The sequence below is a fragment of the Gossypium hirsutum genome, chromosome D07 (assembly GCF_007990345.1).
Source record: "Gossypium hirsutum isolate 1008001.06 chromosome D07, Gossypium_hirsutum_v2.1, whole genome shotgun sequence".
Taxonomy (NCBI): domain Eukaryota; kingdom Viridiplantae; phylum Streptophyta; class Magnoliopsida; order Malvales; family Malvaceae; genus Gossypium; species Gossypium hirsutum.
In genome coordinates, this window is record NC_053443.1 from 28,400,349 (window position 1) to 28,472,437 (window position 72,089).

The following is a 72,089-nucleotide window of genomic DNA, read 5'->3' on the forward strand; positions in this document are numbered from 1 at the left end:
CCCAAGCAAACATACTTACTCGGAAGAATGTAAGGTTTTGATCACCCAAAATAATTTCAAATAGCTTGATACATAACATGAGAATTCTCAGGTTTGGCAAACTCTTACACCACCATACCTTAATATACAACAAGCTCACCTACTTGATGGATTACTAAAGTAGATTTCTCAATCAAATATAATACTGAGAACTCTCTCAGAATCTAACTTCATGACATACCCAGATTACACGGTCTGGGTGGTCTAACCACTCACCATTTAGGCTTTACAAAATTTGTTGTACAGTCTTTTCATACAATACAGCACAAGGGTTTTTCACAAGATTAGACACAAAGGCTTTTCATAAGAATAGCCACAAAGGCTTTCCATATAATATGCCACAAAGAATTTCCAGAAAATACACCACAAAAGCTTTTGATAAGATTAGCCACAAAGGCTTTCCAGATAATATGCCAAAAAGGCTTTTCATAAGATTATCCATAAAGGTTTTCCAGATAATCCTTTTTTACTGTCCCGACAGACCATCTCTATGGATGTCATGGGGCTTCTCCCATATGGTCTTATACCTTTACGCCCTCTTGGTGAATTATCATATGATACAATGGCCATGAACTTTTCACAAATCCATTCAGTGATTTGCCAGTCCGGTTAGCATTATAGCTGCCCTACCGGAGGCTACACAATAAATCTTCGTTTTCACAGTGATCTGTCTGTTTGGTCAGTAATATACTTGCCCTACCGGGGGCTATACAAACGAATTTTTTTCTCACATTTTTACATAACCCAGATATAACCGATATTGGAATTACATAACAAGAAAGTATTAGGTAATGACCACACACATTCCAACAACAACATCCTATATCAAACAACGACATATTGTGCCGCACATTGGTCACCTCATTTACTTATTTGTAGATACCTCTCATAAAACACACATACACATAATTACATGACGTAGGAATCAGGTTTAGAGACTCACCATAGACCTTCCTTCACCTCGGCTTAGAATGCTTGTTCCAATCATCCTTTTCAATTTCGCAACAGCAACTGCTCAAAAGATCATAAAATTACCATTAAAACCCTATTTACCTATAGGTTACTAACATTTCATCTATACACAACCCTCATGTAAGGTCTTTCACTCAAAACATATTGTTCTCACATCTTTGCACGTCTGTACTCATTACTGTCATAACATGCAGGGCTACCGAACTTTCTAAAAGGTTGATCATCCCTTGATTAAACAAGATCTTATTTTGATCTTAAAGAAAAAGAAGAGAATGTTGAGATTAAAAGAACCTAACCATTAAGTAGGAAGAAAAATCATCTGAAATGTTTCCTTCCTATAAATATACTCTAGGTGCCTCTGATTTCCCTACCAAATCCAGGGTAGGTAAAGAAAATCTGATGAAGATTACCTTACTTTTGACGAATCATGGCAGATCAAATCAATCTAATTGACTTCTGTTGAGAAATAGTCAATCATTCTGCTGTGATGATTTGATTAGTTGGCTTGTTTTAGTGTACAAGTGATCTTTCATACATCTTACTACTACTATTTACTATAAACTCTGTTTCTATTGCTACAGAATCCCAATAACTCTCAACCAAACCTGATACAGGATCAAATTGAACAGGACTAAAACATATAGAGCGTACCATATCTTGGCAGTGACTCACATTCAAAAGATCTTAAATACAATTAAGTTTCCTACAGCTTTCTCATACACCTGACAGGCTCTTAGTTCTCAAACAAAACTCTAGGACATACCCTCTTATAGGCGCGCAGTTTTTTTGGTGTAATCTTTCTTCTCTTAGAAATATCTTACGATCAATTCATTAGATACCGTCAACAGACGGATGCTTTAACTCTAGTATACGTTAAAACTCTGACTCACCATCAGCCCAACATAATGGCGGATTATGTTACCATAGAATGCCCAATAGTTTATATACCTACCTTACTCATCTTTTTGGATATACCGATTTTTGGGGTGTGACAACTCTCCTCTCCTTCAAGAAATTTCATCCTCAAAATTTTTACCAACTTGGAAATCCTCACTGCTAAGGATGCATGACCAACTCCTTGGACCAAGCGTATAATACTGCTTGGCGGAATGCCCAAACATAGTCATAACAGACTTCTCTTTTGTGATGTACGCTCTGTAGATTTAACTGGCGCGAATGTAAACAATCAGTCTTAATTGGCAGATTTTAATCTCATGGGCAAATATTAGCGGGCACTCTCGTGTTTTCAAACGTCTCATAACCCTAGCCTTAACAAGTATCGAGCTGTGATTAAAGGATTTGAATAGTTTGAATAAATTTAAAACTCCTTACAGACGTTTGGTTCTTTACAAATATTGGAACCTAAGCACCTTCTCAAACACTTTGTTGTATCATTGGAGCCACAGATTTATTTACTGTCAAAGTTTCTTGCTTTTTTTCGGCTTTAGTTTAAATTTTCATTAAAGGTAATTCCCCACTCTCTTTCCTTTTCATTTAATTGAAAATGGTTAGAAAAACTACTTGTGGAAGATTTCATGGTGGTCATGGTAAGATAAGTAGAATCGAAAGCCCTAGCAACGCTGTTAAGATTGCACCTAGAGGTCCTGATAATACTCGACAAGTAGTTGCTCCTATGTACGAATGTAACACCACTTATGAGGAGCTGGTTTGATACTTACGGGCCCGAGTCATCCTTTTACCCAACTTTGCTTACAACTTCCAGGTAATCTGAGGGGAATGGCATCTGAGTGACAACACAGAGGGTTACATTTTTCCTCTATTCTTGTTCGAGGCTGGATTCCACCCACCTCTGCATCCCTTTTTCTATTTGATCCTCAATGAGTATGGTATTACATCGGGGCAACTCTCTGCCCTGTCCGAGTAGACACTAGTGACCTTCTTCATCGACTTCTTTATGCACCACGAGCCATCAATGCTTGGCATATTCCAAAATATTTACCAGTTAAAAGTAAAAAGATAAGGTGTCTTAATTGGAAATGCCCACTTTCGCACGCGCCAAGATTTTGAACCCATAATTTGGAATTGGACCTCTAACCTATATATCAGAAAAAACAAGTTCGTGAGGGTCATTAGTAAGCTCGAAACTAGGTTTGGCTTCCCCACTTATTAGTCCCTACCCCGTGAAAACATCTACTTACAAGGTCAGTCTGTTGACTTAGAGGTTATTTGGCAACAAATTAAACAATTAAGGGGGCATGTTCTAGAATTAAGGGAAATTGTCACTATCAAACATGTCTTCCAATACTTTCTATAAGGATTAAGTCCCAATGGATGCCAAGCTAATGAACTTCTATTATGGGCGGATTCTCGAAAAGTCCCTTTTGCTAAAATAGCTTGGCCCCAATACTCCAATAAAGTTCTGGTATGAATTTCAGTAAGGAGGATGAGGGAGCCTCCCTTCCAGTCCATGCCATTGGAACAATATATTTCATGGTACATCTTTCACTCCTCTCAATCGAGTTAATTTTTTTGTTGATTTTACAGGGTCCACTTCTAATTCACATACTACTACGCCCGCTCCAGCAGTCAACATGGATATCTTTGCTTTATTAGACAAGGTTCGGGAGAATGAAGTTGCTACCGTTGCCCCACCAAGAATAGTGACTAGTAAGAAAGCTCAAAAGAGACCCAAGGTGGAGAGAAGCACCCAAGATACAAAAGATAGCCATCACCCACAACTTGCTCAGCGTAGACTAAAGAATGACCTGCTCCCTAGAGAGCTAACACTCTTTCTGTTCCCGCCTTACCTTCAGATCCAACTCTGCTAGTAGAGTCTGCCAACTCGGTAAGCTCTATAGTCCACGCCACAGAGCCTCCTATGGCTGAAATCCCTCTAGAAGTAACATACCAAAACTAGCCAGGGGCTCCTCGTGGTTTCATACCCACCAATGCTCTAATTCGCAAACCATATGAACTTTTCCCATGGTGGGATCTCTTGAGGTCAAGGCAATCTCCATTCTCACTAGGCGTCATACATAAACAGAAAAACCACGTCATACCTCAGCATGTGAAAGAGGCTCTCTTCATATTCCTTTTTTCGAATTCTCAATTATTTTCTCTCTCGATACTGGTGAGGTCCTCCCAAGCCTTAGCAGTTGAATATGGGCTTATAAGTTGGGCCCTTCAAGAATCTAGTAAGCAAAATAATGCTAAAATGACGAGATTGGAAGAAGTTGTACACTTTGACAAGCAGTAGTTAACTCAACTACACCAGGCTCATAAGGAAAATCTCGGCAAAAATAAAGATCTGGACTCTTGAACTTTTTCTTAGAAGTCCAGATATGTAAGTCTAAAAGACCAGGCTAGATGGATGGAAGAAGAGATCAACCAGCTAAAATCCAAAGAGTCTTCTTGGGAAAAGAAGTTCAAATCTCTAAACCAACAACGCTTAACTGAGTTGGAGCATTTACGTCAATCCATTGAGAAAACTCTGAAGAAGTACTAGGAGGACACCAAGAAGAACTTGACAGAGACCTTGCCCAAGTTGCGATCCAACTTGGTCTTCCACGCTCAAGTTGTTACGAATCCTCTCGATTTAAGTCGAGTGGATTTCAACTGCCTACAAAAGGTCACCCTAGAATCCCTAAAATTTCACGTGTATAACCTTAAGGGTGAGGACTAGGAAAAGTTCCAGAGGGAATGGAAGCAATTAGTGAACTTCTTCATTCCCACTGAGCCCAGAGTAGAAGAAGAGGACATAAAGAATTTAATGGATCTAGAAGAAGTCCCTAAAAAAGACGAAGCCCTCATAGAGCCAATTCACCCATCAATTGAGGGAGGAAACTAAAATTTTTTCTACTTTTTTTGTATCTAAATCTCTTGGTTCAATTTGTATGATCTTCCTTATTTTGTCAATGAAATTATTATTTTCCATTCTCAATTGTCTGTTTTGCCCTAATATTAACAATATACCAAATTATTCACTACACAAAAGTCTATAACATACCTAAGGGACTAAGCTAGGTCCACCGTATTATGCATATAGAGTTGACTAAAACTTAACTGCCAGAGGATCAACTAAACCGAAAGCTCTTATACCAATTAACTTTTAACACCCTATACCCAATCTGATTTACCAAATCCAAATTTAGGATGTTAATAAACTTAAACATTTAATAAGAAGTTTAAAACACTCTACGATCATCCATATTGGCACATTCTTGGCTTGGTCCCCCTTGACGAACCGGTTGAAACTTAAAAACGTGCATTTCAAAATAACATCCACAAGTCCAATAGAACTTAGCGAATCTCAACTAATTTTACCTTTAAATCATGATGTTAGATTCATCGACCTAAAAATTCTAAACTTCCTTCTAGATTTTGGAGAATGTGTTTTTGATTCTTGACGAATAGCAATACATCTGCTTCTACTATTGAACACCCTATAGATGATCCATCTAACTGGCAGATTACAAATTCACCCCATAGTTTGAATCCTATTTCGCTATCCCTTTGAAGATACAGTTGAATTCATTCCCCAAGGTAATATTTCTATAGGTACTACTCATTAACTTTCTGTTCTACTGACTCTGGTAGTTACCAACAATGTTCACACCAAATCTTTCAATTAACCCGAGCAAACATACTTACTCGGATGAATGTAAGGTTTTGATCACCTAATAGAATTCCATATAGCTTGATACATAATGTGAGGATTCCCAGGCTTGGCAAACTCTTACACCACCGTACCTCAATATATGACAAGCTCACCTTTCTTATGGATTACTAAGGTGAATTTCTTAGTCAGATACAATACTGAAAACTCTCTAAGAATCTAATTCCAAGACATACCCAGATTGTACAGTACAAGTGGTCTAACCACTCGTTGTTTAGGCTCTACAGAATTCATCGTATAGTTGGAACAATGGAAATTTGGAAGTGTACACAAGTGCAACAAGTAATAAAGTGACAAGTAAATTTTGAGTTATCATACCCACAGGGACTGTGCAAAGAAATATTTATGAAATAAAAAATTTAACAAGTTGGTGGTAAAAATTTGATGATTTGAAAAGGGGTTTAAATAAGATTAAAAATTAAACTAAGTAAAATAAAAATAACAATTTCCAATGCACGATTTCAAAACATGTTTCAATCAATATGACATAAATTTTCTAGATCAATTGCATTTTTTAACTTAACATATTAGAACCGTGTTCATGTTTGTTACGAATTTAATTCACGGCAACTCGGTAATTTGCTAACTTATGAACATACTTACCTACCAAAATCCATTTATCTCTTGACTATATATCTATGTCAATTCAACCGATTAAACAAATTTTAATAAGCAAATGTGTTAATGCACATACATACTTATGAAATTAAAATAATCTCTTGTACATATCTCTATGCCAATTCAAACAATTAATTCAATTTTCATAAGCAAGTAAAACATTAAGTGATGTAACAATATATCTCTATATTGAAACAATTTAATAACAAAATTCTGCAAGTTATGCAAGGCTAATATATTGTTTAATACCATCACTAATTTAACCTTTAGCTACCTTAGAAGATTAAACATGCATCAATTAAATATTGTGTCCATTAATTACAATTTTAATCCGCTTAATAATTAATCCAATTGTTACCTTACAATTTAAATGCAAGCATAACATAAACATGATTTTATTTAATTGAACAAATCAACAAGGCCTATAACAAAACAAACATTGTAACGCCCTGAATTATTTAATTTTGTTTTTGTGAATTTTGACATAAATAAGTATCTGCTTCAGTGGTTAAGTGATTTGGGCATGTATTTGAAGTTTTGGGTTTAAGTCCCACTTTTGGAAAATATGTTATTTTTTATCCTACCCTTATCCCTCTTAGGTGGGCTTATGTTATATTCTTTGTAAACTCATATCAGAATGAGCTTGCTGGTTCAAGTTGTAAAGTGTTAGCTTGCCTTGGGGTCTTGTGTTTGAGTCCTTGTGTGAGTGTAGCTGATAATTTTTGCCTCGTTTGTGTGATAAAGTTTCGGTGGAATTGAAAATCTAAGGTAGTTGGATGAAGTTAGCGGTCGAATTTAGTGGGATTTAGTTGTTAGTGTGGAGTTAAGATATCTGATTTATTAGATAATAATTCTTTTTATTTTATTTTATTTTCTATTATTGTTTTTCAAAAAAATTCTTTATTTTTCTTTATTCCCTTCTCACATTCTGGCCTTTTTTTCCCTTTCTTCCCTTCCTTGTGCTCTGTTGATTTAATTTATTTTCCCCCTTTGATTCTATCATAATTCTTTAATCATCTTGCTCTTCTTTGACTTCACGGTTCCTTCGTTTGGTTCGGTAAGTGGTGGGTGACTTATTGCTTTCTGTTTTCACTTTCGGTTTCTGTTAATTAATTGTGGAGTTTTCTTTTGAAAAGGCGTAGGGTGTGTGGTTAGGAGTTTTGATCGTTATGAATTTACTACATAGGAGAAGGCGATGAACCTGTGAATTTCGCCTCAACCGCTTAAATCGGGATAGTAGCTATTTTTATTGGCGGCAAGTTTGTGTGGCTATTTGATTTTACATTGTTGAATTCATAAATTTCTTGTTAATTAGGTGCTGGAATGCTATTTCTAGGTTCTAGTGGTAATGAAAACACGAGAAAACGAGGTTTGACGAAAGCTAAAAAAGTGGTCTGTCGACGTTACACGGGCGTGTGTCCATTCGTGTGCGACACACGGACATGTGACGGACGAGTGTGTGGTCGTGTGGGTCACACAGACTAGGCCGATTTAGGTGTGTGGACCATGGGCCAGCACACGGGCAAGACCAATTTGGGCGTGTGGGTCCACACAGGCAAGGCCAATTTAGGCGTATGAGCCACACGGGTGTATGGGCCCAAAATTCTAAAATTTTTCATCAGGTCACATATGTCGTTCCGATTGACTGTGGGTCTTCCATAAGATCGGTAAGGGCAAAACAAACTCTGATCCATGTGATCTACTATTCTGATAGACTGATTTAAGTTTAGGAAACCGATATGTATGTTTGATTGTTTTGTATAAACATGTATGACATCAGTATATGAGCATGCGGATCATGTTAACTCTGTTATATTTGTATATATGTATTCTGTATCTGTACATGGGGTGGAATTTGTATATGGGGAAGAAGTGTTCTGTGAGGTGACATTTCACCAATATATTGGCAGCTTGGCTGTAACATATTCTGATAAGTGTCGTAAAGACACTATGTGGTGTGTAGGGATGGGTAGGTGTTTCATACCCCACATGGTGTGCTGGGATGGTCGAAGATGGTGTGCAGATGATAGGGGTAGGACTTTGCATATCTGTATGTTTTTTTATAATCCGATTCTGATATGATTTATTCTGTTAATGACTTATATCCGCTTCTGTTCTAATATACTAAGAAATTCGAGTTTATGTGTATGTATGACTCTGTTTAGTTACACACTGAGTTTATGAAAACTCACATATGTTTGTCTGTTCTGTTCAGGTAATCCTTAGGCATAGATAGGTCGGTGCGACGAAGTCTCTACGGTGACTACTAGTTCGCGAACTTGGTTTAATTAAGATTATATTTAAATTCTAGATTATTTTGAAAGTTTTGTAATTTATGGACTCTCTGGACTGTTGGTTTTAATTTTGGGATTTTGAAATGGTCTAGATTGTTATTATTCTATGACTTTTAACAAAACGATTTACGAAAACAATGGTTTTTAAGAAAACAAATATTTTACCTGAAACACAAGCTCGGATTTCAAATATAACGATTTCTAACTTCCGCCGCAAGATAAGTTTTATTGTAGGAGTAGACTATCAACATTTTCCTTAATGAATAAAATAGAATTAACGTGTTTTATAAAACGTGGACTCTCTTTTAGTAACCAATTATTCGGGAAATTTCAACATAGTAAAATTGGTTTCAAAACCCTTCTTTGTAACATTGTCAAATTCGACCATAACGTCTAGGCCAAGTTTGGGGTGTTACAAACATGATTTTTAATAAATTAAGTAATAGAACGTAATAAATATACCACGAATTAAATTTAAGCCATTTTAATTAAATCAAAAGCAAAGAAACAATAAGCATTCATCATAACAAAATCAAGAAAATAAAAGAGTAGGGAACTAGAAACAAATCCAGTGTCTCTCTAAAGTCACTAGCTTGCTCCTCTTCTTCTCTACTTGTTCTATCAATTCAAGGCCTCTACAAATACTCAAGTGCTGCTACTCCAAGATGAAAGAAGGCTCTTTCTCAAGATGATAAATCGGTAAAGGAAGGGACAAGAAAGATAATGGAAAATAAAGGAGAAAAGTGAGTGAAAAAAATGTGTTGTGAATTAATTTAGTTCAGTTGAATGATGAAATGAGTAGCAATGGGGTATTTACAGGTGGGATTATTGCTAATTTTAGCAAAGAAATATCAGTCATTAACTCTCCCATGGCCAGCCACCACTCATGCATTTGTTGATGATTTCAACTTGGTATATTTGGCTAGGCGTAAATCTACAAAAACATAATAAGTGAAGGGGTTTGAATACGATTTTAACGAGACTTCAATGGATGATGTGCAAATCAATAAATCAGCTAATTTGAGTTGATTAGGTCAACATGTTGGATGGGTTTGGGCAGTCCGATTGCTCGTTTGGATCAGTCTTTCGTATTAGCACAATCGGGCCTCCTTTCCATAATATAATCAATAATAATTATTTAACCCAAAATAAATTGGATTAAAATTAAAATTAATTACATTATGTATTAATATTCATAATTTGGACCGTCTTAAGCTGAAAAATTAATTCGCTTTAACGCTTTAGAAATCACTTCATGGTTTGAGCTTCTAGCAGTGTCTGCCGAGCCAATTTTCACCCTTTGTGAAAATCTATCTGTAACAGTCCGTTTTTAGTGAAATCGAAGTAGTGGTTTCGGGATCACAAATCCGAGTCCGTAAGAAAAAATATTTTAAATTTTTTATGGTTTATCGTATGATAGGAATATCATATAAAAATTTTGTTAAGAAAATTTTACCGATTACATGATTAATTGGTAAAAAGACTAAATTGCATAAAATGCAAAAGTTGAATTCTAGTAGCTAAAAGGATCAAATAGCTATGGAATTCAAAATTTGAGGTCCTTATATGGTAAATAGACCACTAAGAGGAGTTGGTAAATAAGTTTGATGATTCATCCATGGAAATTAATTAAAGAAAATGACGAAATTGGAAAGTAAAAATAATAAAAGATGATAAATAATTAAATAATGAAAATATCATCTTTTTCATCATCTTTCCCAAATTATTTACACGGAAACCCTAACTAAGAGAAAAGAGTTCAAGCAAGCTTACTTGGCTTAATTGGGTAAGTAATCTTGTCCCGATTTTAGTAATTTTTATATTTTCAAGATTGTAATAGCTTAATCTAGCTATCTCGAGGATTAATTTGCAAAGTTATGAAAGTGCTAGGGTTTTGCCATGGATGAATATGCATGAATGATGAAATCTATGGTAGAAAATGAAAGGTTGTTGATTTTGATAATTCACGAATATGCATGAATTTTCACAACTTTTATCAAGTGAATTTTGATGAAATTATGATTTAGGGATTAAATTGAAAAGATGTAAAATTCAAGAAAAAATTTTGAATTTTATGAAATACATGGGCTGCTATTGTTATATGTAAAAATCGGCTAGGCTTGGAATAAGGATTAAATTGCATGAATTTCATTTTCCGAGCCTAGGGATGAAATTGTAATTAATCAAAAGTATAGGGGTAAAATGGTAATTTTCCAAAAGTGAATTGGATTGAATTGAATATGAATTGTATTAAATTGATGTTAAATTCATTCGTATAGATACAGATAACTCAAATACGAAGTTAGATCGAGGACAAGAAAAAGTGTCGGATTAGTAGAATTTGCATACACGAACACTTGTCGAGGTAAGTTCGTGTAACTGAATTGTATATTTATATGTTTTAAATTAAATTTTGTATATGTGAATTGTGTAATTATTATTTATATGATATTTATTACATATCTGACAAAGCCCGATAAATGTTAAGTCCCGTTTGAATAAATGGAATTCAATAGATACAGAATTTCCCGTATTGGTTGTGGTCCTGCATATGTTACGGACACACCACAGCTCGAAAGAGCATCCCATTATTAGCCCTCTCGAGTTTCCCGTTATATGGTTCCTGCGAGCTTCCTATTAATAGCTCTTCGGAGCATCCCGATTTGGTTGTGATCCTACATGTGTTGTGGACACACCGTAGCTCTTATGAGTGTCTCGATATATGGCTCTTCATGAGCTTCCCGATTAAAGGCTCTTTGTGAGCTTCTCGTTAATGGCTCTCTGGAGCTTCCCGGTATGGCTAGCTTAAACTTCCCGATATATGGCTATTCAGAGTTTCTCGTTAATAGTTCTTCGGAGCTACCCGTTATTGACTCGCATGAGCTTCCTGATTATGCCTCTTATGAGCTTCCCGTTATACAGCCCGGATAAGCTTCCCGATTATGGCTCACATGAGCTTCCTGTTATATGGCTTGAGAAAGGGTTTCCCGATTATGTGCTCTAATGAGCAACCCCGAATATGAATTAACGGATTTCAGATTTTTACATTTCATGTGTATTACCCTTTTATCTATCGATATTTAAATGATTCAACGGGTAAAGTTTCGATATGAGATTATATGAATTCAAGATGAATTACTATGAGAAATACTTGAAATACAAAGATATGATATGTACATGTTCATGGATGCTTGAAGTGATAAATACATGTATGTGAAAATTGAATATCGATGAGCTCATTCATGTTTCTTAATATTTATGTGAATTACATGACTAACATACTTGATGAGGATATGTGCTAGGCAATTGGCCAAATTGGTTTGAGCATGTTTATTTGTTTACCCTAATATGTGAATTAATTGGTAAGTTGATTTCCTGTTATACGAAATTACTAAGCATTAATTGCTTACTCTGTATTATTTCCTCTATTTTATAATACTCAGAGGCTCGAAAATATTGGAAGCTCAGGTATTATTTTGGTATATGTAACGAACTAAATTTTGATATAATGGCATGTATAGGTTCAATTGGACTATTGATGGAAAATATTTGTGTTTTGGTTATAACTAGCCATTGGTATGGCTAGTATTTGGTATATTTTAATGTACATATATATGTATATAGTTTCATCAATTTGATGTGTGAGCATGGTGAATGAATGAAAGTGAAAAGAGGACTATATATATACACATGAGAACTTGGAAAGTAAGTATATTTACTTGATTATATGTGATATTATATCATGTATAAAACTTGATTTTGGTTGGATTTGGATGTATTGTATTGGCTTGAGAATATGCTTAAGTGTTTATGTAGGTGGAAGGCAAAATTTGGGTTAGAAATATGGCTTGGAAATAGCTCTACTTTGTCCACGCGGGCAGAGACACGGGCGTATGCCTCAGCCGTGTGTACATGAGCGTGTGTTTTGGCCGTGTGTCCCCTGCACCTTTAAAATTGCAAAACAAAATGCTCAGGTATTTTCACATGGCCTGGCACACAGGCGTGTGGCTTGGCCGTGTGACCCCTGCACCTACACACGGCCTACCACACAGGCGTGTCACTTGGCCATGTGACCCAAGTCAGAGAGTTACACGGGTACGGACATGGGCTGGGACACAGCAATGTGCCCTATTTCGAATGACCACATGGCTTGGGACACGGGCGTGTCACTTGGCCGTGTGAGCCATGTGGCCTGACCACACGGGCGTGTGTCCCTTGCACCTTGGAAAAATCTTGAGATTTTGCGAAAAATCCTCTGAGTACCCGATTTAGTCCCAACTTGTTTCTAATGCATAATTTGGGCTTCAAGGGCTTATAAAAGGGACTATAGGATTGGTTATGAATAGATTCTGATATGATTGATAAATTATATGAAATGTCTGTTATACGTTCTATAAATTATGGTAATGCTCTGTAACCCTGTTCCGGCGGCGGATATGGGTTAGGGGTGTTACACTATCAAAAATAAATCAAAATTTATGATAATTTTATTATAAAATTAATTAGAATTCAATATGTTAATAATTTAAGTACAATTTATTTATTTTATAATTATATTATATTATATTTTTTACAAGAATTACTACGAAGCTGTCTGGATTTGAGTTAAAAAGGGCATGAAAAAGTCTATATATTTTTGTGTTTCCAACGATCTTTTCATACAATATGCCACAAGGTTTTTTCACAAGATTTACCACAGGTTTTCCAGACAATACGCCATAAAGCTTTTCATAAGATTAGCCACAAAGGCTTCCCCGATAATACGCCACAACAGCTTTCTAGATAATATGTCACAAGTTTTTCATAAGATTAGCCATAAAAGCTTTCTAGATAATACGTCACAAAGGCTTTTCATAAGATTAACCACAAAGTTTTCTAGATAATATGCCACAAAGGTTTTTTATAAAATTAGCCACAAAGGCTTTCCAGATAATTCATTTTTACTGTCCCAGTAGACCATCTCTATGGATGTCGTGGGGCTTCTCCCACATGGTCTTATACCTTCACGCCCTCTTGGCATATTATCATATGATGCATGGCCATGGACTTTCTACAGATTTATTCAGTGATCTTCCAGTCCAATTAGCATTATAGCTGCCCTACGAAAGGCTACACAATGAATCTTCATTTTCACAGTGATCTACTTGTCCGGTCAACAATATATCAGCCCTATCGGAGGCTACACAAATGGATCTTTTTCTCACCTTTTTAAATAACTCAGATTTGACCAGTACTGGAATTATATAATAAGAAAGTATTAGGTAATGACCACACACATGCCAACAACAACAGCCTATATCACATGACGTCATATCATGCCACACATTGTTCCCATTATTTACATATTTGTAGATACCTCTCATAAAACACACATACACATAATTAAATGACATGCATGAGTCAAGTTTTGAGACTCACCAGAGACCTTCCTTCACATTGACTCAAAACGCCTGTTTCAATCATCCTTCCTGATCCAACAACAGCAACTGCTCAAAATATCATAAAACTTCCATTAAAACCCTATTTATTGATAGAATATTAATATTTTGTCTATACACGACCCTTGTGTAGGGTCTTTCACTTAAAACGTATTATTCTCACATATTTACACATCCCTACTCTTTATTGTCATAAAATTCAAGGCTATCGAACTTAACAGGAGGTTGAACCATCTCTTGATTAAACGATATCTTAGTTTGATCTTAAAGATGAAGAAGAGAATGTTGAGATTAAAAGAACCTGATCATTAAGCAAGAAGAAAAACCATCTGATATATTTCCCTCCTATAAATATACTCTCGGTCCCTCTGATTTCTCTACCAAATCAAGGGTAGGTAAAAAAAGTTCGATGAAGGTTTATCTTACTTTTAACGAATCATGGGGGTTAAATCAATCCAATTGACTTCTGTTGAGAAGTGGTCAGCCATGCTGCTGTGATGATTTGATTAGTTGGCTTGTTTTAATGTTCAAACGATCTTTCATACATCTTGCTACTCTACTTTTTACTATAATATCTGCTTCTATTGCTATAGAATCCCAACAACTCCTAACCAAACCCGATACAGGATCAAATCGAACAATACTCGTGCAAATTAGGCATACCATATCTTGGCGGTGATTCATGTTTGGTGTGATCTTAGAGACAAATAAGTTTTCTACAACTTTCTCATACACCTGACAGGCTTTTCATGCTCAATCAAAACTCTAGGGGGTACCCCCTTATAGGTGCGCACTTTCTTGGGCGTAATCTTTCTTCTCTTGGAAATATCTTGCGATCAATTCCTTACATACTACTAATAGGTTGATGTTTTAACGCTAGTATGCACCAATACTCTAACTCGTCATCAAGCTAACAAAATGGTAGATTTTGTTACCTCAGCGTGCCCAACAGTTTACATATCTACCTTACTCATCTTTGGATTCGTCGATTTTTGAGGTGTGACAAAAATTCTTAACTACCTCCATATCCGACCCAGCAAGCCAGGCTCTCTAAAACATCCCAAGAATGTAGACAACCTAAGAACTCTGTCATATTCCAGGGTTATTTTCACTTCTTCTACTTTGTTGAAATGGTACCATGTGAAGCATCTTTCACGGAACATCTCTTGAAACGCAAGACGATGACTGTTCTTGGATGAGAGTTGTTCCTGAATAAGACTTAATTTGTGGTGATGATTTTCTTGATAAAGCTTGTTCTAAACAATGGCTCGTCTAGAAAAAAGAAAAAGAAAAAAAAGAAGCACAATTGTTCTAAATATAAGTTGTTCCAAACAATGGTTCTTCTAAACATATCTATTCCTAAAAATCATTTTTCTAAACAAGAGTTGTTCTGAACTTTAGCTGTTCTCAATAGTAGTTGTTCTCAAATAATAATTACACTAAATGATAGTTGTTTTAACTAAAGCCTTGTTCTGAACATAGTTATTCTCGAACAATAATTGTTCTGAACAACAACAATTCTAAATAAGAATTGTTACTTCGGAAAAAAATACGCTTGAACGCACAATATCTGAAATATAATATTTTTTATTTCAAGAAAGAGATAGAATATTAGCGACTAAAATTGAATATGTATAAACACTTTTAATATTAATATAAAAATTGAAAAAATTTGAATTCGTGTATTGAATATCATGGAAATAGAGCTAACTCGAAAAAAAAAACCTTTTATCTTAAATCAAACTTAAAATTTAAAAGCCAAACTTTAGCTTAATTTTGAATCTCAATTTTTAATCAAATTCCAGCTTCTTACATGTACAAACAGGCACAAATATATGTGTGTGTACGTATATAGTTTTTGACCTAAAGATTATAAAAACGTGGAAGCTAGAAAATTTGTGTGCAGTTTAGTGTAAGAACTGAAATACAATGATTTTTCACCTCTTTTGGGATTAAGGAATAAGGAAGGAGAATTTCCACTCACAATCTCCACAGCTATACGTCTTGAGATCTATATTTTCTTTTCTTTTCGTTTCTTTTTTCTTGTTAAATATAACATAATAATAAATTTAGCTTCTAACAATTACTTCTTTTTTTTATCATTTTGGTGTTCAACTTTCAAATTTTAGTTAAATTATTTTGTATGAATATATTAATTGAACAATTAAAATTTTAATAATATTGACATGGTAACCCACATATACTTCATTACTAATGTGGACAAATTTTTAAAAAAAAGATATGAAATTTTTGAATTTATAATTTTTCAATATTTTATATATATTATTTTACGGAGTACATGGGAGTCGTCATGTAGGTTGCCACATCAACACCTTTAAAATTTTAATGGCTCAATCAATTTTTCTATAAAAAAAAAGAATTATGATCAAAGTCATGAAAGGGATTAACGTAAGCGATTAAATTTGTTATTATACCTATATAAAACACAACTTTGACACTGAGCTCTCTCAAGGTGTTTATTCGATGGAAGGAACTCTCAAGTGCTTGAGAAAACTAGTGAGAGCTTGCCTCTATTTATAGAAGAAAGTATGAGCATAAAAAAGTTTTGGTTAAAGGGTAAAAAAAAGTCCTTAGTAAAAATATAGAAAATAAGTTAAACCCTTATAGAAAGTATGAACATAATTGAGTCCTCAGTGACCTCAAAAATTCAATTGGTCTCATTCATTAAGGAACACTATCATTAATCGGTTTGACCGTTAATGGTTGTTGACGTGACAAAAAAAAAAAGCAATGAAAAACTAGCACCTAACATGAAATGTGGAGAAGTATGCTGACATGAAAACTATTAAACTTGTTTAGGGGTTGAGCTACCCACCCAAACTTGAAGTTCCACTTGAAATTTGGGAGGGATTGAGCAAAACAAAGTAGGTCTGTTTAAAATATAAAATGGGTCTAGGCTCAAGCATTCAAGGCCTGAGCTCGCCTTGACCCGTTTCTAAGTTTGTAATATACTATATTATGTTATTTTATATATATATATTATGTAACTTATGTCACATAAAAATTAAATTTATAGTAATAATAATACTATAATGTAAACATATTAAAAACATTAAGTTGTATACAAATAAAATTTTAATAAATAAAAAGTATATAACTTTATTAAATATTAAATTAAAATATATAAATATTTTTTTAAATAAAAATAATATGGGCATGCCAAAATTGGACTTGGATTAGTCATTTATATATGAGTAGATTTGGACAAAATTTAGACTTATATTTCGAATCAAGCCGGATTTGGCAAGTATGAAATGTGTTAATATCATGATAACCTCAACTTAGATCCAACTCAACCCATGAAGCTCTAAATGCCACATCCTAAAGAATTTTAAAATTAAAAATAAAAATCCTAAAACAATAATAAATCTAAAAAAAAAGAGTTTTAAATTTTACTAAAAAATTGCAGATCCATAATGAACTGGACAAATTAGTGTCCAAGTTGATTTGAATTTCAAGATTCATTTTGAACAAACATAAAATTATAAAAATTATTAATTATTAATTATTAATTATTAAAAATTCTAAATATATAAATATATAATTATATGTGGTGAATATAATATGGTGCAAAATAAAACAACAAATGATTATATATATATATGCTAAGATATGGTGGAATGAACTTTTATAATTTCACCCTTTTAACCTTTAACCTAATATTTTATTATATCTAAATTGAAATAAAATAAATATGCTCCCAAATTACAGTTCAAATAGAAAAAAAAAGTGTTTTCACCATATAAGGTAAAACTTTTTCCTTGTTTTTTAGCATAATACTTACTATATTTCAACCATGATAAAATAAAATATACTCAGCAATTACAGTGTGTTTTCACCATATTTTTGCACATATATAGGCTAAAAGCAAGGTAAAGGATATTTTCACAATATATATATATATATCATCTATCATTTTTATTTTGCCATATTCATCACCTGCTTTTATATATATACAAGCAGTTTCTTTTTAGAATTTTTAATAATCATTTTATTTTTTTTATAGTTTTGTGTTCGTTAAGAATGAATTTAGACAAATTAATGTATAGACTGAAATGAAATTGGACATCATTTTATCCAGATTCATTCTAGATGCATATTTTTATTTTAAATATCTTTTATAATTTTTTACAATTTTTTTAATTTTTAAAGTTTTTGGTGACATGACATTCCACATGTAAGTTCTTCATCGCTTTCTCAATCACATCAATATTCGGTAACGATCAAACAAGACAATGAAGTATTTCGTTAATGAAAAAGACCAATTAGGTGCACTTCTTCTATAAAGGCTTAATTGAATTTTTTATTTTTTTATTAAAAGTTTTTTTTTATCTTAGCCTAAAAAAATAAACATAAAAGAATAACTAACAAAAACTATAGAGACCTTAACAAAGTTTGAAGATAGATTTTTTCAGTTAAAATTCTCTTTCCTTTTCCACTCCATAATCCAAAAACAAAAACAAAAACCCAAAAACGATTGTATTTGAACTTTTTGAGTGCCGAGTTATCCTATAAGTATTCTGCCAAACCTTAGCTCTCATATATTTTGAGAAATAATTTTTTACCATATTCAGTTAAAAAGTATATATAGATACTTAGTTTTGGTTACTAATATTTTATCTCTTCTTAAAGATAAATAAGATTATGTTTCATGAAATTGCGCTTCCAAGGATAATACAAAAGTTAACTCGAAATAAGTGGCATTGTTTCTTCACTTGATCACTTCTAAAAAAACAACTCTTGTTTAGAATAGTTGTTCAAAAGAATAATTGTTTGAGAAGAGATATGTTCGGAACAACTATGTTTAGAAGAGGGCTCCAATTTAGAACAATTGCCATCTAGAGTAACTGTCATTTGAGAACAACTAATATTTGAAACAACTCTTATTCACCTGGTGTCGAAACCATTTTTAAGTTTGAAAATTGGGGGTCGACTTTTTAAAAATGAAAATGGGAGTTGCCACCGACCTTTTATTGAGGTGTGATCGGATCACCATTTAAAATGAATTTGGTCTACGAAATTTTGAGAAAATAGATTCGGGAGTCGATTATGCACGAGGAAGGCTTAGCACCCTCGTAACGCCCAAAATTGGTACTGAATTGATTGTTTGGTATCTTAATGTCGAAAATTTGAAAAGATTTTAAAATATCATCCTTGAATGAGAAAACTTGAATAAACTAAATTGAATGATAAGGCGCACTCATTTCGCAGAAATAAATTGCCACACTCAGTGAGTTAGGGTGCAACCATTCAATCTTCGAAATTAGATTTGTCCCTTTTTTAAGAAAATCATGTACTTTAAGAAGGATATTTGATTATTTAAGTCAATTGAGAAATCAGAATCCAATAAGTTAGGGTTTACTTTCTCAAAATTCTTAAACATCAAACATTGCCTTTATTTTAAAATCGAGATAACAAAACGTCATATCCAGTAAGTTAGAATCCAACATTTTGAAATCTTAAGAACTTTATTTTAAAAATTATATGGTTTAAATAAAATGAACACTTGATTATCTAAATGCATTGAAAAAATTGAAGTCCAGTAAGTTAGGGCACAATTTTCTCGGGAACTATGAACACCAAGCCTTTTTAGAAATTATGAAATAAAATGATTGTAGTGCTTTAATAAGATACAATTCTTACAAATGGAAGATGATTGAATAGTAATACACAATGCAAAAGATAAATAACAACCCAAATAACAGAGATAAATAAAAATTGATTTAACACAAACATATAACATATAATAATCACACTAAGATCAAAACAATAATACATCTATTTTAGAAATGAATAATTTAATAGGTTATATATATATATACAAATAATAGTATTTAAAGAATATTATTATGTAAATAAAAAGAATTTTAAAATATAGCATTAAAATAAAATATTAAAATATATAAAGTATATCAAATTCTTATGAATATGTATATATATTGAAAGAATGACAGAACAAATAATAACATGCCAAGTTTGCAAATAAAGTATATAATAGATTTTTTAAATAATGTATGATAAATTTTAAAAATAATAATTTAAAATAATAATATATCACATCATAGAATTATATTAATAAATTTAAAAACAATGTCGAATTGATATTAAAATATGCTATAAATAAATTTAAAATAGATGCTAATCCAATTTGTAATTATGCTATTAGAATCTAAATTTAAATTGAAACTTAATTTAAAGTACAGAAATAATAATAATAATAATAATAATTGTCGAAACCATTTTTTGAAAATAAAAAATTTTAGTTGTCGACTTTAAAAATAAAACAGGAGTCGCCACCGATCCTTTATAAAGGTGTGATCAGCCCACCTTAAAAAATGATTTTGGTTTGCGAAATTTGAGAAAACAGGTTCGGGAGTCAGTTACGCACGAGGAAGGATTAGCACCCTCGTAACGCCCAAAATTGGTACCAAATTGATTTTTGTTAATGTCTTGGTGTCGAAAATTTGAAAAGATTTTAAAAGGAAACTCTTTATTTCATGAATAAAAAAATAGTAAGACATTCATATTTCAAAGAAATAAAACACCACACCCAGTGAGTTAGGGCATAATGTTTTTAAATCTCCAAAATACCCGAATATTGCCTTTTGCTTTTGAAAATTCTTATTTCGAGAAGAAAATGTCATGACCAGTAAGTTAGGACCCAACATTTTTGAATTCCCGAGAATAAGCTTTTATTTGAAATTTGTGGATTTATTGCAAAACAAATACTTAGCTTTCTAAATTCATCGAAAAATAATTGCAATCCAGTAAGTTAGGACACGATCTTTCTCGAGAATCATGAATGCCAAATATTTTGAAAATTTATAAAATATGATGATTTTAATGCTTTGAGAAAATCAAAATATATTTTTTAAAGGGATGCTAAAAAAGGGGTTAAGGTATAACATGAAACGGGTACTCTAATTTCAAACATATATGAATGAATATTTACAAAGATATATACAAGTAGATATAATGTACAAATAAATTTACAAATAAAAAGAAGGAATGAAATACATCAAACCAAAAAACTAATAAAAAATGCATGTATATATGTATATGAAAATCATGAAAATAAAATAAAGATAAAAAAAATGTATATGTGTATATATTTACAAAATAAATAAATAAATGTATAAGTATATATATAAAATATAAAGTATATAAAAGTTTTAAAAAATATAAATATATATATATATAAAACGTATGAATAAAATATATGCATGTATTCATAAAAGCTTAAAAATATATATATTAAAAAAAATGCATATATATTATATATAAAAATATGTGTATGTACTATATGAAAAAAATGCATATATATATTATGTAAAAACCATGCGTGTATGAGTATAGAAATAATGATAATAACCATAATAATAAATAATATAATAATAATGATAAATATTTTTAAAAAAAATAAAAAAAATAGCTAAAATGAACTAAATTGAATTAAAAACGAAAAAATGGGGCAGATTCGAAGCAAATTAAAGATAGGACCACATTGAATGCGCACACAACAAAGGAGGACCAAAAGGGAAATTATTCCCACCTTCCAAAACGCTGCGCAGCAATGGGCCAGAATGGAACAAAAACACAACATGCGGGAAAATTTAAAAGAAATCAGAAATTCAATTTAGACGCACTGCAAGAATAGGGGACCGAGCGCGCAAATAGACCATTTAAGGTCAGACGCACGGATTCCCCTTTTCCAAACAGCACCGTTTCGTCTTTGCTTTAAAGTCTTAAAAAAACAAAATTAAAACTAAAATAAAGTTTCAGATTCTTTCCTTCCTGAAAGAAAAATTTTCTAGGGTTCCCTCAACCCTTTGAGCGCCGCCGCTCCGATTGCGACGGAGATGGCCACGACTCGGCGGGTTCGACGTAAAGGTAAGTTTTTTCCTTCCTTTTCTTTATATTTTGAGCCAAAAAAACATAAAAACAAGACAAATAACTTACAGAACGATGAACACCAAAACAAAATAAACGAGGGAAATCACCTTTATTCAAAGAAAATTTTCTATTTCTCTTTAATCTTTTTCTCTGTATTTTTGTATCTTTTTCTCTTACCGAATTCCCCCCCCCTTTTTGAGTACATGGAATAGGGCTTTTATAGCCTAAAAATAATAGAAAGAAGAAGAAAAAAAAACTATTCTCTATTCGAAATCTGTTATTTTTCCTTCTTTTTGTTGCTATTTGTTCCTGTTTGTTGCTTTTTTGGGTTGTTTGTAGGTGCGTGCTTGGAGGCGTGTGCGAGATTCGCGGCGGGCGGCGCGATCTGCGGAGTGCAAGGGGGACTGCTGGGCGTGGGAGCGGCGCGCACGTAGGGGGTGGTTGCGGCTTGCGACGACGGCAGAGAGGCTCTTAGGGTTTCTGCTATTTTTTTGTGGGCTAGGCTTAGTTTGTTGGGTCTATTGGGCTGTTTGAGTATTGGGTTTGTAAAAATTTGGGCCTTTATTTTTTTGCATGCGGGCCCGGGTAGATTGGGCTTATTACAATAATAATAAAATGTTTATTTAGCATAAAAACAATAAATATTTACAAAATTAAATGGAATATATAAAAAAGAATAATAAAAATGATTGAATTAAAATTACAAAGTTTGAAGGACTAAATTTACAACCAAATCCAAAACTAAGGACCAAAGTAACAATTAAGCGCACAACTTCAAGAATTCAAATCCAGAGTACGAAAACGTCACCGTTTGATCTTGGACCAAAATGAAATTAGAATAACGATATAGTATAAATTAAAAAATCGAAAGAAATCGAATTGAAACCATGTAAAACAAAGAAGGACCTATTGTGTAAATAAACCTTTGAACAAAATTGCGCGGATCCTTCCCCGGTCGGGTCACTGCGAGGATCTGCCTTCAAACGACGCTGTTTTGAAACCATCGTCTTGGCATCAAACGGCGACGTTTCCTACGACAATTATAAGCTAAAACAAAACCTAAAATCTAACAGCCAACTTATATTTTGTTAAAACCTAAAGTAATATTTACAAAAAGAAACTCCACATGCGCCGCTTCGAAGACTGGCCGTCCAAGGGCTCTCCGAACGATCGTATGGCTCCGATTGCAGTGGAGTAAATGTCGCTCAGATGAAAGGTAAACTCTCACTCTTCCTCTGTTTCTTTTTCCTCAACAGTGAATAAAAGAAAAAGAAAGCAAAGAATCGAAAAGAAAAAAAAGATCGAGAGAAAACGGAAAATAAAACTCAAAATCACCTTCAAATTCGATTTCTTTTTCTTCTTTTTTTGTATACTATCTCTGTGAATGCGTGGGTGTATTCTTGGCTTTTTTATAGCCTGATTTTTTACAGAGGAAAAAGAAAATAAAAATAAAAATAAATAAAAGGAAAATTGCCCCGTCCTTGTTATTCTGTTCTTTTCTTTTGCTCTCGTTTTCGTGTTTTTCTTGCTTCTGTTGCTGATTTGTCGTGATGCAGGTACAACGTACGAAGCAGTGGACGTGGCTGGGGTGACGTGGCGCGGAGCGTACGGAGGCTGGTCGTGGAAGGCTTGGCTGTGGCGCCTAGATCTTCTAGGGTTCCTTGCTGTTGATCTTTGTTTTGGACCATCGGGCTGGTAATTTGCGGCTAGGGTTAATGGGTTTGGTTTAGGCCAATAGGGTTTAGTTTACTGGGCCGTGTAAATAGACTATTTTGGACTGTTATTAATTTTTGTTTGGTTTATATTTTTATTACGGGCCGGGCAAATTGGGCCTATTACACCTGGTCTAGAAGATGATCGGATATAGAGCACGACACATGTCACCAGAGTGACTCAGAATGAACATACAAACAACCGTATACATACAATTATGAATTTAAAACATGTTAGCCGGTGCATCGAAAGTTAGATCAATACAAGTAAAAATTGAATTCAAATAGGCCCAAATACGATGTTGTAGGGTCAAATATGATCAAATACAAGGCCATATTACGAGTCTTGGGCCAAAGTATCAAAATATAACGTCATGTCTCAAGACATGCCTCCCATATTTTAAGATTTTATCTTCGGTGTTTTATGTCTTAAGACTACAGGACCATGTCTTAAGACATTGTGCCCCCATCTCTTGAGACATGCACCTAGAAATACATGTTCAGGCAATTTTGTTATTCTTGTCTCGAGACATTTTCATCCTATCTCAATACATAAACCTAAAAATACAAAAAATTAACATTTTAAGTCATACAATCGTGCTTTTAAACTCCTCTAAACATGTCAAACATGATACCAAAGTTATGCAAACAAATTTTACATGTGAAAACATGAAATTTCATAACCTTAAACTCATCAATTCAAGGTATGGTTATGCAAGTAAAATGAAAGCTAAATCATGTTGGATGCTAATAAAATCTTTAACATAAAGTCAATATAGGAGTGTCCAAAGTTACCACAAGACATTAAAATGTACCAACAGCCTCCAAATAACTAAAATCAACATTAAGTCTACAACAAGTACACAAATACATGCCTTATATTACTATGAAGGTATAAGACTTTATGAAAAATAAAAAATCTAAATTTCAACATCAGTCTTGTTATTTATCTTTATATTATCTTCATTTTTCACTTTTGGTGATGAAAGGAATTATAGAATCACTTATCACATCCACATCCAAGATTATATCTTTCGAATTTATTATAGACTGTTGCATTCACTTGAGATAATGGAGCAGATCCAATAAGATGAGCTTTATGATTTTTCATTTAATAGCTCATTATTTTTTTAAACACAAGTAAACATGATATTAGTTCAAAATATATCTTAAAACTTTCTTCACGATATTGCTACTGCAGAAGTTATACTTACCCACAATTTTAAAATCTTGTAAGTTCAGGTGCATCCAATCATAATGAGTTTTAGATAGAATTATCATATTCTGATGATCTTTCCCTTAAAATTATTCCATAATTCAAGTGGATACAACACGGCCAGATATTCTACTTTCAACCCTTCATGAGATGATAACGAAAGAAAATCATGAGATGAACATGGCCAATTCAATTTTTCATAAAAGACTTATCAAAATTATCATTTTAACATGTATATATACAAAGTTAAAAATATTGTAATTTATCTAGATAATATAATATAATAAAATTTCAATCCATAAATTAAAGAATTCAAATTTCCACAATTTTTATACAGCTAAATATTAGCAATCATATATGGACAAATAACATAAATCGCATCAAATTTTAATAATAAGAGTGCTGGTAATTATTGTTCAATATAGTAAACTGAAATTTCAACCCAATCTAAAATAGAATCATGGAAGCTTTAAGCCTAATATTAATTCAATAGTCAAATATTTAATTATCCAAATATCATCCACCGAATCTTTCTCTATCCTAAAACATGTAGATAATTTATATTGAAATACAATCTAAAATAATTTGATTAACTGCGACATAAAATCTGATTGTCCTTTTCTTCTTGAGTTCAAATGCGATTCCTTCACTTAAAATCCCAAATCAAGTGAGCATTGAGGTTGCAAGTTTGATTCCCTTTAGCCTTGCGTTTAAGGTTTACTTTTTCTTTGGTGATTTCTTCTATACCATATTTTCTCCAACAAAATAAATTAATCAAAACAACTATACTTAATCATGAATTAACTAAAATGAAATATTGAATAAAACAAACTTTCTGAAAAATTCATCAATAGGGATCTACACAATGTGTATATGAATGAGATAAAATTTTACTCTTAATGGACATCAAACTTCTTATCCTAGTGGACTCCCCTTAAAATAACAAAAAATTTATAAAAAAAAAATGGGTATGTAAAATTTATTTTTAAAAATTTGGAAATTTTATTAAATTTTGTATAAATCACTTGCAGAACCAAAAAAAATTGGTGACATCAATGCTCTCTATTACTTTCTTCCTTTTAATTGATGGGAAATGCAGAAGGGTAAAGCAGACATTTTACGTTCAATGCATGTATATATACAATATTGGAAACAGTTCTTTTCTTCTTCTTCTTCTCTAATTTGATGCTAATGATTTTTATTTTTGGGCATCACTAAGATTCGAAATCACAATGTTACGAGATTGTGCCATGCGATGACCATTCTAAGTGTGAACCCGCAATTCCCAGGCAGGGAGAGTAATATTTGGTTTTAATCAAAAAAAAAAAAATTACATAATCGGACGGGCTAGTTAGTTTCAACGCCCTTGATTTAATCAGTTTTGTCACTAGGTTTTTAGTTTTGAATCTGGAAGCCCAACCCCAAAAAAGATTTAACTTATTTTATGTTTTTTATAATGTATGGTACATATATTACCATATAAACCTAACCAAAAAAAAAGTTTGAGTTGATTAGCTGAAAAACCAACAGAATCAATTTTGCTATGTTAAAATTAATTAAGTAGATTGAAGAAAAAAATTGATTCAACCGATTGCTCTCCTCGAAGCTCAAGAAGGTGGCCAATTCATTGTTAAAGTGGTTAACCAGGTTGCAAACAATTCTGACCTTGTTTAATAATTATTTACAATGCTAACATTGTTTAACAATTTTTTATTTTTAATATTTTTTTACTTATTTTTTATAATTTTAAATCATTTTTACAACTTTTTTATAATTACTTTTTTTTTTTGCATATTTATATATTTTTAATAATTTTTACAATTTTTAAAATTTTTTGGTCCAATTAACATGATCAATGCAGTCAGCACGATCAACGTCCATGTCACTGGTCAACAACCATATTATGAATCAATAGTTGACATGTGATACATTTTAATTGGTTGAGTTTTTTAAAATGCAATTGGCTTTTAGGTACTAAAGCAAACAAAACATAGTTCAAGTATCAAATATCAAGGTGGGAAAAAATATATAGTTCAACGGTTAAATCGTGAATAAAGCCTTAACCGAATGACGAAACATAGAATGGATACATGGATAAACCCAAACACACCAAAGTTGCGCACAAGCACCACGAAAAATAACAATACTTCAATTGCGTAACAACATAACTTCCAACCAAAAACACCTTAAATGTGCAAAGCACACCAAAAAATGTATAAAGCACAATAAAATATCCTCCTAACACACCAATACTCTCATGTGCATCAAGCTAATTCGTCAATACACAAAAGTTTAAAGAGTTTGATATCTTATGGCATGTCAATTATACCCAAACACCTTCCAAATTGCTTTAATAATTAGAGCAGGTTTACACATTGGAGTTATATAAAAAAATGACAATTTCCCAAACATTCATCTCAAGCAGTTTACTTATTTAATCCATCATGAAATCCTAAACAATGAGGTTAAACAACATATAAAGTAAAATAGAAAATCTTGAGAGCACAAATAGAAAATACTTATTTCTAAAAATTTAAAACCCAAATTTCATCATAATCAAAAACTTCTCTAAAATTGGTTCTAACATAAAATATAAAACTTAAAGAGAAAATGTGAAATTAAGCTTAAGCAATTGAGAGATGAAAGGAATAATTGAAAGTTCAGAATCAAGAATCCAAAAAAAAATGAAGAATTTTAAGAGAAAAATCAAGCGGTAGTTTTTGCAAGTAATTGTTCCTTCCAATAGATTTTAGTTAATGTGTAATTTGCACTTCTGCATTTTAACCTCCTTACAAATTATCACTCACTCTACCACTTTTATCAATTTTCCAGCATCCAAAAATTTCATATCCAAATTTCAAAACAAGCTCTTTCCAAGAAAAGTATTGTTATATAACAACTCTTGTTTAGATTAACCTCTCCCAACAAAATTTATATTGTGAACATCCTTGTCCAAAACAATCTCTACCAAAAACTGTAACCTCCCCAACCCGGCCTAAACGTTAGACCCGGATTCGAAAGATTGCATCGGTCATCAAAATGGCTTAGCAAGTTATCGGAGTTTGTAAAACAGTTATTTTAAACATTAATGTATTTCTAGAAGAAAACTTAGTCTATTTTTAGAAAAACTCATGAGTTATCAAAACTAATTAATTTTAGCATTTTTCTTGTAATAGTTTACCATTTTTTAAAACTCAGTTAGCCTAATTATTCTTCCAAAATTTATTTATAATCTGGCAGCGAAAAAGTGATATTTATCTTCGTTTTAATAAAAACCATATTTCATGTATAATAAATTAAAATTCGTATTTCAACATTTAAAACCAACCTAAATGCCATGCATGTGATATCAAATCAAAACCAAAAGTCTCATGTCATAGTTCGAATAAAAAACCATACAGTCTCCAAGTAATAAAATTATCAAATAATATATTTAAAATAATTTAATAAGCAAATTTGAGCCAAGTTCCTCCATATTAGACCTGATCATGGGTCGGGCCACCCGGCCCAGCCCGAAGGCCCGCCCGAAATGTGAGAGGGTTTGGGCAAAAATATAGGCCCAAAAAATAGGCTCGGATAAAAAAATAAGGCCCGTTTAAAAAACGGGCCAGGCCTCGAGTAAGGCATTTTTGGCCAGGGTCTGGCCCGGCCCAAATTCACTAAAGGACAAAAAAAATCTGCTCTTTTTTTTGTTTATGAATGTTATTTTCTTGTTGTTTTCTCCCTATTTTGCTACCATTTTACTATTATGTTACTACTATTTTGTTGTTATTATTTGGATATTGTATAAAACTTATTTTATTGTTAATTTTGTTATTATTTTAAAGGTATTTGTTAATTTTGTTATTATTTTAGAGGCATTTGCTTGTTAAGTTGCATTTATCTTAGTGTTATTTAAGTTTACATATTTTTTAAATTTTATTTTCAATTTGTTGGGAAATATTTATTTTGATGTTTTTAGTATTTTTGATGTATTATATGTATTTAAAATTATATAAAAATTAATATGGAAGGGCCGGGTCGGGCTTGAGTTTTAGCATTTTTATCTGGGTCGGGCTTGGGCAAAATTTTAGGCCCCTTTTTCAGGTCGGGCCTAGGCCTTGTAAATGGACCTAAATTTTTAGTTGAGCCCGGTCTGGCCCATAAGCACCTCTACTCCAGATGCCAAGTCCGCATCCTAACCTGGTGGGTTATCTATAAAGATGGAAATTAAAAGGGGAGTGAGTTATGAAGCTCAGTGTGAGTTCCATCATAAGCAAAATCAGTGTAAATAGTTCATAAATCATACTAAATAATAACGCATAGAATTATCGCAATCAAATAAAAGAATCTGAGTATTGGTTTTATTTCAAATTAACCATCTATAGTATCTCAGAATTCATGATAGCAATTTCAGAGTATCGGTATTTCAGATCACTAAGCAATTTATACATAAATATAAATATGTCATCACAGAAAATCCAGTTTGTATGCACGTGCTTAATGAATGCTATACATTTTCGGTTTAACAAAAAAGATTCTACCCCATTGCTACACACCATAATGGGAGTTCCCCAAAACTCTAATCACCTACACATCGAGTTGTGGTTTTAACCACCAATAGTTTGCAGATAAACTGCCAATGGCTGTAGACACAAAGCAAAAACATCGTAGATGAAATCTACCTATGGTTATGGTTACACAGCAAAATAATTCAGGTAAAAACTGTCATTGGCCATGGATGCACAACATATTTACAGATAATACTTGTTGTTGGGTTGTGGATGCACAGCAAAACATAGCAGATGGAATCTGTCTTTGGTTGTGGGTTCATAGCAAAAACATCGCAAATGGGATTTGCCTATGTTTGTGGGTACACGGAAAAATAATGCAGATAAACTGCCAATACTTCCTCCGTACATATTGTCCTACCCACGCAATGCAATATGGCATGTTTGAACAAATCAATAGAATAACATTTGATATGCTTTTAACACAACAATATAGTAGCATTAGCATGCTCATAATAGCTCGATTTAGTGGCAATCAATATGTCTGAGATGAATCAATTTAGTAGAAAAATTCATGATTTTTATGTGTTCGGATTAACAGTAACATAACGCATGTTGTACGTACGATCACAAATATAGATACAATAGTCATATATAAATTGTTCACAGTTCATATAATTATGTATATAAATACGATGATAATTCAATCAATCATGAATTTTAACATAAATAATACTATTAGGGACTTAATTGAACAAAACTAAACATTAGAACAGTTTGGGAATCAATCAGGGACTAAACTGAACAAAACATAAAATTCTAGGTCAAACTGTAAAACCTGAAAAACAAGGGCACGTGGTCATGTGGCCAGGCCGTGTGGGATGCTATAGACCATGTGGAGGGTGTTACACGGCCGTGTGGCTAGGTCATGTAACAAACTGTGGCGTATGGAAATTGCATAATTAAGCTACAAAAGAGACATGGCTATGCAACAAGCCGCGTAGAAGGGTCCAGGCCGTGTGGTTCACGAACTACACTAGGGTTTCCAAGGTACATGGCCGTGTGATGGGCCATGTGGTCCGCCCGTGTGGCAGACCGTGTGGAAGAGTCTGGGCTATGTGAGAGACAAATTATCCTAGGGTTTTAGGGGGCATGGTTGTGTGGTCTCCACACCCATGTGGTCTTATCGTAGGCATGGTTTTGTCTCGATTCGCTTGTAAAAGAGCATACACCTGTCACCGGGGTCTCTAACAATGTTCTTCGCGTTCCAATTTGATTTGGGGTACTTAAATCAAGTCATTCAAACGACATTTATGTAAGAATTAATAACGATTTCAAGAAAAATCAAGATTTTGGAAGATTTCGACAATATTCATAAAAGATCATTTAATCGATCTTAAAATTAACATGAATAGAAATTCTACAAGAATTTTAAGATCTAAACATCGGGATTGGAATGTTCTTACCGATTCTTGACAACGATCGAAGAATGTTTCTAATTGCAACAACAAATTTGGTTGAAAACCGAGTTAAAATTAGGAATAGATTTTATTCGGGAAACAAAAATAATTTTCAATAACAAAATATTGTGAACTACGATGAAAAAGAAAAGGGAGAGAAAAGAAAAGATGAAGATATAGGGAAAAAAAGGGAGAAATTCTAATTTGGAATGGAAAATAAAACAAAGTCCTAATGTAATTAGGAAAAGGGGACTAAATAGTTAGGTTGACAAATTTTTAAGGGGTTGCAGGGTAATTTTTTAATTCTAGGGAAGAATGGCATGGCCCAAACTTGGTATGTAAAGGGAAAGTAGCTACTTAACCATTTGAGTTGTTGTCCATTTTTGTTAAGTTTTTGCATCATTTAATATTTATTTAAGGATTGTTTTCTTCCTAGTTTGCTGAAAATGAAAAAGAAAAGAAATGGGAGAGAAGTGGATAAAGCCTAGGACCTTTAGAGAGAGTGTTAACTACTTAACCATCAGACCAAGGTCATTTCTTGGTTATTGATTTCTATTAACCTTCTATATTTTGAAGCTTTACAAAAATAATTATGTAAAGAATAACTCTTGTTCAAAACAAGTCAAAATAAGTCTTATTCATGAAAAACTCTTCTTTAAGAACAAGTCATGTTCCAAAAGATGTTTCATAGAAAATGCTTTATGAAGTACTACTTCACCAAAGTAAAAGTAAAAATGACCTCAGAATATAACAGGATTCTTAGATTGTTCCGTCAATTTATCAAATACTTTTAACTATCATGGTTAAATTTTAATTTTGGTCCCTCTATTTTTGAATTACATAAAAATGATTAGATTTCAATTTTGGTCCCAATATTATGCTCAATTTTAAGATCAACGTTTATAATGTCATTAGTTAGTTTAAATATTTTATTCTAATTAAATGTCGACGTAAACTTAAAGAATTATTAACATCGTTAAATTTTTTGTTAAATTCAAATCCTTTACATGCCATTTTTTTGTGACATGATTATCGAGTAAGTATTTTAAAAAATTAGAATGTTGCATCATCAAATTTTAACGGTATTAATAATTAGGCTTACTTTTTTAAGTTCGAAGAACAGAGGGATTAAATTATTAAAAATAAAAGTATGGAGATTAAATTTCAAAGATAAATAAAGCACAAAAACTTGAAGCATATTGTAATTTGAAGAGTCGAAAACTGTACTAGTATATAATTTCAATGCAATCAAACCATAAGATAGAAAATCCGATAATATTGCCTTTCACTAGATCAGGTTGAAGCCAGCCCAGAAACCAACCTGAAGGCTGCTGTTGTATGAAATAATAATGTATTTATGAAATTAAGAGGAAAAATTCAATTTCAAATGTCTCTGTCAAACAATTATTAATCCATCTTCTATCTTTAAAGCTAAGCACTTGGATTTGAAGAAAGCAAAGGAAAATTACAACATAAAAAAGCAACTTCCCAAAGAAATAAAGGTAAGCGTTCAGACTGAAGACCATATATAGCAACAGCACTCTTGTTTCCAGCTAAAACCCATATCTTGAAGCTCCCATACAAACCCTCTTTTTACAACCATCACTTCCATGTTGTGACAGAGAAGAAAATAAAACAATCCAGTTTTCCAATGGGTTTGCCTAGGAAATCCCCTTCTTTGCTCTCTGTATCTTTGGTTTCAATCACAATCTTTTTGGGGTCCTTTCCTTTTGTTGCTACAGCTGCAGATTATACTAACTTGGTGTTTAAGGGCTGTGCTGACCAGAAATTTCAAGACCCATCTGGGGTTTACTTACAGAACCTCAAAAATCTAATGCAAGATTTGGTTTCACAATCATCACAGAGAACTTTCTCCACCGCAGCCTCTGGTGAAGACCCTAATGCAATCAATGGACTTTATCAATGCAGAGGGGACCTATCGACAAGCCAGTGTTACAGCTGTGTGAGCAAGATCCCGAAAATAAGTGATAAAGTTTGTGGGAAAGCAGTAGCAGCCAGGGTCCAGCTGAGTGGATGTTACTTAAGGTACGAGATAGCTGGGTTCAAACAGGTTCCAGAAACAGAGTTTTTGTACAAGGTATGTGGGTCGTCATCAAGTGGAAGAACCGAGTTTGAGAAGAGAAGAGAGACGGCTTTCAACATGGCGGAAGAAGGGGTGAAAAGTGGTAGCAGCTTGTTTTACACTGGGGATTATCAATCTGTTTATGTGTTAGCTCAGTGCCAGGGTGATATGGGTACAGCCAACTGTGGGGATTGCGTGAAAACTGCTTTTGAGACGGCAAAAAATAATTGTGGCGACTCTGTTTCAGCGCAGCTTTATTTGCACAAATGCTATATTAGTTATAGCTACTATCCCAATGGAATCCCAACTATATCTTCAGGTAAAGCTGGAGAAAAGAACAAAATAAATCATCATATCTACTAATTAATTACCTGTTGAAAAGCCTGAAGATCAATGACCTCACCAGTTTTGGTTTTTCTATCCAAAGCTAAAAATAAGTGACTTCAAATAATGAAGGGATGAAGACAGGTGGATTTTCTTGGTTGTTTTATTATTATGGGCCCCTGTGAACTGTGGGGATAGCCTTGTAGGGGTCACTATAATTTATTGTCCTTTTAATTATGCTAGTATGGTATTGCATAGGTTCCTTACTTACCAAATAGGGGGATTTTGAATGATTGGTGTAGGGACCGGAGAGACGAGGCAACATACACAAAAGACCGTGGCAATCGCAGTTGGAGGAGTTGCAGGTTTGGGGTTTCTTCTTGTTTGTTTGATGTTCCTTAAATCAGTGGTGAAGAAACGAAGTAAGAAACATGAAGGTTAGATTTGCTTCTCTTAACTCCAAAAATAACCATTCATTTTTTAAAGATTTGGGTAAACTATAGTAGAGGCCTCTATATTAAGAGTTAAATTATATTTTATCTTTTTTATTAAAAAAATAGATAAATTAGTCCATATATATATCTTAGATCAAAGAGCAAATTAGTCATTCTGCTAAATATTCCATTCATTTCTGTTGTAAAAAGCCAGTCCTGTAAATATATCACTGTCTGGTAATTCTATCAATTATGTCAGTTTTTAATAGTACAAATTAATAAAATTTTTAACAAAAAAGGATTAATTTACTCTTTAATTTAATGTACGGGAACTAATTTATTAAATTTTTAAATAAACGAAACAAAAATCTAACTCTTAATACAAACGCCTCAATACTACTTTTATCGAAAATTTATTATCTTATGGTCTAAGAGATGATTGTCTGTGCAGGCTATTGAGAGGCTCCTCAAAGATGGAGACTGGGTGGCTACAAAATACTAGAAAACTAAAAAAAAGAGGAGCTTTTACCAAAGTTGGAGCCTTTGAGGAGTCCCCACAGATGATACTCAATTACTAACCTTTAACTTGAGAGTTTATTTTGTAATTTATAGAAAGAAGGAAAAAAAAAAGAGACAGGGTACGTGTAACATCCAGGCTAATAGTGATTCAACCCCCTCCCCCCCCCCCCCCCGCCCCATTCATTTTAAGTGTGAATCCCCTTGGCTTTTATGATTGTATTTACACAAATATATTGGGGGAAATGCTATTGTTTAAACTACAATTTTACTTGTTTTTATTGCTGTCAAAGGATTACTCTTTTTTTCCTTTTTCATAAAAGGTATGAGTGGAAGTTTTTAAGAGTTCAAATTTAAGATTAATGTTAATTAATACTTTAAGGATAAATTATACTTAAAATCACTAAATTATTAGTAAAATTACGTTTTCATCACTCTAATTTTAAAGGGTTACAAAATGATTATTGGATTATTTAAAAATTTTCATTCAAGTCATTAAACTGTATAAAATCGTTGTTGTATGACATTCTCTGTTCACATTGCTTACACCAATCTAAAACTTACATTTCCTTTCTTTTTTTACAATTCATTTTTTTTTCCAAAAATATTTTTTAATGTCACGAATAATAAATCAATATCTTTTTAACAGCTATTTGTTGATTATAGCAATTAGAGGAGTACAAATTGGAAACGATTCATATGGATTACACAATAGTCAATACATTTTAATAGCTGTATAACAAAGAGGTATTTGTTTAAACATTTTTCTTAAGCAAATCCACAATCTTGGATTACTACTTTACAGTCCCATTCCCATTGTGAAAATGATTGCAAAAAGTGAACACTCCAACATATAGCAGCTTTTTTAGTTACCTAACATTAATTAACATACAAGGAAAACAAAATCTATTTCATATTTACAATCAATCACCTTACAAGTTTCAACATCAATTATCTAATGTAAACATTATTCACCATCCAACTCTCTGCTTTCTTTTTCCTTTTTTGGATAGAACATCCAACACTGTGCTTGTTTAACCTTTTTATTTCTTTTTTTTTCAAAAGAATCATCCTAATTTACAAATTTTAAAAAATTATAAGTACTGAAATTCCAATAAGTTTGTTGAATTATTTGTGTTGATATTTTACCTTTTCTTTGGTGGGTTAGCTCCATTTGAGTCGCAATCATTGAAAATGAAAAAAAAAATAAAGTAGTAGGCACAGCAAGGGGGTGTGTATCACAAACAAATATTTTACTTTATCTTAGTTGTTAAGGCAACTCTTTAACTGATTGCCAACAGCTGCTGTTGTATCCTTAACTATATTCAACAAATAACTGTGCTAACATATGCCCCAGATATATATCATTGCCATAGCCATCCTTTTTCTGATTTTCTGGTCTCAAATGGCCAGAACAATTTCCATCAAGCGTAAAAGGCATAGCCTAGTGCACTAAGGTGGAGGGGTTTTCTTTTTTCTTTTTTTTTTTTTGTCCTCTCATCAGTCCCATAGATGCCTTCAACATCGACAATATCCGATACTTCCTCTCCCCACCAATCTTAAAAAGCAAACAAATCATCTTCACTAGTTTTCATTAGGGCCGACCTCTCTTAACTTTCCATCAAACAGGCTAGTCACTATAAGATCAAATTGCCTCACCTTTTAAGGGACAACGCTGATAGTTATTAGAATCAATCCATGTCAAAATAAAACCCCTTTTATTATGTAAGATTTGGATCATTCATTCTGTTATCTGGATATGTTGCTTCATCAGTTCTTCCAACCGATGCAGTCCTGCCAGTTTGTCTAAACTCACTTCACGCACCTAATTTCTAGTTACAAAGAAGCTAACCAAGTAGCAGATGCCCTGGTAACATGAGTAGCAGAGTATCAAGAGCTTACAAGTTTTTTTTCCCATAAACTCCTGCTTTTGTTTTGCCCCCTAGGTAGAACTAAACTAGGAAGGTTAGTGGACGGGCTAAATAAAAACTAGGAGGGCTTGTGTGAGGTTAATATTGTAAAGCTTTTGTGAACTTGTGATATTAAAAAATAATTTGGTATGTGTTAGAAAATAAATTTATTCTAAGGCATTTACGTCTCCACCAAGGCAAATCACCCTTGATTGTATTACCTCCTTCCTTGATCACTTCATCCCCAACACTGCATTTTGACTTGGACCAAACTTACGTTGAAAGCTTTGCGTAGTCATCGTGAATGCCAAGTTGGGAAACATAAAGACATGAATTAGGGGTGAAATACTAGCATCCTTGGTGAATGGACTTTAGCTTATTGAACAGAAAAATATTACACGTACTATGGACAACATATAATCTGTGTTCTGATCTCTCTCTCTAGAGAGCAAAGATTGAACAGTGCGGTTCTGGTGCAACACTATTCTCAAAAAACCTAACCTTCAAACACAGTGTTCTTCTTTTAAAAGAAAAAACAAAGGTATGAATGACCTTAAGTTCAATACAGTCTACATTCTTCTCGTCCTTGCCTTTGAGAGCAGAGACCTAATGGATTCTTCTGATCTAACAGATTCAACCACCAATGCAACTAGAAGATAATCAGCATCAAACCTTCCTAGAAGAATTAGCTTAACCATGAATCTAACAACTAAAGTCCCTCAAGAACCCTGTTTGCTCTATGAAATATCATGAAGCTAGGCCCTTAAAGTGAAAGTAGAAAGAACTGAAGTCTTTCAATTATCATATGCTATTACACATAGCCATGAAAAAGTTAAATTCCTGACTCCCCTGGCAGGCCTAACTCTCATATGCAAAGAGTTCATGGTTCTGAACATTATATATCCTGTTGAAGCAAATCAGAACCAACGAGAGAAATACCAAACCAATGAAGTGCTTACCTAAAATAATTATTAACCTACTCCACCTCCCAAGTCCGAACTGTTCATCACCAATGTTAATGGTAAACACCAGAACAGAACATCTAGAGAAAAGCAATAACTTATCAGATATTTATATTATGCCATGTCACATGTGAACTCAATTGCTGCAACATAGTCCGCAAACACTGATGATCAAGTAAAATGCATTTGAGTACATATATGGTACAGCGAAAAAGCAAACCATAAAAAGATGGTCCTTCGAACTATGATTTATTCATTCTATATGATGCCCAGACCCCAGACTGACAATGTAAGAGTAGTTTTCATCAACATACAAACTAGAGCACTTTATCGCTGCTATCCCAAATTCCCTATGATTCCTCAGATCACTATTTGCAATCAAACATTTAAAAAAATCATTCCACAACCATGTAGTATCGTTCAAAAGTAACTCAAATGAACACTCCCAGTTTTTAATTACTTTATCAGAGCAATATCAAACACAGTCCAACTTCACATAAATCCATAGGGATTAACTTGATAAAACCAAGTCCAATACCAACATTTCCACTAGTATTTGAAACTTAAAACAGAGGTATCATCTTATTTAATTTTTTTTAAAGAAAAAATATAAAACTACAACTGAATGGTTTTACTAGAATAACCAAGAGGGACAATGGCCTGAAACAGGGATAAACAACTAAGCTCTAACCTCTGACCCGATTACTTATGGGGTGGTCCAGTGGGCGGGGCACCGAGGAGACTAGCTTGCTGGATCTCGAGCTCATTGAACTGCTGCTCGCGGTCCATTTCGATGATCAAAGGGACAAATAAGATCAAGAAGGTTGTCCCGGCGATCCAGGCGGCTTTGCCGGTGCTACGGAGGAGCTTCTTGGAGACGAAAGCGGCGTCGCAGGCGGCCTGCTTACCACGAGAAACGATGGCGGAGGAAGTGATCTTGGTGAGGATGCTGGGGTCGGAGTTGGAGGCAGATCGCCTAGCGGGCAGGTGAACACCGCCTCGCTTGGGTTGGGCCGCCATGGTTTAGTACAAGTCGGAAGAGGGTTTTAGTTGGAGGGAGGGTTTTCTTCTTTTACGTGAAGCTTTAGGACTTAGGAGCGACGACTAAACGGGGAAAAGTTAATCGTTTTGGACTGATTTTATAAATTCTAAACACTCTTAATTTTCACTTTCCTTATCCCATTTTCCACTTTAATTTTCAAGGTTTTTTTCTCTTTCAACCTCAAAAAATAACAGTTAAAATGTCCAATCAATTATTTCATACAATAATATTATAATATACTCATCATCCAAAAAATTACAAAAAAAAAATTACTATTTTTTAAGAAAGAAACTTCATTTTTTTAAAATTTAGATATTTTTTCCAAATTACTTAAATAATAAAAAATAATGTTGTTTCAATTCAAATGATAATTTAAATACTTTTTCATTATCTTAGCTTATCTGTACACTAATATCTTGAATTTGTAAATTAAAAAAATTTAAAAGCAAAGTGGGTGTCTAAATGTGTAACATATACATTAATATTTTCAAATCTTTAATATTTATTATCACAATTATAAATCAAATGTCCGCAAATATCCGAATATGCTATCATCTCTCTAAATCCAGCACTATTTTCAAGTGTTCGACCATTCTAAAAAACTTCGGTACAAAACTGAGTAGGTGCACGATGATAGATGAAGAAGTTTATCCAAATATGAAATAAGGGGTCAAGTCAAATAAACACGATGCAAGTAACATTGAGAAAATACTAACAAATTGATGTATTTTAAAATATAAAAAATTGATTTAACTTTTATTAAAATATTTTTAAAATACAATTTTTATAAAAAAAATTTGATTGTTTGTTTAACTAAATAAAATTTAACATCAACTTTTAATATTTTAAATGTAATTAGTGAAGGTATACAGTATTTTAAGATACAACAGTTATTACTATTTTTAAAAATATAATATACAATCTTTTACAATTTCTAAGAATTTTTAATTTTTTTATAGTTTTTTAAAATTCTAATATATTTTTAAATTTTTAAAATTAATTATATTTTTTTTAATTTTTATAGTTTTGTAATTTTTTAAATATTTTAAATATTTTTAGGTTTTTTCTGGATAATGATGTCACCGGTTGACACGTGGCAATTTATGATTGACTGGATATCATAGTCAATTCTTTTTAACGACCAAATGATTTAATTGAGAACATTTTAGAACAATATGAATTGAACTGTAAACATAGAGTTTTCAAAACCATTTTTAGGGTTATGTATGTTTCTAAAAAATTAAGTTTAAACTAGGATTTGTCGAGTTTAACGTATGAATTAGTTGTCTTGCTTAGCTGCTAAGAGAATGGAAGCTCCGACGTTTGGGAAAGTTAAGCGGACAAGGCGAAGAAGCATCAAGTGAATTTCTGTACTCAAACCCTGAACTACTAAAATATGTTGTCTGATTGCTTAAGTTATTTAGTATCTGCCATTCTAGTTGGGTATGCATGACAGGGAGGGTAATTACCAAAGGGATTAGAAAAAGTTAGGATCTGGGAAAAATGGTTGATTCTGTTAGATACTGCCATACAATGTTGATGTGTGCACTCGTGATGAACAAAACTCTGGCCCTTGTGGAGGGGACACTGTGGTGTTCGAGCATCAAGGTATAGGATGGTGAAATGGAGGAATGGATGGAATGAAATGGGAAGAATAGAGATCATGGCTAGACCATAAGATCGATCAGAGGCTATACGCCTAAAATGAGTAAAATCATAGCTAAAAGATGTTATGGCGTCATGATAAGCATGAGTAAAATCATAGTTGAAAGACGCTATGGCATCCTTTAATATTCTGCTGGGATAGTATGCACAGGGTTATATTGTGTAAAACCATAACTGAAAGACGTTACGACATCATAAATAGTCTGAAGAGACATTAAACATAGGATAGTCTAACATGATGCTAAACACCATCCAGTAAACACGAAGATTATAGGGGTAAAACCCTAGTTCGGCTCTAGCAACCAATAGAGCCCTTCAGGACATTAGACATGGAATCTGATGAGTAAAACCATAAGTTAACTATGACAGCATAGAGAGTCCACCGGGACAATAAACACAGGTGGGAAATCAGAATAGAAACCGTGGGATAACACGCAATAAAAAAAAGGGTTGAAAAGAAAATAGAAGTATGAACTTGCAACAGTTGAGCAGCGAGCCGAAAGAATCCGCCAATAAATGGGAACGTAATGGAAACTAGAAAGGACTACGGGAATAGTAGTTGCGTAAATCAATAAGGCATAATGATGTTAATCTAGCGGAAAGTAGTCATAGAAGTTGACGCACCAGTGTTGCCTAATGTACAGGCAAACGAGAAATGGCTTAACCAAGGATTGTGGATAAGGATCCACCATTAAAGAATGTCGAGGGCGTTCAAATAAACCATATAGGCTAGTGGTGTATCATATGCACGTCGGTTAGTCTCTAAGGAAGGGAAGGGTGATTAGAACCCATTAGCGAAGAAGGATACATGAGATTAGGGGTGTTCAAATTTCGGTTAAAACCAAATTAACTGACTGAACCAATCTAATTTGGTTAATTGGTCAGTTAATCGATCTAATTTGGTTAGAGGTCTGTTAATGATTTTTTGGAAGTTCGGTTATCGGTTAATTCGGTTCAAAATTGGATAATTAACCAAAATAAATAGCCTACTTCCCACCTAGGCCCAGCCACCCCAATCCAAATAAACATTACCCATCCCAATACAAATAAACATTTAAAAGCCCAACCCAATTCAAATAAACATTCATTATTCAAACCAATCCAAATAATTAATTTATATTACATAAATAATTAATAAAAATTAAAATTCTTAAAAACTAAAACTAACTCACCATCACCCTCACCCAAAATCCCTAATTTTAATCTCCCAAAATCCCAAACGTTCTAGTGCCGATAGCCCAACACCCTCACCAGTCACCACCGTCCGGTGTCCACTAGGTAAATAGTGCAGTGTTCTGTTTTATTTTTATCTGGCAACGGGACAACTTTTTTTTACCAATCCCTTTCTATTTTGAATTTTTTTGGTTACATTTCTGGTTGTAAAATCTTTTTTGTTATCATTTTCGTCAATGAATTAAAATTAGTTTTTGTCTTCATCCTTTTTTTTTGGTGCGTTTATCTGCAAATGGGTAAATAAAATAGAGGAGTATTGAGGATTGCATCTGGGTGATAGAGCTTTTGTGGAAAAAAAAGGGACTCATCTCTTTTAAAAGTTGGGCATTGGGGATATCGAATTGGGGTCTGGTTAGGCTTTAGGATGTTTTTGTTCTGGGTTAGGAAGAGTAATTTCTTCTAGTTTGATTTATTGAATTCTGTTCTAAGTTGTTGTTTTCTTAATAGCTTTGTACATACAGTTGGTTGATGCCCAATTCTTATAAAAAGCCCCAGATTATTCTTTCAAAAAAAAGAGAGTTATATTTATTAGTTTTTTGACTTATTTTCATGTCATTGTGGTTTGCTAGGGCCTTGTTGATTCAGATCTTAGAATTTATTTTTGGTCTTTTTCTTTTCCGCTTTGATCATGGAAATGGTGTTGGCAAATTTCGGTTAAATCGGTTAATCGATCGAATTAACAAAAATATTTCGGTTCAGTTTTTTTTTGAAAAAATTTCAGTTCGGTTAACAATTAAGGGTCTAAAAAGCCTGGTTAATTTGATTGATACTAGTTTGGTTCAATTAATCGACTGAACACCCCTACATTGGATGACAAAAGGATTAAACCGTAAAAGTTGTTATAAAGTTTAATTAAAGTTTAGTCCCCTAATTTTGTTAATTGGATAGTTAGTTAAGATACAATGATTAAATCGTAAAAGTTGTAAAAATTTAATCACTAAAAATTGTTAAATTGCTAAGGGACCAATCTAGTAATTGGACCTATGTTTTTGGATGAATGGTGAAATGCGATGTAGGAATCCACTAAGTTATATTAATCATGTTTAGTATAATTAATTAATGTTTAATTAAATTAATTAGGATTTATTAAAGGTTAAACTTAGAATAAAAGTTAAAAGAAAAGAAATGATGTTAAAATCCATGATCTTTATCATCTTTTTTATCACCTTAGCTGAATCTTGAAGAGAAAAACAAGGGTTTGAGGTTTTAAACTTTAGCCCTTCAATTGGTTAGCAATTTCAAGTTTGTTTCTTGTAATTTTTATATTTTTAAGATACTGAGAGCTTGATTTAACTGACCTAGGTACTATTTTGCAAAACTGCTAAAGTTTTAAAAAGTTTTCATTGTTGAATACTTGATGAAATTGGTGCTATCTTGTTAGATTTTAAGCTTAGATATGAAAAAGACTAATTTGTAAAGTGAAAATTGTTTGTTTTGAACCTAGGGATTAAAATGTAAATAATTCTAAATTGGTATGAAATTTTTGTAATTATGGATAGTAGAAGGTCTTGGAAGGATGTAACTGAGATCGATTTCAAAATCAAAGCTCAAAATTGAAAGTTATAACAATTTTGGTTTTAGGGACTAAATTGAAAAAAATGCAAAATTTTAGGGAAATTCATAAAATAAAATTGAATTGATATATACATAAAATAGGATAATATAAAACGTTTTGAATTGATAAATTGAATTGACTTCAATTATTATATATGTAATAAGGCCCAATTGGCCCAGACCATTACAAAACAAAAATAAACTAAACTTAGGCCCACACCCTAACTACCGAAACCCTAAACAGAAAATTCTTGGCTGCCGCCTCCAGCAGTCCAGTCGCCGCACGACTCGGGGACAGGGTCCCTCTCCGCGCGAGTTGCGCGCCTTCCTCGCCTCGCCTTGTACTTGCAGCAACAAACGCGAACAGAATAGCAAAAATCACGCCAATAAGAACATAATAGATTTTCTATTCGTTTGATTTGGTTCATTTTTCCTTTTCCATTTCGGCTATTTAAAGCCGTGGAAAATCTGTAAAAAGGGGGGATTTCAGTGAAAAAATACGAAAATCCTGACAAACATAGTCGAATACTGATACGAGAGATAACACTGAATACAAAGATTTGCTTTTTAGGTGAACTACGTTTTTATTTTCTTATTTTTTTTGTTTTGTTTTATTTTTCAACAAGAATAAAAGGGGAAAAGAGAAACTGACCTTGCCTTGCCGCGTTGTGCTCCTTCCTCCGTCTCGATCGGAGGCTAGGACGGCGATTGAAGCCGCGGCGTGGGGGTTCTTGAAAACGGCGGCGGCTGAATGTGGGAACCCTAGCAGAGGATGCTAGGGTTCATAAGTTTGTTTTTGTTGAAAATATGGCAGAAATTGTTTTTTTTTAAATGTTGGTTTTATAATAAAATTGAAACGACGCCGTTTAATGAGGGTAGATCCGGGCGTCGACCAGACCCGGTCCCAAGATCCGCGCGTTTCTTAATGGAGGGGCTAATTTCACTTTTAGTCCTTCCGATTTTCTATCACTTTGTAATTAAGTTTTGTTTTACTTTTCAATTTTTCCCAAAATTTTGCTTTGATTTCATTTGAGTCTTGCGCAAAGTGCTGCTTTTTGAAGGGCATGAATATTTTTCTTTTTGGTACCTTTTGTTGTCTGCGCATTCATTTTGGTCTTGTTTCTGCTATTTTTGTTTAATTACAGATTTTCCCCCAAATTACTGTTTTAAGTTTTAAATTAGTCCTTCTATCATTTTTAAACTGTTTCATTATTATTATTATTTTTAATTATGTTATACTATTCTATTATTATTATTTTATAACATGCATGCACTGTTGTATATAATATATACATACATGCGTCGTTTTATTTAATACATATGCCTATTTACATACGTTTTATTTTTTTATTTTTTTATTTTCCTTATCTTTTTAACTTTTATATATTTTATGTTTTATAAATATATACATATACATTTCTTTTATGTTGTAAATATATAGAATTATACATTTTTTTTTCTATTTTGTAAATATATACCTGTCGAAACCGTTTTTTGAAAACAAAAATTTTAGTTTCGACTTAAAAGTAAGAACAAAAATTGGAGTCGCCACTAATCCTTGATTAAGGTGTGATCGGCTCACCTTAAAAATGACTTTGGTCTACGAAATTTGAGAAAATGGGCTCGGGAGTCAGTTACGCACGAGGAAGGATTAGCACCCTCGTAACGCCCAAAATTGGTACCAAATTGATTTTTTTTTAAAATGTCTTGGTGTCGAAAATTTGAAAAGATTTTAAAAGGAAACTTTTTATTTCATGAATGGATTAAAATAATAAGACAATTCTTATTTCAAAGAAATAAAACACCACACCCAGTAAATTAGGGCACAATGTTTTTAAATCTTCAAAATACCCGAATATTGCCTTTTGTTTTTGAAAATTCTTATTTCGAGAAGAAAATGTCATGACCAGTAAGTTAGGACCCAACATTTTGAATTCCCGAGAATAAGTTTTTATTTAAAATTCATGAATTTGTTGCAAAACAAATACTTGGCTTTCTAAATTCATCGAAAAATAATCGCGATCCAGTAAGTTAGGACACGATCTTTCACGAGAATCATGAATGCCAAATATTTCAGAATTTATAAAATAGGATGATTTAAGTACTTTGAGAAAATCAAGATATATGTTTTTTAAAATGAATGCTAAAAAGGGTTAAGGTATAACATGAAACAAATACCCTAATTTCAAACATATATGAATAAATATTTACAATTATATATGCAAGTACACTATACACGTACATTTGCAAACGAAAAAAAAGGAATGAAATACATCAGATGAAAACGAATAGAAATACATGCATTAAAAAAAATAAAAGTATGCACATGTATTTATTTACAAAAAAAATGTATAAGTATATATGTAAAATATAAGGTATATAAAAGTTAAAAAATATAGAAAATGTATAGATAAAAGATATGCATATGTACATACAAAATAGAAATATACAAATATATACGTATTTACAGAAAAAAAATTGAAAACAAAAGTATGTATATAAAAAGTACGCTTGTATGTACAAAAATATATATATTCAAAATCTTTTAAAAATATATGTATGTATATTATCTAAAACATGCGTGTATATGTATAATAGTAATACTAATAATAATAGCAATAATAATAATAAAAATAATAATGATAAATATTTAAAAAAATAAAAAAAATAAGAAAAATAGCTAAACTGGACCAAATTGAACTTGAAAACAAAAAATGGGCGAATTTTGAATAAATTTTTAAAAGAAAAGGGTCCACTTGAACACGCGCGTAACAACGGAGGACCAAAAGGGAAATTATCCCCTCCTTCCAAAACGCCGCGCAGCAAGGGACCAAATTGAAACAAAAATAAAATATGCGGCCCGATTTCTAAAATAAGTAAAAAGGATTTAATTCAAAAGCGTTGCAAAAAGGAAGGGCCAATTGCGCAAATAGACCATGTGACGTCAGAGCGCGCAGATCCTCCCCTCCGGGTCGCACCTGGCTTAAAACGGCGCCGTTTTCAAATCGGTATTTAAGTTTGCTTTTCTGAAAAAAAACCTAATAGCTGCCGTTTTTAAAAAAAAAGAAAATAAAAAAACAACAGAAAATAAAGTAAAAGCAGAGATTTCTCTGCTAGGGTTTTAAACCCCTTTTGCCACCGCCGCTCTCGGCCTTCGGCCGTTTCAAATCCTAGCCCTCCGACTCCGATTCCAACCGAAGCAAGCCTAGGACGTTGACGACGACACCGCAGGTAAGAAACCCCCTTTTTTAAACTACTCTTTTTGTAAAGAAAAGGAAAAATAAGCATAAAAGAACCAAAAAAGAATCGAAATCACCTTTAGATCTAAAAAACTTTCTTGTATTCTCTCTGTATTTTCAATTTTTTTCCTTTTTTTCTTTTACAGATTTGATAGGCCTTTTATAGGCCGAAAATAAAGAAAATAAAACAGTCTAAATGTTGTTTTTGCTGTTTCTTCTCTCTGGGACTCTCTAAGTCCGTGTTTTCGTAGGTGAAGTGCGTAGAGAGGGGTCTACCTCTGATTTGTGCAGCGACTGGGCGTTAGGCGCGACGCGAGGCTGCTGGACGCGCCTGAAGGCTTGCTGCGGCACTCCTTAGGGCTAGGGTTCTTTCTTTTATTTTGCTTTGGGCCAGGGTTATTTTGGGCTTAGGTTAGTTTTGTTGGGCCTGTAATTGTTGGACTATTCCTAGACCTGGGTCGATTGGGCCCTATTACAGCTGCCCATCTTTGCTCGTTGTCGTGTAACAGGAACAGAGCAAAGACTAAAAGGCCCAATTGTGCCCAGTCTTATTGAGCCTCAACTTCTTTAATGCTTCTCTTCTTTAAGTAGCCTCGTTCCTTCCTACTGCATCTTCAGCGATATAGGAACTAGTACTTCAATCCATTCCACTGCAATGCCAGGGAGGTAGGATTCATACTTTGTAACTTCTCAAAAGAACAAAATTTGCTATCTTTAATCTGCTCCACTGCAACTTCAGGGGGATAAGACTTGTAACTTCAATTTGTTCTGCTACAACTTAAAGATAAGTCTAATGTGATCTACTCTACTACAACTTCAAAGAGATAAGATCTGCGGTTTTAATCCACTCCATTGCAACTTCAAGGAGATAGGATTGGTTACTTTTGTCTGCTCCACTGCAACTTCAAGGAGATAAGACTTGTATCTTCGATCTACTTCACCACCAGTATGGGAAGACAAGATCTGCTTTCTTCGATCTACTTCACGCCGATACATGAAGACAAGATCTGCTTTCTTCGATCGATTCCACTGCCGACCGAGGAGATAGAATTATTGGCTTCAATATACTCCACTGTAACCTCAGGGAGGTAAAATCTGCCATCTTTGATCTACTCCACTACTGCTTAGGGAGATAAGATCCGTAATCTTCACTCTACTTGCCGTTAGTATAGGAAGACAAAATATGTTGTATTTGATCTACTTCACGCTGATACATGAAGACAATATCTGTTTTCTTCGATCTGCTTCGCCATCAGTACGGGAAGACAAGATCTGGTATCTTTGATCTACTTCACGCCAGTATGGGGAGATAAAATCTGTATATTCGATCCACTTCGCTACCGATATAGGAGGACAGGACCTACTATCTTTGATCTGTTTCACGCCGGTACATGAAAACGAGATCTGCTTTCTTTGATCTGTTTCGCCACCAGTATGGGAAGGCAAGATCTGGTATCTCTGATCTACTTCACGCCAATACATGAAGACAAGATCTGCTTTCTTTCAACCTGCTCAACTGTTGCTCTGGGAGATAAGTCTCTATGATTCCACCAATCTATTCTCTGTGAAACATGACCTGTATGATTCACTTTATGAGCCTAATTATGCCTAATGATTAGGATGTTATGATCAGAATGAATCAAATGCTCCTAACTAGGCATGTATGAATGACATTTGGATGTTATGTCATGAAAAATGAATATTGAATGTTTAAAGTCATTATTGCTCATTAAGGCTTCCTTTGTGACAACAACGCTTCGTCAAAACTTGAAAATTTTAATCTTGTCTCTTGACTCCTAGATATCTCCGACCTTCTAACCCGGTGAAGGTCTAAACAATGGTCTTGTTTCAGGTTCCTGAGCTATTTAAAGATTTCTAGAGTAATATAAAAAACTTCCCTTGTGAAAGTTTTACTAGTCCATTAATCGTCATTCTAATGCAACATGCTTGCGAAAAGATCATAACGAAGAATAAAACAAAATTAATTTGGGAGCATAGCTCGCAATGGATTGTGAATGATAGAGGAATTGTCTGGAGACATTTATATTGAAGAAGAATGAAATATTCTAAAACAACGAATTCCATACAAATACTATGATCCAGTGCCCCAGATATCTCTGCTTTGAATTTCTCTACACAACTTTTCGAAGACCATTCTGAATTCAACACGTGTTTAGGAGATTCACAATATTTTGTTGATGCCCCAAGATGTCGTCTATTCTTTTCTGCCAATTCAGGTACAACAAGACTACCACGTGACAATCAAAATTTGAGTCGCCCTTTTTAGGTTTTCAACTCAAATCCCCTTTAGTCTTAAGGTGCCCTTTGCGGGTTTTCACCTTAGCCTCTCCATTTTTTTTTTTTGGAATCAAAGTGCCCTTTGCGGGTTTTCACCTTGGTTCCTTCCCTTCTTCAAGTAAAGAATCTCTTGACCGAATCTGAATTCACTGGATTAGGCAAGTTTCTTCCATCCATTTCAGCCAAGATCAGAGCTCCTCCAAAAAAGGCTTTTTTTACAACATAAGGTGTGACACCCCTAAAGTGACCCTAGTCGGAAAGCGGTTTCAGGATCGCTAAACCGAGTCACCAAATTATTTGAATGTGATATTTATTATCTAAAATATGTGATTATGAAGGTGTGAAAGTTTTAGGCTTCGATTTAGTAAATTGCATGTGAATTTAGTCAAAAGGACTTATGGGTGACATTTTTGAAATGTGATAGGCTAATCTACAAGGACCTAATAGTGCATGTAATCAAAAGGGAGGACTTGCATGTCAATTTTCCCCCCTAATATGTAGCGGCCGGCCATGAGCATGGGTGGACAAGATGTTATGGCTAAAAACATGTCATAAACATGTTGGGGTAGTGCATTATGTAAGGATTAATAAAATAAAGAGCATGGGTGGACAAGATGTTATGGCTAAAAACATGTCATAAACATGTTGGGGTAGTGCATTATGTAAGGATTAATAAAATAAAGGGCATGGGCAATAAAATATTAGTGTTAGTAGGATGAGAAACAAAAAAAAAAGAAAGGATGTGTGTGATTGTCCCCCCATTGCCGTGAGTGAAGAAAAGAAAAAAAAAGAAAATTTGTTCATCCTCTTTCATTTCTTTTGGCCGAAAATTCTAAGGAAGAAGGAAGGAGTTCTTGCTTCATGTTTGGTTTGGAAGAGGATTAGGAGGAGGTTTGGCCATACTTGTATCTAGATTAAGCTCAAGAACTTAGAGGACCAAAGTTGGATAAAGGAAAGGAAAAAAAGTGATCGAATAGTCGCCGAAATCGTTCGACAACATCCGAGGTAAGTTTTAAGTGATTAAACGTTGAGTAAATTCAATCATAATAGGACATAATGAGTTGATTTAATAAGATATGATGTGGCCATGATATGTCTTAAACTCAAATGGTAAGTTCATATGTGTTTGGACTTGGAAATTTAAGAGCAAATTGTAATAATTTGCTTTGGACAGCAGCAGTAACGTGATTTTAGAAAATCACTATAAATTGTTGGTGTGGAATTATAGGCTGAATAAAATATGTAATCAAGGCTTAATTAGTCTAGTTTCTTATAAAAGAGACCTTGTGAGCAAAGAAATTTCCTATAAAGAGATATTTAAAGTTGTGTGAGACGGTGTCAGAATGACTCCGAAATCCCCTGTTCTGTTTTAGAAAATCATTATAAATTGTACAAAAATGGTTATAAGATAAAATTTATATGCTTAGACTCCTTAATGAGTCTAGTTTCAAATGAAATCAAATAAAACACATTTTGAATTCTGTAAAATGAGAAATTTGATTCGTAGTGAAGAGTGGTCAGATTAGTCAAACAGTGAAATATGGGAAACTTTAAGAAAAATCTGGTATTGATTGGCCAAACCTAAAATTCTGGAAATTTTATGGATGGAAGATATACGAGTCTATATTCAGGAAAAATTAACGGCAAGTGATTTGGAGTTTTGTAGCTCCGGTTATAAATAATTTAGTGACCATTGCTCAGGAAAACAGCTCGTAGTGAATATGTGATTTTGTTGTAAACATGAATAAAACTTGTTTTAGTTGCTCATAAGCTATTGATTAAACCCATACTTGAATTCTAAATCGTGATATTGTAAGCTTATGAGTATTCGAATATGAAATGATAGTATGGCGTAAAATTGAATTATTCATTGGAAAGTGATGGATGTAGATTCGGCCAAGACCAAGTCTGTACATGATAGTATATGTGGTATGTGAAGTATATTTGAATAAATGTGAAAGTGTATATATGTGATAAGGCCTAATGGCCGATGTGATGAATGTGAAAGTGTATATATATGTGATAAGGCCTAATGGCCGATGTGATGAATGTGAAAGTGTATATATGTGATAAGACCGAATGGCCAATGTGATGAATGTGAAAGTATATATATATGTGATAAGGCCGAATGGCCAATGTGATGAATGTGAACATGTGTATGTGTGATAAGGCCGAATGGCCAATGTGATGAATGTGAACATGTGTATGTGTGATAAGGCCGAATGGCCAATGTGATGAATGTGAACATGCATATATGAGATAAGGCCGAATGACCAATGTGATTAATGTGAACATGTGTATGTGTGATAAGGCCGAATGGCCAATGTGATGAATGTGAACATGTGTATGTGTGATAAGGCCGAATGGCCAATGTGATGAATGTGAACATGCATATATGAGATAAGGCCGAATGGCCAATGTGATGAATGTGAACATGCGTATGTGTGATAAGGCCGAATGGCCAATGTGATGAATGTGAACATGTGTATGTGTGATAAGGCCGAATGGCCAATGTGATGAATGTGAACATGCATATATGAGATAAGGCCGAATGGCCAATGTGATGAATGTGAAAGTGTATATATGTGATAAGGCCGAATGGCCAATGTGATGGATGTGGAAGTGTATAAATGTGATAAGTGCCGAAGGGCAATTGTGTCAGTACTATATCCGGGTTAAAACCCCGCAGGCTTTATGCGAGAATATTATCCTGATTAATGTCCGTAGGCTTCGTGCTCGTACTATATCCGAGCTTTAAAGACCCAACGGCTAAATGCTAGGATTCAAGTAAGACTTTGATATTGAGTATCTGCATTAAGTTACCATCAAATAAGTATTATGTATTCAAGATGTTCAGGTACGTATTACTTACTCATCGGTGGAGTGATTTCGAGGTGAATTATCAGTATCAAAGAGGTAGGTAAATGTGATTAATATTATAACTCCAAATGTGAGAATGATCTAATTGGTAATGGTATGTTTGTATAATAAAGTATGCGATGAAATATTCTTATGTATTAGTGCATATTCTGCCCAAAAGCCTTATGATCTGAGTATGGGTTGGGTTGAGCTAGATGTGCCAGTACAAGGTAAGGATTATGATTTGTAAGCTTACATATATGTGATAAGGAATATGTTGGTTCTTTATGTGCCTATGGTAATTTAGTACTTGTCATGTTGAAATACTTAAAAGTATGGATGTGATTATGAACAAGTGGAAAGGATTATTGAAAGTTGAAAATCGATGAAGAATGTGCTTTGGAAATATTTGACCATCTAGGTCATTATTATTCGAAAATATATATGTGGCAGCCAAGTGTTGCGTTTAATGATATTATAGATCGAGATGAAGCTCTAGATTAACTTCATCGAACAGTTGAAATGAATGACCAATGATAGTGATTGAGAACACTTTGTTTTGCTTAAAACTTACTAAGCATTAAATGCTTACTCCGTTCTTTGAATCTCTGTTTTATAGATTTTGGTTCGTCAGCTATCGGACTCGGGATTATTGAAGTCGAAGTCGCCCACACTATCAAAACCCTTTTGGTACACTTTTGGTTGAACTCTGAAAATGGCATGTATAGGACTACCCTTTTGTTGTTGGTCATGTACCCTTCGGTTTTGTATAATTTTGGATAGCCATGCGAAAATGGCTTATATATGTTTGAGCATAATGTTATAATCATTTGGTATGGATATGGTTATTGAGAGGTGTGGATATGCTTAACAAGGATTGGCCATGGGAATGGTTAATCACTATCATAATTTGTGCTATTTATGCTAAAAGGGCTAGTTGAATCATGGAAACTATGAAATAGGTAAAGTCTACCTTAAAGGCAGATGCTGACAGCAGCAGTGATGTAGATTTGGAAAATCACTAAAAATAGTGGGAATGGAATTAAATAGTGAATAAATTATTTAAATGAACCTTGATGAATCCACTTTCATATGGAAGAAACGAAACGGTCATATGAGTGGTATGTTAAAAGATAATTAGGTTTTCGTGAACAGGGCCAGAACAGTTTCTGGATTCCCTGTTCCGACTTTGGAAATTCATTATAAATTAACCAGAGATAATTAGGAGTCATGCCATATATTTATAGATTCCTCTCTGAGTCTAGTTTCTATAGAAACAAACGGAATCAGTATTGAATCCCTGTACAGGGATATATCCAAATTTTAATGCATGAAGGTCAGTGTAGTCGCACCCTGTAACAGGGGAGACTTTAACTAATAAACTGTACTAATTGGCCTGACCAAAAATTCTAGAAAAAAATATGTAGATGGACATATGAGTCTAGTTTCAGGGAAAAATCACGAAACTGATTTTCGAGTTGTGAAACTCAAGATATGATTTTTAAGGTGACAGCGACACAGTTAGACAGCTGTCTGGAAAATTTTAAAATGAACTGTGTAAATAAATGAATTTAGTCTGTGAACCCCTCCTGTCCGACTCCGGCAACGGTCTCGGGTACGGGGCGTTACATAAGGACCCTCCCATTTCGGCATCCATTTCCCCTAAAATCCTTTTGTAGAGGAAGAATTTTTCTCAACACCAGGTCCCCATCGTGGAATTCTCTAGGTCGGACTTTCTTATTGTAGGCTCGCATCATTCTTTTCTGGTACATCTGACCATGCTGAATAGCCTTTAGCCTCTTTCCCTCTATCAAGTTCAACTGATCGTATCGAGATTGAACCCATTCCGCCTCATCCAATTGTAGCTCAGTCAAAACCCGGAGAGAAGGGATTTCAACTTCGATGGGCAAGACTGCCTCCATGCCATAAACTAAGAAGAAAGGTGTTGCCCCGGTGAAGGTCCTGATTGACGTTCGATAAGCAATGAGGGCAAACGGAAATTTCTCGTGCCAGTCTATGTAAGTCTCAGTCATCTTCCCCATAATCTTTTTTATGTTTTTATTGGCCGCTTCTACTACACCATTCATTTTTGGGCGATACGGCGACGAATTGTGATATCTGATCTTGAATTGACTGCAGACCTCTGCTATTGAGCTGTTGTTCAAATTCAACGCATTGTCGGATATGATTCTCTCATGCATTCCATACCGACATATGATCTCTCTCTTCAAGAACTTACTGACTGATGACTTTGTAACATTAGCATACGAAGCAACTTCTACCCATTTGGTGAAGTAGTCAATAACCACGAATATGAAACGATGCCCATTTGAAGCCTTCGGCTATATTGGCCCGATAACATCCATACCCCACATGGAGAAAGGCCATGGAGAAGTCATGACATGAAGAGGTGAATGAGGTGCATGCATTTTATCACCATAGATTTGACATTTATGGCATTTTTTGGAATAATTGATGCAATCCCCTTCCATGGTGGACCAGTAGTACCCGAATCTCATAATCTGTCTGGCCATTGTGAAACCACTAGCATGCGTTCCACAGATGCCCTCATGGACTTCCTCCAAGATTTTCTTTGCTTCCCCGGCGTCCACACATCTTAGCAGAACTTGATCATTTCCCCTCCTGTATAAGATCTCCCCATCTAAGACGTAATCAATGGCTAGTCTTCTCAGAGTTCTCTTTTCATTCTCCGTTGTCTGGCCAGGATACTCACGATTTTTTACATATCGTAGTATATCTTGATACCAAGGACTATCATCGATTCCTCCTTCTTCAATATTGTAACAATAAGCCGGGTCTTCATAAATACTCACTTGGATAGGCTTCATATCCTCATGTCTATTCACCTTGATCATAGAGGCTAAAGTAGCTAGTGCATCAGCCATCTGGTTCTCATCTCGTGGGAGATAGCAAAAAGTGATGTCCTCAAACTCCTTAATCAATTCGAGGACCAACTTTCGATAACTGATTAATTTGGGATCTCTCGTTTCCCATTCACCCCTGAGCTGATATATCACCAATGCTGAATCTCCATAGACCTCTAGCACTTTGATTTTCCGCTCTATAGCTGCACGAATACCCATGATGCATGCATCGTATTCTGCCATGTTGTTTGTACAATCAAAATCCAATTTGCAAGTAAAAGGATAATGATCACCATTCGGGGACATTAGGACTGCCCCAATTCCATTACCCACAGCATTCGAGGCTCCATCAAAGTTTAACCTCCAACCGTGACCTTCTTGGGGATTTTTCTCAGTAGCCGCTATACACATCAGGTCTTTACTTGGGAAATCAAAACTCAACGGCTCGTAGTCCTCTAGAGCTCTACTATCTAGAAAGTCAGCAATTGCACTCCCTTTCACAGCCTTCTGGCTCACATAAATAATATCAAATTCAGACAGTAAGATCTGCCATCGGGCCATTCTCCTATTCAAAGCAGTTGACTCCATCATATACTTTAACGGGTCTAACTTTGAGATTAGCCAAGTCGTATGGTATAACATGTACTGCCTTAATCTTCGAGTTGCCCAAATCAAGGCACAACATAACTTCTCAATAGGTGAATATCTCATTTCATAATCAGTGAATTTCTTGCTGAGATAATATATCGCCCTTTCTTTTCTCTCAGTTTTATCATGTTGGCCTAGCACACACCCCATGGAATTATCAAATACTGCCAGATACAATATCAGGGGCCTATCCGGGCTAGGTGGTGACAGCACTGGAGTGTTAGACAAATACTGCTTCACCTTGTTAAAAGCTTCTTCGCATTCTTCATCCCAAGTACCAGAATTATGTTTCTTCAAAAGACGAAATATAGGGTCACATTTCTCAGTCAGTTGTGAAATGAACCTAGCAATGTAATTCAGTCTTCCGAGGAAACCTCGAACTTTTTTCTACATGCGAGGTGGAGGTAAATCTCGTATTGCCTTGACTTTGTCTGGGTCAAACTCGATTCCCTTTTCACTGACTATGAAGCCTAGCAACTTTCCTGACCTGGCCCCAAAAGTGCACTTCGCTGGATTAAGCTTGAGCTGGAACTTTCTCAATCTTAAGAATAACTTTCTCAAGACCCACACATGTTCGCCCTCCGTTCTAGATTTCGCGATCATATCATCAACGTAAACCTCGATTTCCCTGTGCATCATGTCATGGAACAAGGCTACCATGGCTCTTTGGTATGTCGCTCCTGCATTCTTCAATCCAAACGGCATCACTTTATAACAAAACGTCCCCCATAACGTAATGAACGTAGTCTTTCTCATGTCCTCGGGATGCATCTTTATCTGATTATACCCAGAAAAACCATCCATGAAGGAAAACAATGAAAAGCCCGCAGTATTGTCTACCAATGTGTCGATGTGGGGCAATGGGAAGTTATTCTTTGGACTAGCCTTGTTCAAATCCCGATAGTCCACACACATTCGTACTTTTCCATCTTTCTTTGGAACTGGTACGATGTTAGCCACCAACTCAGAATACTTGACTTCTTGCAGAAATCTGACATCAAACTGCTTTTGGACCTCCTCATTTATCTTCAACACGATATCAGGCCTCATCCTTCTGAGCTTTTGCTGCACTGGCTTGCAATCTTTTCTTACAGGAAGACGATGGACTACAATGTCGGTACTCAACTCCGGCATATTCTGGTATGACCATGCAAACACGTCCTTGAACTCTCGGAGTAATTCGATGAGGTCTTGTCTTATCTTTGCAGAGATATCCGATCCGATCTTCACCTCTTTACCTTCCTCTAAGCTCACAATTTCTATTGATTCCCTGTGAGGTAGGATTTGCTTCTCGGCCCTTTCTACTATCTTCAACAAGTCAGGAGGCAAACCACAGTCTTCGTTGTCTTCAAAATCATGCGATCCCTCTAAACACAGGTTTCGTTCAAAAGGAGACTCTAAATTTGTAAGAGTGACATTCGCATCATTGATATCGTGGGACCTGTTATAAGTATGAAAAACAATATGGATTTAAGAATTTGTTTGGTGCAATATGGTCATGAATGAAATGCAAGTATAGTTTAAGAGAAACTTAAAATAACTGCTCTTATAGAAAGAAAGATTTGCTCCAAAAATGACTGCAAACATGAACTTTATTAAAATAATGATTTTCTGGACATGAGCCTATTTCACAAAGGAATCCTTATCACTTCTAGGCTAAAAAGCAATAAGGGTGTTCTGGACATTACTCTGAGGAAATCCTAAAAACTACAGGTATTTCTTCTGCAGTCCAGTTGTTTAGCTCCCTTTCCGACTCGTAAGGACAAATATCTGGCAAAGTTCTTCCTTGCGTCGCTTCTTCATACACGACATGAATACTCCCTAGCTCCGTGTTAATACTTCTGGCCCCTATCATTCCTTTATAGACGAATCCTCTCGATACAAAAGTCTTGGATAGGTGAGGAAATGTCATGGGTTCCCATTTGACTTCATCACCAGTCAAGCGAGCCCTTCTCCTTACTCGCTTCTTTTCCTACTCTATCCTCTTCTGCCTAGCATCTGGCTTGTATCCTAAGCCAAAACGGTCCTGCTTGTCTTTCAACACTGGAGCCTCAACTCGACCCTGAAGATATCTCCCCAATCCTCTTCTCGGCAAAGCTCCATTTCCAACAGTCAACTGAAGACCCATCTCTGTGGTATTGGATATTCTCGGCATCGGGATCTTGTTTCCCTCACGGATGAATGTTGCATTTACGAACTCCAAGGAACAGAAAGAGCATTCGATTGCATCATCGCTCGTTTCTAGAAAAGGCGCATCGTTGGTCACAGATGCAATGATATCTTCTTCAGCATCTATCGTCACGACCCTACCTTCTGGCACCAGCTTCAGTTTTTGATGTAACGATGAAGGTACCGCACCTACTGAATGAATCCATGGCCTTCCAATAGGCAACTGTAAGAAGGCTTGATGTCCATAACTAAGAAGTCCACCTCATAAATAGTTGGGCCAATTAACAAGGGAATGTCAATTCTTCCCATGACCCTCCTCTCAGTACCATCGAATGCTCGAACCACGTTCTGACACGACTTCATATGCGAACTATCCAGAGGTAACCTGTTGAGCATGGATAAGGGCAATACATTTAATGCCGATCCATTGTCTACCAGAACCCCCGGTAATATGCACCCTTTACACCTTGCAGTGATGTGTAAAGCTCTAGTAGATCCCATACCCCCAGGTGGTATTTCGTCATCGCTGAAAGAGATAAAGTTATCAGCACTTATATTGCCGACAAGTCGATCCAACTTGTTAACAGAGATATCGTCGGCCACATAAGTTTCATTTAACACCTTCAATAGTGCATTTCGATGTCCCTCCGATCTCAGGAGTAAAGCTAGCACAGATATGCGAGCTGGTTGTTTGTGTAGCTGTTCCACAACGCTATACTCGCTATGCTTTATGAACTTCAAGAACTCTCTAGCTTCCTCCTCTTTGATTGGTTCATTGACCAACAATTCTGGTTCAACCACATTCTTCTTCTTTTCAACTGAAGTTTCTTCTCTTATTGGCTCTACTCGTGCTTTCATCTGTTCGTGGTGCCTTCCTTCATCCTGTTCCTCTTTATTGATTACATCCTCCTTCCCCGGGATTGTCACATTACAATCGTAATTCCAAGGAACCCTCCTGCTATCCTCATATGCAAACACAGCCGGTTTTTGAATGATTACTTTTGGTGTTATTCGTGCCCCAATCTCACTGTTCTGAGGTCACGAGATGATGACCACAGGATGGTTAGCCTTCAGAACTCCCAATGCCAACTCTGATGCGCATACATAACTCTCCTCTTGAACTCCTTCACAGAATTCCACCTACCTATTATCCATCATACCTTGTATCAGGGCTCTGAACCCTGTACACTCTTGGATTTCATGCCCCACTTCATGGTGGAACTCACAGTAGTTCCCCCTCTTTTCACCACTTCCTTCTGAGACGATTAGTCCCCTTTTCACCATCTCCTTCCAAACCCATCTCAAAGGAGTTTTTACATCCGCAATGTCTACCTTGATTCTTCTGTCTTCCCCCACCATATTTACCCCACCATCAGTGTGATTCGGTAATAGGTTTTCTACCTTGGCCGAGTCATCAAACTTAACGACACCCATACCAATGAGCCTTTCAACCAACTTCTTGAAGGCCGTACAGTCTTCTATGGAATGCCCCGTGATTCCCGCATGATAGTCGCACTGTGCATTTGCGTCGTACCATTTGGGGTACGGGGGCTGTAAGGGCTTCAGATAAAAAGGGAAAACTACATGTGCGTCGAATAAGTTTCGGTATAATTCCCTGTACGACATAGGAATTGGCGTGAATTGGGGCCTCTCCGTATTTCACCTTGTACCGGCCTCTTGTCTCGACGAGCTTTACTGATTGGCAGCCATTTTTCCTGGCTGACTCACTGTTACTAACTTCGAGTAACCCTTGTTGTACATGCTCGCATTGTTCACCTCGTTTTCCTTCCTCTTCGAAGCTGATCTTCTGTTACTCTCTCCAGCATCGATCTTCCCACTCCTGATGGCGTTCTCAATCATCTCGCCATTCATGACTATGTCAGGAAAGCTTTTTGTGGCACTTAACATATATGTTATGAACAGTGCCTTCAGGGTGTTAATGAACAACATGGTCATTTCCTTTTCTAGGAGCGGTGGCTGAACTTGGACTGTGACCTCCCTCCATCTCTGCGCGTACTGCCTAAAGCTTTCGCTCGACTTCTTCTCCATGTTCTGAAGGGTGATTCTATCAGGTGCCATGTCTGTCATATGACTATATTGTTTCATGAAGGTTTGCGCCAAGTCCCTCCATGAACCAATCGTGGCACGACTCAACTGATTGTACCACTTGGATGCTGCCCCTACAAGGCTGTCTTGGAAGCAATGTATTAATAGCTGGTCTTTATTAACGTATCTAGCTATTCGCCTGCAGAACATGGTGACATGAGCCTCTGGGCAAGTCGTCCCATTGTACTTCTCGAATTCAAGCATCTTAAACTTATGAGGGAGTACTAGATCTGGCACTAAACTCAGCTCTTTTGCGTCAATGCCTCGATAACTTTCAGTAACTTCCATCACCTTGAACTTCTCCTCGAGCCACTTGTATCTCTCCTCTAACTGTCTCGGTAACTCCTCCTTCACTCTTTCCTTCTCAACCACTTCATCAAAGTCAGGAATGACAGAGTTAATAGGATTATTTTCGGGATTAAAACCCGGCCCAGTTTAGAGGTTCGAAATACCAGCTCGAAATTGCTGAGGCATAATGGTGACAGTAGATTTGCGCGGGTATCCAGCTTGAGCTCGCTCATGTGGAGGGGTGAAACCTGGAGGATAGAAAAGTTCATCATCATTTCCCTCATCGACATCTGCCATGGGGCCCTTTCCTTTGTCACCTCCCTTAGTTATCAGTTGGGTTAACTTTGCCACTATATCCTCTTGAGATTCTCGCATCTTCTCAGACATTTCTTGCTTCATCTTGTTTAACTGCTCCTGCATTTGTAGCTGAAGCCGGTCTTGCATCTCCTTCTAGTACTGTTCGAGCTTTTCTAATCTCTGATCCATATCTTTTGTCTTTGCTCGAGTGCCGTATCGGTGTTGGATTGGTTGGTTGGTTTCCAGGTTAACTGAATAATAATTTTAATTAACTAGGATCAATTAAAGGTTTTGGATGCATATGATGCGATGCATGAGATGAATGCAAGAAAGGCGTTAATTATGATTCAATTCCACTTGGAAAACTTTATTAGAAAACAAATCCCTTTACATAGAATAGACTACAAATACGACTTCGCCCTAATACTTAATACCTTGATTTTTTGAAGCAACGAGGCTAACTCCCGTCCTCGGTCTTACTCTAATTCATACTTTACGCTCAGCGTGTCAGCTTGTACTGCCAAAGTTTGTAAGTGATCAGCTACTTGTCGAATCTGAACCAAGGCTTGTCTCATAACACGATCCCTGCTTCTGACCTGATTCTGGAGATAGTAAAGCTGTTCGCTTTGATGATCTTTGTTTGCCTCCAAACACTCAATCCTGGCTTCACAGTTCTGTAATGCCCCCTCTAATTTTTCTATAGTTTTCTTCATTTGCTCGATTCTACTTAAACTTGCTTGCAGTTCCACCACTGAATTACGATTTCGGTATTGATGGACAATCTTCTCAAGTTCGACCACTCTAGCTCCTAGTTTATCCCTTTCATCTTGATTTTCTAACAAACTCTTCTCAAGCGATCTATTTTGCATCTGGGCTTCTTAGAATCTTTCTTCCCATCTACCAGCCTTGGTTTTTTCTTCTTGAATCTCTTGACGCCACTGCTCTGAGGTTTTTCCCAACCCAGCAGTTCTTACTGACAGACGTAGTCTCTTATAATCCGTCTTCAAGCTATTCAGATCTTCCTCGACTTTGCGCTTCCCTTTTCTCAGGCCTTCAGTTTCCTGCTTTTGAACATCTATGTCCAACCTTAAATTCACCTTTTCTTCCTCCATTTGCTCTATTTTCTTCTCTAATTCTGCATCCCTTCTTTCGAGGTCTTGCTTTATGATTTCCAGCCTAGAAGGGACGACGCGCAAATGCTCATCTATCGACTGACTATTTTCTGAACTTGGCCCAGGAATGTTGTCATTAATCCTCCTAACACGCCATTCGTTATATTCAGAAGTTGTCATTGGACCCACGGCTAATCTCTTCATTCGGCGAGTCTGATTCCACGCATTAGCCATCTCACGAGCCTTCCTTTTGTAGCCATCATCCTTATATGAGAATTCACACTCATCTAGTCCTTGAGTGGCAGGCACAAACTGTCTTGACCTGTACTGTCTTAACACTAGCAATGAGGCATAACCAACAGCTCCCCAAATCCCGAGCAATGGAACCCAGTCGAAATCCCCACATCGATATAGGATCTCATCTGGAAGCAACCACGAAGCTCTCCACTCAACGTTCTCCTCTTGCAGATTCTGAAAGATTGCCATCCATTTCTCCTCCGTAATATCATCTCTCATTGACGTAGCCACTATCTCTTTCAACGGTGAATAACTTTCATAGAGGACTTGATATGAAACCTTATCAACCTTCCAAAAGTGGCTATGGAACCACCCAAGTAATAGCTGCGCACATCCAATAAATCTGCCCTCTCCCGTTCTTCGACATGCATTCAATGACCTAAAGGTTTCTACCAAAATCACCGGAACTGGCGTAACTCCCTTATCAAGCCGATCAAATAAATCAGTGACCGCCTCGTCAATATGTCCCAAAACCTTAGGAAACACAATTAAGCCATATATACTCAAAGTAAAGACGTCTACTTTCTTCCTCGCATCTGAGTGTGCTAAAATGAGGTCCTTCAAACTTTTCCAAGGAATACACCTACTATCCCCTTTTTGCTTAATCCGAGCTGTAACCCACTGCTCACTCATCCCTGTTATATTTATCAGCTTCTTCAAGAAGGTCGGTACATTTACCGCTTTCGAATAAATTCTATCTACTTGAACCTTCGAACACCGAAGTAAAGCTGTGTACTCTTCTATCGTAGGCACCAAATCAACCTTCCCGAATGTGAAGCAACTGTAGGCCGGATTCCAAAACTGGGCAAGAGCTTGAAACAGACGCTTGTCTACCTTCATGTCCAGTAAATAAGGTAAATCCCCATAATTTAAATAGAATAACTGCCTAACCTCATTATCCCATTGATCCCAAATCTCCTTCAATTCCTGCAAGTTGTTCTGAGCTACGCTAATACGAGTGAAGTCCCATAACTCTGATACGTATCCCACGGCCAAACTATCACCTTTTTCGTGCTGTATCTGCTCAGACCAAGTCCGGACAGCCGCATTGTCTTCCACTCTATCAAGAAACCTATTTCCCATGATAAACTTTCTATATGGCAACCGAATATGAACCAACGCCTTTATAATGAAATGTCATGCAATTATGATGTCATGATCAAAACAAAAGAAACCCAAGTCAGTATCACATATAAAAATATAATCCAACATAAAATAACAAGAACACTTATTTAGGAATCTACTAGGGTTCGGTATAGTTCTACCTAGGGCAAGTCCCTATAGCTCACTATATGAGGTTTAGTTTCTAGAGTAAGGGTACCCGAACCAGCAGATTCCTCGATCCTCACCCATTATAGGCTCATATGGATCGAGTTCAGTTCAGGGGGACACATTTCCCTATGGCTGCACAGAGATGAAAATCTCACGAAGACATAGGTACGGATGTATCCCGGAAGCGGTCCACTACCCTGCACAGAGGTGAAAACCTCACGAAGGACTAGTTTCTCGCTCCCACTTAAGGGTAAAATGCAAAATGCAAATGCAAAGTTACCAACATACCATGGTAAAAAAAAGTATGAAGGGAAATCATGAATTTTTTAAAAACTTTTGATGTTCGACACAAAGACAAAAATGAATCAATTTCTGGCTCGACTCTCTAATTTCCCTAGTGGAGTCGCCAAGCTGTCGAAACCATTTTTTAAAAATAAAAATTTTAGTTTCGACTTAAAAGTAAGAACAAAAATTGGAGTCGCCACCGATCCTTGATTAAGGTGTGATCGGCTCACCTTAAAAATGACTTTGGTCTACGAAATTTGAGAAAATGGGCTCGGGAGTCAGTTACGCACGAGGAAGGATTAGCACCCTCGTAACGCCCAAAATTGGTACCAAATTGATTTTTTTTTAAATGCCTTGGTGTCGAAAATTTGAAAAGATTTTAAAAGGAAACTTTTTATTTCATGAATGGATTAAAATAATAAGACAATTCTTATTTCAAAGAAATAAAACACCACACCCAGTAAGTTAGGGCACAATGTTTTTAAATCTTCAAAATACTCGAATATTGCCTTTTGTTTTTGAAAATTCTTATTTCGAGAAGAAAATGTCATGACCAGTAAGTTAGGACCCAACATTTTGAATTCCCGAGAATAAGCTTTTATTTAAAATTCGTGAATTTGTTGCAAAACAAATACTTGGCTTTCTAAATTCATCGAAAAATAATCGCGATCCAGTAAGTTAGGGCACGATCTTTCACGAGAATCATGAATGCCAAATATTTCAGAATTTATAAAATAGGATGATTTAAGTACTTTGAGAAAATCAAGATATATGTTTTTTAAAATGGATGCTAAAAAGGGTTAAGGTATAACATGAAACAAATACCCTAATTTCAAACATATATGAATAAATATTTACAATTATATATGCAAGTACACTATACACGTACATTTGCAAACGAAAAAAAAGGAATGAAATACATCAGATGAAAACGAATAGAAATACATGCATTAAAAAAAATAAAAGTATGCACATGTATTTATTTTAAAAAAATGTATAAGTATATATGTAAAATATAAGGTATATAAAAGTTAAAAAATATAGAAAAACGTATAGATAAAAGATATGCATATGTACATATAAAATAGAAATATACAAATATATACGTATTTACAGAAAAAAAATTGAAAACAAAAGTATGTATAAAAAAAGTACGCTTGTATGTACAAAAATATATATATTCAAAATCTTTTAAAATTATATGTATGTATATTATCTAAAACATGCGTGTATATGTATAATAGTAATACTAATAATAATAATAATAGCAATAATAATAATGATAAATATTTTTAAAAAAATAAAAAAAATAAGAAAAATAGCTAAACTGGACCAAATTGAACTTGAAAACAAAAAATGGGCGAATTTTGAATAAATTTTTAAAAGAAAAGGGTCCACTTGAACACGCGCGTAACAACGGAGGACCAAAAGGGAAATTATCCCCTCCTTCCAAAACCCGCGCAGCAAGGGACCAAATTGAAACAAAAATAAAATATGCGGCCCGATTTCTAAAATAAGTAAAAAGGATTTAATTCAAAAGCGTTGCAAAAAGGAAGGGCCAATTGCGCAAATAGACCATGTGACGTCAGAGCGCGCGGATCCTCCCCTCCGGGTCGGTTCACGCGCGGGTCGCACCTGGCTTAAAACGGCGCCGTTTTCAAATCGGTATTTAAGTTTGCTTTTCTGAAAAAAAAAACCTAATAGCTGCCGTTTTTAAAAAAAAAATAAAAAAACAACAGAAAATAAAGTAAAAGCAGAGATTTCTCTGCTAGGGTTTTAAACCCCTTTTGCCACCGCCGCTCTCGGCCTTCGGCCGTTTCAAATCCTGGCCCTCCGACTCCGGTTCCAACCGAAGCAAGCCTAGGACGTCGACGACGACACCGCAGGTAAGAAACCCCATTTTTTAAACTACTCTTTTTGTAAAGAAAAGGAAAAATAAGCATAAAATAACCAAAAAAGAATCGAAATCACCTTTAGATCTAAAAAACTTTCTTGTATTCTCTCTGTATTTTCAATTTTTTTCCTTTTTTTTCTTTTACAGATTTGATAGGCCTTTTATAGGCCGAAAATAAAGAAAATAAAACAGTCTAAATGCTGTTTTTGCTGTTTCTTCTCTCTGGGACTCTCTAAGTCCGTGTTTTCGCAGGTGACGTGCGTGGAGAGGGGTCGAGCTCTGAGTTGTGCGACGACTGGGCGTTAGGCGCGACGCGAGGCTGCTGGACGCGCCTGAAGGCTTGCTGCGGCGCTCCTTAGGGCTAGGGTTCTTTCTTTTATTTTGCTTTGGGCCAGGGTTATTTTGGGCTTAGGTTAGTTTTGTTGGGCCTGTAATTGTTGGACTATTCCTGGACCTGGGTCGATTGGGCCCTATTACAATACCCATGTGCATACTTTTGTCCATTTATTTTATTTTCATGATTTTCATATACATATATACACGTATTTTTTTATATTATTGTTTTTTTATATATTACATTACTTTTTTATGTATTCTTGTATAGGCGTGTTAAATATATGTGCACACATATTTGCAAGTTTACTTGTATACTATACTTGTATATATATTTGTAAATATTTATGTATATATGCTTTAAATTAAAGGATCTGCATCATATTGTATATTAACTTTTTAACATACCCTTTTGAAAATATATTTTGGTTTTAACCATTCGTCAAAATTATTTTCTCGATTTAAAGGTTTTCTTTTTGAATAAAAGCATTTTTGGAAGTTTGGGATTTTCGAGGAAAATTGAGCCCTAACGTTTTGGGTTCTGATTTTCTTTGTCAATCTTAAATAACCAAGAATATTCTTTATTCAAAATGAATGCATAAAAATCATTTTTGGGAACTTAACTTGTTGTGCCCTAACGTATTGGGTGTGGCATGTTACTTTCTCGAAATGAAGATTTTCGTATAAAATAAGAGAGATATCCAAAGTTCGGGGATTATGAGGAATTGTACCCTAACGTATTGGGACTCGATTTCTTTACATGACTTGAACAATTGGTTATCCTTTTGCAAATTTCATCATTCAAGCTTATTTTAAAATCTTTTCTAACTTTTGACACTAAGACATTAAATAGTCAATTTGGTACCGATTTTTGGGCGTTACGAGGGTGCTAACCCTTCCTCGTGCGTAACTGACTCCCGAACCTGTTTTCAAAATTCGCAGACCAAAATAATTTTTAAGGTGGGCCGGTCACACCTTAATAAAGGATCGGTGGTGACTCCAATTTTATTTTTAAAAGTCGACAACTAAATTTTTGTGTTCAAAAAGACGGTTTCGACAATATAAATCAGAAATTGGACCAAATCGGAAATAATCAGGGGAAAGATAAAATTATCAAATAGTCCTTGAAGTTCAACCTGTTTGTTGATTTAACCAGGTAAGTTCATATGGTGTGTTTGTATTTAAATTTTTGTATATTTGATTTATGGATTTGTGTATGTTTAGTAGTAGTTTGAAATGTTTACAATTTGGTACAAAAGGTGAAATATGGACTAAATTTTAAAGAACTGATAAATTGAATGTGATGAATTTTAATTTGAGATATTAGAAGAATTGGTGGATGATTATGATTGATTTAATCATATTGGTATGGATTTGACTGGTTTTTTAGATAGAGGATTAAATTGAATAAAATTGAAAATAGTGTAACCTAGTGAAATTGTGAAATTGGTTTGAAATTAAGATGATTCATGTTATTATATGAATGAAATGAGTATTTGATTAATTAATTGAATATGATAAATGGTGATTTGACTATAATTGAAATTTGAATGGTTATTATCCTATTAACTATTCGGGCAGAGTCGAATATAACTGACATGTCATATGATAGATCAAGTACGGGTTACTTCGACCACGGGTCAGTGAGTGCGGGGCACATTTGCACTTCAATTATACCGATGAGCACAAGGCGCAACTTATTTACTTCGAAATTGTTCGATGAGGCACTGGGTGTCAAATTGGTGTGTTGGTTGGATATTGATGTGTTGGTTGGATTTGCGTATTCGTTTGAGTCCGAGTCAGGTTAATAGGGGTATAAAATGTGATATTTGATAAATGATATATAAATTGGATTAATAATGTGACTTGGTAATACAAAACTGATTTACGATATATGAATATTGATAGTATGTGAAAGATTATGCGAATATATATACGAGCCCGAATGGTCGATAAGGAAATGTGGCAAATCTATAAATTCTATTCAAAATTCGAACAATGAATCGAAATAATGATTGTCATTAAATTGAAATTGGATGTATTGTTGATAAATAGATGAAATGGTATGAATTTGTTATTAAATTGATTAAATGTTGATTGATTATGTGAATGGCAGTGAAATGTTGATTATAAGTAGATTGAAATATTATATGTTTGAATCACTATATTATACGATATATTTTGAAAACTCACCTTGTTGAATTGTAATTGTCATGTTCAAGCAAACTTGTCAACTAGTAGCTTATCATATTAAATTGATATTGAGGTAAGTTATGGTTAATGTCTATGAACTTATTAAATATTCAATATGCTTAGCCTGTTGTTTTCCCTTTCCCTATAGATTGTTAACTTGCAAAAAATGTTAAGTGGATTGTCGAGAAACTCATACTATCATTTATATTATTCATAAAATTTATTAAAAATATAAAATAATACAAAAAAACTTATTTGCACATACTATTAATTCGTGTAATCGCGTACAATTAAGAAAAGTAATTAAAATATATTTAGATATATATTAATATATATTTTATTTAAAGTTAAAAAATAAACTATTGAAATAATACCAATAAATTCAAAACAGTATATCAAAGTATATTAATACCCATGTAAAAAGTGATTATATGAAACTTTGATTTCATGTTATTTCTATCTCTTTTCAATAGGAGAATAACAAATTAAATTTTTATTATGGATTTTCAATTTTTTTCCTCAATAAATTTAAATACAACTAAAAATTAAAAAAAAATTAAAAAAATCTAATTTGTCATTTTAAAAATAACATGAAATTAGAATTTAATACTATCTTTTCTCATACCTATATATATATATCATTACCAAAATGAAATAATAAATCCAGCAATACTATATTTTATAAGCTTTTTTTTTATCGTTGAAACTGGAATCACTTATGGGTGCAGGTGATGTAATTACTATTCCTTGCTTTCCTCCGTGGGAAGCGACATAATTCAGAGACCCACCCAGGCGTCAGTACGGTAGCCACGTGGAGCCCCCCAACCCAAATGTAAGCTCAAGAATCTATCTGAGACCTTGGTTTTGAAGTCAAGAAAATGACCACTTTCCTCTCCCACCAAGTAGCCGTTAACCCTCTGCTTCCTTCTGCCTTACATATACCATTGTACTTATTGTTACTCTTTATATTTATTTCAACGTGACATGGCAGACAACAGCCATTCGAATTTCAAACTAAAAAGACACAAAAGTAGGACTTCTCACTTGGGTTTTCTTATTTTTTTTCCAAGGCTTTCTAGCTAGTTTTGTGAATTTATCAAGTTCCTAGTTGTTGGGTTCTTTCCCTGCATAATCATATTCATATTCTGCTTCTGTGATGGTAACAATAATGGTAGATTTTCTAATCTGGATATTTTGTTGATTTATGTGAAGTGTATCCAAGGGTGAAAGTGAGGGTTCAAGAAGAAGAAGAGGACCATTTCCCACCCCACAACAACAATCACCATGAACCCTCTCTGTTTTTGAGCTTTCTCGAATCTCTATCCAAACAAGGTTATACTTGCATCAACTTTTCCTTTTTTTGAAAAAAAAAAAAAAAGGTTATGTTATGTCTACTTGTTTCAAGTATTTTGAATTGTGTCTTTTGCAGAAAAGGAGAATAAAATCAATTCCCCACCTTCAAATTCAATTTCCAGTATCACAAAAGCTTATATCACTAGCCCAACGCCAAAAGGTTGATATATATATATATGGTAATTCTGCATTAGCATGCCTTTCTTATTATGTTGATCAGACAGCTTCTCCATTTATCATGTCAGATGGTGGAACAGTTAAGAAGAACAAGAAGCAGATTGGGAAAGATATGAAATCAAATGTAAAAGCTAGTTCAGTACTACCCCCTCGAGCTGTTCTGTCCAGTCCTGGTAATCTGATTCTTTTTTTCTCTTTTCTTCATCATGTTTTCAATTTAGTGCAGGAAGGAGCTCATATGAGTTGGATCTTTGTTTCAGATAACGATAGAATGATTGGGAGCATAAACAAGTTAGATTATGCAAGTTCCTCAGCTTCGAAGAAACGTCCAGCCGACGTTGGCACACCAAGTTCTCCCAACATTGGGAAAGGCCCCAAGCCCAAGACTGAAAATGTTAAACACACTCCAAGTGCAGCACGAACCAAGATTATTACCAAAGGTGGCTACAACACTGACATTGTTAAACCCACTCCAGATTCGGATGTTGGGAAAGGTCCCAAGGCTAAAAATCCTGGACTTGCTGCAAGTACTAGGAAGGGTGTCGTCTGAAGTACGTATAGGAGATGGAATATTAACAAATTTGTATTTTGGGAATATTCAAATGATAATCTTGAGTCTACATTTGACAACATTTTTTTTTTCTCGTGGGCACCTTCAATTGTTTTTAGTTCCTTTTCTAGGGGAATATCTAACTAGAATCACCATTTCCTCTTATGCTTTGCCTCGGCCTGCCCTTGATTTCATTTCTCTTCACATGGCCCACCTCACTTAGCTGGCGAAGACTGGAAATGCATGGCAAAGACGACACACTTGTTTTTGCCTTCCAATTTCCAATTGCCACGTGGTTATTTTTGCCTACACCCTTTTCCGTCCCGCCAAGTCATTTCTAAATTGCATCACTAAAAAAACATAAGAATAATCACCCAATTGGTTTTCCTTCAAATTAGCTATTTAATTTTTTTGAAATTAAATGTTTATGTTTTAGTCACTCCCCGTTAGTTTCCGTTAATTCAGTGGCAGAAGTTTAACGTGGACTTTTTTATTGACCTAATAACAAATTTAGCCCTTCAATATTTATATATTCTATTAATTTGATCTTAAATTAAATGATTCAACAAGTTCTATCAAGAAACAATTGAACTCTCTCTCACTCTTGACAATACATAGCCCCAACCCTCTCGTGAATCACCATATATAATGCATCACCATCTTTAACTCACTCTTACCAACCACTAGCACCAACAACAATCTTGAGTATTTTGGGGTGTTGTGGATGTTAAGATTTCAAAGTATTCTAGGGTTAATTTTGGATCAAGGGTTAGAAGTTAGATGGTGAGAGATGGGTCAGGCTTGGTGCACAATGGGTCTTAGGTAAATGGTTGATGGGAGTGGTGAGTAGGAGTTAATGGGGAAATGGTGATGACATCGGACAAAAGAGGAGATGTTGAGTTCGTGAGGTTTGTGGTTGTCTCAACCAGATTTGGCTATTGCTTTTAAGTCGAATGAAGGGTGACTAGATGAAGCTTCAATGTTTCTTGAGTGTTGCGAGAATAGGAAATGATGATGGTGAGGGTGAGTTGAAGATGTTAATATATTGTGTATGATGGTTGATGAGAGGGTAGGATGAGTGTATTGCCAAGAGTGAGAAAGGTTTCAATTGTTTCTTGATAAATTCTGTGAGTTTTTTTTTTAATTTAGGACAAATTGATTGAATGTGTAAACATTGGAGGCTAAAATTATTATTAGGCCGATGGAAAAATCCCACGTTAGTCTTTTGTTACTGAGTCAACAAAAACTAAAGAGAGAGTGACTAAAATATTTAATTTCGAAAAGTTAAGTGACTAAATAAAAGAAGTTAACAATTTAGTGACTAAAATAGAACCAAATGCATAGTTGGGTGACTATTCTTGTAGTTTACTTTTTTTTAGCGATGCAATTTAGAACTGACTTAGGGGCACAAAAAAGGTTGTAGACAAAAATAACCATGTGGCAATTGGAACTTGGAAGGCAAAAACATAAGGTGCAAAGTCTCGAGATGAGACATGGTGATCTTGTATCAACACATAAAACATCGAAGCTAAATTAGAGGGAAAATCCAATCCAGAATCTTAAGACATGACTCTATTATCTCGGGACTTCAAACTTCGAAGCTAAAATTTTTGGAATAGGGTAGGCATGTCTTAAGACACGGCTTCAAATCTTGAGACATTGCCATGCATTTTGCTAGTTTAACCCAAAATTCGTAACTTGGCTTCATTTTTTACCGCCCTTGACCTCGGTTTAATGAATACGGGCCCATTTAAACTTGTTTAGCATGCATAAAATGTTTTTTATTGCCACGCTTGTATTACTTTTATCAGTTTCATAATTGTGTAATGATTTGAGTTTTGATTTGCTTCGACAACGAATATGACGTCTTAAGTCCATTCGTCATCCGAGTCGGATGTAGGGTGTTACACGATATACTATAGGTCCAAATAGAAGTTTTGTAGCTCGAGATATGCCCAAAATACTGAAGTAGTGTATGTTGGAAGTCCAATCGGCAAAATATTGCCAACATTAATCTTTAAGCTCACTTTTCTCCAATCTTTTCACCTAATACATGAAAAATAAAATAATCAAGGACCCTAAAAACCCAATTTAAAAGAAAATTTATCACAAATAAATAGGAATTTATGCACTTATTATATAACTACTTACTTCTAAGGGTGAGTGTTCAATCGAACCGAGTGAAAAAATTTCGAGTTAATCGAGTTGACGAGTCTTATTTTATTATCCTAACTCGATTTGAAATTTGTTCGAATCGAGTTGAGTGAAATAAAATTTGATTCGATTTGAATCGAATCGAATCGAGTGAAATTATTCGAGTTAGATTAAAAAATTAAACATGTCAAACTAAAATCTTGTTCTAGTATAACTAATTCCATGTTAGAGCACATAAATTTGAAACTATATATATTTGAAATCTTTTCCAAAGAAAAAAAAAACCTTAGTATGATAAACTTGAATCATTAATTAACTTATTTAGGTCCCAAAATTATTTATTTTAAAATATTCTTAAAATTTTAAAATCTTTATATATTTTTTAGAATTTTTTAAATATAAATTTTGGAATTTTTATAAATATTTTGAATTTTTTAAAATTATTTTGATTTTTTAAAAAGTTTTTTAGAGAGACCAATTTGCTCATTTTCAAAATTGACAGGGACAAAAGGGGTATTTACATCAATCTATTATTCAAATTATTTGAATTGTAAAATTCAACTCGACTCGAAACTCGAATTACTTGTTCGAGTTGACTCGAATAACTTGATTCATTTAACTCGAAATTTGAATTTTTTTTCGATTTTTCTAATGTAATTGAGTTTTGCTCACCCCTAATTACTTCATTCTCAGATCCTTTGTAACACCCTGAAAGTTGCTACAGTAAAAAAATGAGATATTATCTTTGATACAGTAAAATAAAGAAATAAAGTGACAAAAAAGGAAAATTTGAGTTATGTCAACAAAATTTATTTAGGAAGTATATTATGATGTATTAATTCAAGAAAGGACTAAATTGAAAAAGTGAGAAAAGTTTTGTGGCCAAAGAGTAAATACTCAAAATTTGTGAGGTTAAAGTGTAAATATGGAAAAGTTAAAGGACCAATAGTGAAAATATTTTAATGGTGGAATGATCTAGAAACTAAGAAAAATGGATGAATTAGGACCAAATTGAATAAGTGAAAAAAGTATGAGGGGTTAAATCATAATTTTACTAAAATGAGTGATAATTCAATGGAGGAATTTTGAAGGATCATAAGGGGGAAAATGGTCATTTATCAAGGAAGATAAATTTGAAGAGTAATGATGATGTTGGTGATATTTTAGA

At 34.5% G+C, this 72,089-nt stretch overlaps 4 protein-coding genes and 2 long non-coding RNA genes across 6 annotated transcripts; 3 read left to right on the forward strand and 3 right to left on the reverse strand.

The window, feature by feature from the left end:
- The first annotated feature begins 21,463 nt into the window (after window positions 1–21,463).
- Window positions 21,464–23,611, forward strand: LOC121219032 (uncharacterized). The gene is made up of 3 exons (XR_005915554.1): window positions 21,464–21,908; window positions 22,251–23,127; window positions 23,468–23,611. It is a non-coding gene; the product is annotated as an uncharacterized lncRNA (long non-coding RNA).
- An 8,467-nt stretch (window positions 23,612–32,078) lies between these two features.
- Window positions 32,079–34,498, forward strand: LOC121219033 (plasmodesmata-located protein 1). The gene is made up of 3 exons (XM_041096462.1): window positions 32,079–33,191; window positions 33,499–33,633; window positions 34,082–34,498. Exons 1-3 carry the CDS (start codon window positions 32,441–32,443, stop codon window positions 34,087–34,089), a joined length of 894 nt encoding a protein of 297 aa, XP_040952396.1. The 5' UTR covers window positions 32,079–32,440; the 3' UTR covers window positions 34,090–34,498.
- Window positions 34,499–37,445: 2,947 nt separating this feature from the next.
- Window positions 37,446–38,172, reverse strand: LOC107952725 (mitochondrial import receptor subunit TOM9-2). The gene has a single exon (XM_016887886.2). The coding sequence runs from the start codon at window positions 38,036–38,038 to the stop codon at window positions 37,721–37,723; it is 318 nt and encodes a 105-aa protein (XP_016743375.2). The 5' UTR covers window positions 38,039–38,172; the 3' UTR covers window positions 37,446–37,720.
- A 4,439-nt stretch (window positions 38,173–42,611) lies between these two features.
- On the reverse strand, window positions 42,612–43,293 carry LOC121219034 (uncharacterized). Its single transcript, XR_005915555.1, has 2 exons — window positions 43,165–43,293; window positions 42,612–42,980 (listed from the first exon to the last, which is right to left on the reverse strand). It is a non-coding gene; the product is annotated as an uncharacterized lncRNA (long non-coding RNA).
- Window positions 43,294–60,179: 16,886 nt separating this feature from the next.
- On the reverse strand, window positions 60,180–61,793 carry LOC107944316 (uncharacterized). Its single transcript, XM_016878143.1, has one exon. The coding sequence runs from the start codon at window positions 61,791–61,793 to the stop codon at window positions 60,180–60,182; it is 1,614 nt and encodes a 537-aa protein (XP_016733632.1).
- A 5,754-nt stretch (window positions 61,794–67,547) lies between these two features.
- On the forward strand, window positions 67,548–68,849 carry LOC107952727 (uncharacterized). Its single transcript, XM_016887887.2, has 5 exons — window positions 67,548–67,717; window positions 67,900–68,019; window positions 68,117–68,200; window positions 68,286–68,390; window positions 68,478–68,849. The coding sequence occupies exons 1-5, from the start codon at window positions 67,672–67,674 to the stop codon at window positions 68,765–68,767; spliced, it is 645 nt and encodes a 214-aa protein (XP_016743376.2). The 5' UTR covers window positions 67,548–67,671; the 3' UTR covers window positions 68,768–68,849.
- Window positions 68,850–72,089: the final 3,240 nt, after the last annotated feature.

Bases quoted from the DNA above. Each gene is read 5' to 3' on its own strand.
- LOC107952725 (XM_016887886.2), bottom strand. From the start codon at position 38,038: ATGGCGGCCCAACCCAAGCGAGGCGGTGTTCACCTGCCCGCTAGGCGA.
- LOC107952727 (XM_016887887.2), top strand. From the start codon at position 67,672: ATGGCAGACAACAGCCATTCGAATTTCAAACTAAAAAGACACAAAA. The intron at 67,718-67,899 runs GTAGGACTTCTC...ATTTATGTGAAG, and splicing joins CAAACTAAAAAGACACAAAA to TGTATCCAAGGGTGAAAGTG. The intron at 68,201-68,285 runs GTTGATATATAT...TTATCATGTCAG, and splicing joins CACTAGCCCAACGCCAAAAG to ATGGTGGAACAGTTAAGAAG.
- LOC107944316 (XM_016878143.1), bottom strand. From the start codon at position 61,793: ATGGGAAATAGGTTTCTTGATAGAGTGGAAGACAATGCGGCTGTCCGG.
- LOC121219033 (XM_041096462.1), top strand. From the start codon at position 32,441: ATGGGTTTGCCTAGGAAATCCCCTTCTTTGCTCTCTGTATCTTTGGTT. The intron at 33,192-33,498 runs GTAAAGCTGGAG...TGATTGGTGTAG, and splicing joins AATCCCAACTATATCTTCAG to GGACCGGAGAGACGAGGCAA.